Below are 72,089 nucleotides of genomic sequence, written 5' to 3'. Positions count from 1 at the left end.
CATTGAAGTTTCATTGTTTCATGGAGATTACAATATAACTATTAAAGACCCAGTTTCCAATTCATTGACTAGGTGGAATTATAATATGATAAAAGACGATACAACAGGCACTGTTCATATTCATATCAATGCTTGAAATGAATCATCACCATCTCAAATTACATATATTTGGCAAATAAATTGCCCAGTGTGTTTTCTTGGAAAACACCATTGGAAGATCACACCATAACTTCTTTTTAACCAGTGTTTGTAAGAGTAAATTGAGCAAGTGTGGATTGAAAATTTTCATGTCATCTTTTGCATCCATTGAAGCTTCTGGATAAATAAAAACAACAAAAGCAATAAGAAATAAAGGGTTAGAAAAATCTTTAATATTCATAAACTCCATAATTTAAGTTTCTTTTATGGTCACTATTGTGTCTGTCATAACAAGCACGCAAATCTAAGGCGCACATATAAATCGCAAAAGAAAAAAAATAACATAGGATTTAACGTGGTTCAACCGTAAGATTTACATCCACGGTAAGACAAGAGAAAAAAAAAATTCAACAGTGATGAAAAAAGCAAGATACAATCACTCAGAACTCTCAAACTCTAACCCCAGTGTGTTTCCCGAATATCTCACAACTTTACCACAAAGGGCAAAATATTACAATATTTATATTGGTCCATATTGGCTCGTGCCCTCTGCTACCACCACAGATCTCACTTTTTATCCCAATTGAGTCACAGCACAAAGCTTTTGGATCGGATCACAATTCGAGTCTATGAAAATATATCCAAAATTCAAGCTACAAAAAATAACAATTATTTCCCTTAGCTTGAATTCTCTCCATCATCAAAAAAATAACTACAAACACTTTATCTTGCCATATTCCCTTGTAAGGGCACTACTAAGTACTACAAATACTAACCAAGTCTAGGCAATGCCTAAACTTGCTAACTGGGACTCCATTGGTCATCATATGTGCTGGATTATCATGTGTAGAGAATTTTTGTACAACTAAAGTCTCCTGAAATACAATATCTCGAATGAAGTGATATCTGACATCAATGTGCTTAGTTCACTCATTGTATATCTGATTCTTTGTGAGATGTATTGCACTCTGGCTATCACAAAATACTATTAGCTTATTCTGTATCAACCCAAGATCACCCACTAAACCCTGTAACCATAAAGCTTCCTTTACTACCTCTGCTAAAGCCATATATTTAGCCTCTGTAGTAGACAAAGCAACTGTAGCTCACAATGTTACCTTCTAACCGATAACACTTTCAGAGAGAGTAAACAAATAACTTGTTAAAGATCTCCTCTTGTCTAAGTCCCTTGCAAAATCTGAATCCACATAGCCAATAACTGAATCACTCATCTTAGCCCTATCAAATGTCATACCAATATCTGTAGTACCTTTTAAATATCTCATAATCCATTTCATTGCCTGCTAATGCTCTTTCCCAGGACAAGTCATGTATTTACTTACAAACACTAACTGTATGTGAAATGTCAAGTCGAGTGCAAACCATAGCATACATGATGCTACCAACAGCATTCGAATAAAGAACATTGGACATATGCTCCATCTCCTCATCTGTTTTTAGTGATATGTCTGCAGATAACTTGAAATGGCAATAAATGAAACAGTCACAGACTTAGCATTATTCATGTTGAAACGCTTAAGCACTTTCTCAACATATGACTGCTGAGACAAGAAAAGTTTCCTAACACTTCTATCCCTGGTAATTTCCATTCCCAATATCTTCTTTGCAACACCCAAATCCTTCATCTCAAAGAAAAGTTTCCCAACACTTATATCCCTGATAATTTCTATTCCCAATATCTCTTTGCAACACTCAGATCCTTCATCTCAAACTCATCACTCAACTGCTTTTTTAGAATGTTAATTTGTGACATAAATTTTGTAGCAATAAGCATGTCATCCACATGCAACAGTAAATAGACAAAGGAATCATCTGAAAGCTTCCTATGATACACACAACTGTCATATGAACTACGAATAAAGCCATTAGAAACCATGAATGTATTGAATCTTTTGTACCATTGCCTAAGGGACTGTTTTAGACCATATAAAGACTTCTTGAGCAAGCAAACATGGTTTTCTATACCTGGAGTGACAAATCCCTAATGCTGACTCATAAAAATTTTCTCCTCTAGCTCACCATGCAAAAATGTGGTTTTCACATCTAGTTGCTCAAGCTCTAGATCATGAAGAGCAACTATAGCAAGTAAGACCCTGATAGAATTATGCTTTATAACCGGAGAAAATACTTTATTAAAGTCAATTCCCTCCTCTTAAGTAATGACTTTTGCTACCAACCGTGCCTTATTTCAAGGTGTTTGAACCCCTGGAGTGCCTTTCTTTTTCTTGAACACCCATTTATAGCCTACCACTTTCTGTCCCTTAGGCAATGATACAAGGTCCCAAGTCTGATTCTTGTGAAGAGATTCAATTTCTTCACCTATAGCATTGACCCACTAATCTACATCTAAACAAGAAATAGCTTATCTATAATTGTTGGGTTCATGCACATCAACTGTCTCAGTAACTGACAAGGCAAACGCAACTAAATCTGCATATGCATATCTCTGCGGGGGACTAATTTGTCTTCTCTCTCTACCAATTGCAATGCTATATGGTTCCTGTTGCTGTTGCTCTGGTGCACCCTCTTATTGATCAGGATCTTGCACCTCATCCTCTGAATCACTGGACTAAACTGCTGAAGTATCAATGTCAAGCTCTACCTATTCTCTGACACCGTGATCTGATTCTGCTATTGATTCTCCCTCTGACTATCTAATGAAGCAGACTCATTAAATGTCACATCCCTACTGATAATTAATCTTAGAGATTTTGAATTAATGTACCACAACCTGTAGCCTTTCACTCTAGATGCATATGCTAGAAATATGCATTTTCTTGCTCTCGGCTCAAGCCTACCATCCCTAACATGAGCATAAGTAGGGCAACCAAAGACTCTCAGCTAAGAGTAATCAACAGGTGAACTAGACCAGATCTCAAAAGGAGTTTTGCACTCAATAGCTATAGATGAAGATCTATTAACCAAGAAACAGACTATATTGATTGCTTTAGTCTAGAAATCCTTTTCCAATTCTGAATGTGAGAGCATGCTTCATGCTTTGTCACAAAGTGTTCTATTCATGTGTTCTGCAATACCATTCTGTTATGGTGTCCTTGCACAAGTGTAGTGTCTCACTATACCTTTATTGATGCAGAATGCATCGAACTCACAATTTCAAAATTCTAACCCATTATCAATTCTAAGACCCTTGACCTTTTTTTCTATCTGCTTCTCAATCATCGTCTTTCACTTTACAAAGGTTGAAAATGCCTCATGTTTTGTCTTTAGAAAATACACCCACACCATCCAAGAGTAATCATCAATCAAAGTCATGAAGTACCTAGCATCGCTCTTGGAAGGGATTCTGTTAGGACCCCATAGATCTGAGTGGATATAATCAACCGTTCCTTTGGTCTTATGCACTGCCTTTTTATCAAACTTCGCCCTGGTCTGTTTGCTAAATATACAGTATTCATAAAAGTTCACAGATTCTATTTTCTGCCCATCCAATAAATCTGCTTGCTCAACACAGATAATCCTCTTTCACTCATATGACCAAGACGTAGATGCCACAATTGAATCTGATTCTGATTATTGCTTCTAGATGCTACTGCAGCTTCTCTTGAAACTATACTGCCCTGAAAAAAATACAATCTTGAAACTAAGCTGCTCTTCATGAGTACCATAGAGCCCTTACACACTTTGAGAACTCCATTCTCTGCATGGTATTTGAATCCATGAGAGTCAAGTGTCCTAAGAGAAATCAGGTTCCTCTTCAATCTTGGAACATGCCAACACTCTATAATTCTAACCCCTAATTATCGTCACAAGTTGGGTGCCACCACCATCATTAATGTTGGCCATCTTAATAAGGGTGAAATATGTTCTGATACCACTCAACACAGTGTCTCTTAAAAGTAAATAATAAAAAATTTCAAGATAAACAAACTTAATCCAAAATTTTAAGGATAAATAAAGCAAATCAGTTTTATAAAGAAGAAAATTTCATTGAATAAAACTTGTACATAATGAGCAGGGATGATAATGGGTTAGATTTTTACACATACTTCACCCAACCGAATTAGATAGGAGTAGTGTATAATTAAGTTTGGGATGAGTTTGGATTTGAAAAATAATAACCATGACAAATTCAGCTCGTCGTTGATAAATTTGACACCCACCATTCTCTACATGGTATCTGAATCCATGAGAGTCAAGTGTCCTAAGAGAAATCAGGTTCCTCTTCAATCTTGGAACATGCCAACACTCTATAGTTCTAAGAATGCCATCAAACATTGTCAATCTGATGTTATCAATTCCTTCAACAGATAATGCATGATCATTGCCCAGAAACTGATGCATACATTTTGCATAATCATTTAGGTTTAATTTTATAGCCATTTTATTTGATTATTAGTTACTTTTAGCTAATTTCATTAGTTATTTAGTTAGTTTTTCACAATTATCAGTTTTAGATTAATTTGTAACTTTTACTTTGTTTTGTAGGAAAAATGGTGTTTTTGAAGGACTGAAAAGAAATTTTGCCATTGAGGAGTGACTTCTACAGCCAAAGATGTTAAAAACAAGTTTTCAAGTTGAAATATACATTGACAAAATTGCGCATAACTTGCCGCATAAGCTATGCAGATCCGCATGAGGAGAAAAAACACTTTTCCAACACCTGCCGAATTGTGCATAAGGAGAGGGCATAGCTTATACAGATTCACGCCTCCCTTATGCACTCTCGCAGAATTGTGCATAACCTATGCGCCAAGTCATGCAGTTTCGCATAAGTGAACCAGAAACCAGCCAAAAACTGCATAAGTGACTGCATGACTTATGCAGTCCACTTATGCAGTCCCACAAAGAGTTCATTAATGAGCTGGCAGAAGATTCCCTCAGAAAATCCCTCCTCAAACACACCATTTTAGGGCTCCATGTCAAAAAATGCTATAAATAGCCCCATTTCCCATTTTAGAAAAGGGGAAAGCAAGGAGAGGAAGAAAAAGAATAGGGGAGGCAGAAGCTGAAGAGTCACTTTCACCTTCCACACCATTTTTAACTAAGATTTGGAGATTTCTTTCCTTTCTTACATTTTTTCTACCTTTCTAGTGTTTAGTTTCTTGTTTCTTAGCTTAGATTAAAGCTTTATTTGCTTATAAACATCAGAATATCTTGTAAATATTATGGATAGTGAGTAGTTTATTTTGATTCTGGAGTAAGGGATGTAATATTTGAGATATTTTGTGGATTTTGATTGGGTAATCCATATTTTGTGGTCTTAATGAGTTTTATTCATTTCTTGTGTGCTTAATGATATGCTTAGTGTAGGATCCCATTAAGTGATGTTCTTAATCCATGGTTGAGGCACCGAAAGGAGAAGGCCTTGTGATAGATAATCAAGAAATTGGACTTAATTAACTTAGACCTAGAAATAAGCTAAGGATTAAGAGGATTCACAGATTAATTAAAGAACCTAATGGGTCTTAATTAACTCTAACTCCACGAAAGTAAGATTAGATTAATTAAGGCAGTCTTTGTCTCACTCGAAAGGGCATTCAAAGGATTTAAGAATTAATCTCCTTAAAACCCGTAAGTTTCACAAGATTGGATAACCAATTTAAAATCCCAAAATAGCTTGAATATGAAATCCTAACTCCTAATCGCCTTTTTATCATTGTTAATTTCTAATCGAATTTAATTCCTTGCCATTTTGAATATTGCCATATTTGAATTTGCTTTATTTTAATTTGATGCAAATTTAGTTAAATCATTACATAGTTGAATTGATTATTGATTTTGCACATATAGATTTCATACTCCAATACCCATTAATTCATTGCTTTAATTTCAAAAATAGTTCAATATAATCAACTTTTTATATCAAAAATTCAATCATTAACATAACTCCTCGTGGGAACGATATCTTTTCTATATTACTTGTATGACCCGTGCACTTGCGGTTGGGCCACATCAAGTTTTTGGCGCCGTTGCTGGGGAGTTGTTTTGTTTAAGATTGAATTCTTGATTATTTTAGTTGTTTATAGTTTTATCTTTGTTGTCTTTTCATTTTGTGTTTGTTTGTTCTTTTTCAGGTACTTTTAATCTTTTATGAGAAGAGCTAGAAGCACAAGTGGCACATCCTTATTGTTTAATCCTGAAATTGAGAAATTTTGTAAAGCCAACAAGAAAGAAACCAGAAAAAGGAAAGAAGCTTTGAGAGAAATTGAATTAGAAGTAGACATGGCTGATGAAAGAATCAGAATTGGTGTTGGTAATGCTGGAAATGATCGAAACAATGAAAATGCAGCCCAAGGTGAAGAGGTTGTAAATGCTAATGTGCCTAGGGGAAGTATGATGGATCATGCTTTTCCTCGTTTTGATGACTTAAGAGAGAGCATAGCAAGACCAAGGATTGATGCAAATAGTTATAAGATGGATTTTGGGGTTCTTCAGATGATTCAAAATTCCCAATTCGGGGGACATCCTTCTGAAAATCCACACACACATCTAAAGAAGTTTGCTATGATTTGTGATATGCAAAAACAACCTGGAGTGTCTGATGATGCAGCAAGATTGAAGCTATTTCCATTCTCTTTGAAAGATAGAGCATTGGATTGGCTTTACTCTTTACCTCACAACTCCATTACAAATTGGGAGCAACTCACTGATGCATTTCTTGCACAATATTTTCCACCTGGAAAAACTCAAGAACTAAGGAATCAAATGATAGCTTTCAGAACAAGAGAAGATGAAACTCTTTATGAGTCATGGATGAGATGGAAGGAATTAGAGAGACAATGCCCACATCATGCCATTCCAAAATGGATGATAAACCAGAATTTTTACACCAATGTCACTCCTACAATCAGAGGGATTATTGATGCTCAAACAGGAGGAGAATTTATTATGAAGCATGAAGATGAAGCTTATGAGCTACTGGAGAAAATTGCAAAGAACACTCATCTTTGGAGTAGTCCAAGAGGACCAGCTCCAACTCAAAAGAGGCAAGCTGCTGGAATGTATGATCTTGATCCGTTCAACATGATTAATGCAAAGTTTGATGCACTTACAAATGTTTTGGCTAAGAAGATGGAAGATTTGAGTATGTTGGTTAGTTCATCATCATCATCTGGAAGTTCACAACAAGTTGCTTATGCAGAAGGAACTACCAGCTGTGGAGTAGACTATGGAGAGCAAGCTGCATATGTTGGTAATTATGGAAACAAACAAATGGGAAATCCTTAATCTCAAACCTATAATCCAACTTGGAGGAATCATCCCAACTTTTCATGGGGAAATCAGCAAAGTCAAGCTCCAAATCAGAATTTTCAACCACAACAGCAACAAGGAATTCCATATCAGCAAAATAGGCAACCATTGCCTAATTTTCAGCAGAAAAATATGAATCCTCTACCAAAACAGCAAGAACAAAGTTCCACCACAGAAGCTTTATTGCAACAGATTCTTGCTAACCAAACTAAGCATGATGAGGAGATGAGAGAGATGAAAACAAGGCTAGAATATATGCAAACACATAACAGAATGCTGGAAAATCAGATTGCACAACAAGCGTCTTCCTCAGGTACCAAGTCTTTTGGAAAACTTCCAAGTTAACCAGAAAACCCAAGAGAGCAATGTCAAGCTATTACTTTAAGAAGTGGGAAAGTTGTAAGTGATGAGAAGAGTGAAAATAGTGAGAAGAGAGAAAATGAGAAAGAAACTGATGAGAGTGAAAAAACAAGAGAGTGCAAAAAAATGTAAAGAGAAAATTGAAGAGAAGGAAGAGAAGTATATACCTCCAGAGCCCTACAAGCCAAAACTTTCCTTCCCACAAAGATTTCACAAAGCCAAGCTTGACAAGCAATTTGGAAAGTTTTTAGAGGTTTTGAAGAAGCTTTATATAAATGTGCCGTTTGTTGATGCTCTTTCACAAATGCCCTCTTATGCAAAATTCTTGAAAGAAATTCTCTCAAACAAGAGGAAACTTGAAGATCATGAAACTGTAGCTTTGACAGAAGAATGTAGTGCTATCCTCCAAAGGAAACTTCCTCCAAAGCTCAAGGACCCAGGGAGTTTTTCAATTCCATGTCACATTGGGGAATCATGTTCTACAAAAGCTTTATGTGATTTAGGAGCTAGTGTTAGCCTTATGCCCCTCTCCATTTATGAGAAGCTCAATATGGGAGATCTTAAACCAACCCACATTTCTCTTCAGTTAACTGATAGATCAATTAAGTATCCTGAAGGGATTTTGGAGAATGTGCCTCTGAAGGTTGGGAAGTTCTACATACCTATTGACTTTGTCATCCTGGACATGGAAGAGGATTCTAATATCCCAATCATCTTGGGAAGACCCTTTCTAGCTACAGCAGGAGCATTGATTGATGTTAAGGGAGAAAAATTGACTCTTAGAGTTGGTGAAGAGCAATTGGTTTTCAATATTAATAACACTATGAAGAAGCATCATTCTGAAGCTGATACTTGCTTGAGAGTTGATATCATTGATGAGCTGGTTGAAGAACACTTCAGAAAGAAATATCCAGAAGATCCACTTGAAAATTGTTTGGTTCATGGAGGAGGCATAGACTATGACAACCCTCATGTGGCTGCATATGCTCAATATTTAGAAGATAATCCACCATTCATTTCTACTCTAGTTTTTCAACTCACACAAAAGGAAAAAGCAGAATCTAAGCAACCATCATTCAAAGAAGAAGATGCACCTAAGGTAGAACTTAAGCAACTTCCTTCTCAGCCCAGGTATGAATTTCTTGGCACCAATAACACTTATCCAGTAATTGTAAATGCAAATTTAAGTACCTTAGAGGCTGATAAGTTGTTAAGAGTGTTGAGACAATTTAGGAAAGTCTTAGGATATACCATAGATGACATTAAGGGAATAAGCCCACACTTTTGCATGCATAGAATCAGTTTGGAAGAAAATTGTAAGCCATCTATTGAACATCAGAGGAGGTTGAACCCAAATATGAAAGAAGTTGTTAAAAAGGAAATTTTGAAATTGCTTGATGCAGGGATCATATATCCTATCTCAGACAGTACTTGGGTGAGCCCAGTACATGTTGTCCCAAAAAAGGGTGGAATGACAGTGGTCAAAAATGAAAATAATGAATTAATTCCCACGAGCAATGTTGACTAGTTGGCGAATGTGCATAGATTACAGAAAATTAAATATAGCCACTAGAAAAGATCATTTTCCACTTCCCTTCATTGATCAGATGTTAGAAAGACTGGCTAGGCATTCTTATTTTTGCTATTTAGATGGATATTCAGGTTTTTTTCAAATCCCTATCCATCCAAATGATCAAGAGAAACTACTTTTACTTGTCCATATGGAACCTTTGCTTATAGGAGGATGCCATTTGGGTTGTGTAATGCACCAGCCACTTTTCAAATGTGCATGATGGCAATCTTCTCAGATTTCATTGAAGACATAATGGAGGTTTTTATGGATGATTTTTATGTTTATGGATCTTCATTTGACATATGCTTGGCTAACCTTTCTAAAGTTTTGCAGCGATGTGCGAATCGACTGTGTTAAACTGGGAAAAGTGTCATTTCATGGTTCAGGAAGGGATAGTGCTTGGACATTTGGTGTCTAACAGAGGAATAGAGGTTGATAAAGCCAAGGTTGAAGTGATAGAGAAGATGGCTCCTCCTACCAATGTCAAGGAAATTCGAAGTTTTCTAGGACATGCCGGGTTCTACAGACGCTTTATCAAGGATTTTTCTAAAATAGCCAAACCTTTGTCTAATTTGTTAAGCCATGACACACCATTTGTATTTGAGCAAGAGTGTTTGGATGCCTTTTGCAGGTTGAAGCAAGCTCTTATCACTGCACCAATCATGCAACCACCTGATTGGAGCCTACCTTTTGAAATTATGTGTGATGCTAGCAACTATGCAATTGGGGCTGTTCTTGGTCAAAGAAAGGACAAAAAGGCTTATGCTATTTATTATGCTAGTAGAACACTGGATGAGGCTCAAATAAATTATGCAACAACTGAAAAGGAATTTTTAGCAATTGTCTTTGCATTGGAAAAGTTCAGACCTTATATTATTGACTCAAAGGTGGTTATATTTTCAGATCATGCAGCCATCAGGTATTTGCTCCGTAAAAAAGAGGCTAAACCTAGGCTCATTAGGTGGATTCTGATGCTACAAGAGTTTGACTTGGAGATTAGAGATAAGAAGGGAGCTGAAAATGTTGTTGCGGATAATCTTAGTAGGTTGAAATTGGATGATGAAGAAATGGATGAAATCCCTATTGATGAGTTTTTCTTGGATGAACAACTTTTCTCTCTTGTTGCTAAACTACCTTGGTATGCAGACTTGGTGAATTATCTATCTTGCGGAGTTTTGCCTCTAGGTATGACATGGCAACAAAAGAAAAAATTTTTGCATGAGGTAAAATTTTATAGATGGGATGATCCTTTACTCTTTAGGAGATGCTGTGATGGTTTAATAAGGAGATGTATTCCTGATGAAGAGACACAGAGTATTATGCATCATTGCCATGCTTCTGATTATGGAGGACATTTTGGAATCTCTAAAACAGCTAGTAAAATTTTGCAAGTTGGTTTCTTTTGGCCAAATCTTTTTAAGGATGTGAGGAAATTTGTGTTGGAATGTGATAAATGTCAAAGGAGTGGAAATTTGTCAAAAAGAGATCAAATGCCCCTAAATGATATTCTTGAAGTGGAATTATTCGATGTTTGGGGAATAGATTTTATGGGGCCATTTCCTCCTTCATATGGTAATAGATACATCTTAGTTGGGGTTGACTATGTGACAAAGTGGGTGGAAGCTATTGCAACTCCAACTAATGATGCTAGAGTGGTAGTGAAATTCTTGAAGAAATTTTTCTTGAGTAGATTTGGAGCTCCTAGGGCTATAATTAGTGATGGTGGTTCACATTTTTGTAATAAGCAATTTGAGAGCTTAATGAGGAAGTATGGTGTAGTGCACAAGATAGCTACTCCATACCACCCTCAAACTTCAGGACAAGTTGAAATTTCTAACAGAGAGCTCAAACATATCTTGGAGAAAACAGTGAGCAATTCTCGGAAAGATTGGTCTGTCAAACTAGATGATGCTCTATGGGCATATAGGACTGCTTACAAAACCCCTATAGGAACTTACTCCCTTTAGGTTGGTATATGGTAAGTCTTGTCATTTACCTGTGGAGCTAGAACATAGAGCATATTGGACCATTCAGACCTTGAATTTTGATCTTAAGCAAGCTGGTGAGAAAAGGTTATTGCAACTTAATGAGCTTGAAGAATTGAGGATGGATGCTTATGAAAGTGGCCGTATTTACAAAGAAAGAACTAAAGTTTGGCATGATAAGCATCTTAGGAAAAAGGAATTCAAAGAGGGTGATTCAGTTTTGTTGTTCAACTCAAGATTGAAATTGTTCCCTGGAAAACTTAAATCAAGGTGGACTGGTCCATATAGAGTTTCTAAGGTTTTCCCTTATGGAGCAATTGAAATTTGGAGTGAAAAATCTGGGAATTTTAAGGTCAATGGGCATAGATTGAAACATTACATAACTGAAGACCCAATACAGGGAGCAAGCTGTTACAAGCTCTCCAATCCCTCACCTCTTTTCAGTGAAATACATGAAAAGTCCAGCTAACGACTATAAATTAGCCCTCCTGGGAGGCATCCCAAGTTTCTTTTATTTTCCTTTTTGTTGATTTACTTTTACTTTCATTGCTTTTGTTTTTTATCTTAAATTTCCCCAAATTCAATTTTTGACATTGTTGAATCTTGTCCCTTGTAGATGTATTTCAATGGAGGAAGGTTGGTGAACTGCTGGGGAGTGACCCTTAACCTGAAATTATGTTCTTTAAATCTCCTACAAATTGATTGATTTTTACTGCATAACCTGTGCAGGGGCTGTTATCTGGTTTATGTAGAGGAAAAATGAAATCTGCAGCAAAGAGGGGGTCTGCAGTAGATGACTTATGTTCTTGGTGAGGTTGGGTGTGTAACTTTTAAGTATATGTGCTTTTAATGTTAATATGGTGGTAAGTGGGTCATCTTTGTAGTTTTGAGCTTATTTGGGTTGTGAGATTTAAGATGGACATGCTGCATTTTCTTGGCATGACTTGGGGAGTCCATTCTCATTTATGGATAAATGCAACTTTATGCAGATTTTATTGAGTTTTAATGTGCTAAATGTTGATTTGCAGAATTTGAGTCAAAATGGCATGGGTCACAAATGCCTTTTATGCAGGATTCACTTTTACAAGCATGTGTGATGTAATTTTGATGGATTTTGTATATATAGATGTGTTTTGGAGATAATTTCTCATGATTTATGCTTAATAGAATTATATTTCTTCATTCTAGGGTATTTTTCACACTTGCAAATCATTTTCCATTGCAATCTCAATCTTGTTGAATTGTGCATAAGCAACTGCATAGCTTATGCAATCCTGTATAACCACAATTCTTGCCATTTTCATCTCTGTTGCAAACTGCATAAGGTAGTACATAGCTTATGCAACTCTGCATAGCCACATTTTTGTCAAATTTCATACCTACCGAGACTTGCATAAGTGTGTGCATGACTTATGCACATTTGCATGACTTCAAATCCTGCATTTTCTCTCTCTGCCGAAATCTACATAAGGGGAGTGCATAACTTATGCACTTCCGCATGACCGAACTCTCCAAAAATCAAAACCTACCAAGAGGTGCATAAGCAGGGTGCATAACTTATACACTTCTGCATGACTTCAAATCCTGCATTTTCTCTCTCTGCCGAAATCTGCATAAGGAGAGCGCATAGCTTATGCACTTCCGCATGACCAAAAACTCTAAATTCCAAAATCTGCCGAGAGGTGCATAAGCAGGGTGCATAACTTATGCACTTCCGCATAACCAAACTCTCTGAAACCCAAAACTTGCCGAGACCTGCATAAGCAGAGTGCATGACTTATGCACTTCTGCATAACCACAAACCCTGAATTCCAAAACTTGCCGAGACCTGCATAAGGAGGGTGCATGACTTATGCACTTCCGCATGACCACCAACCCAAAATTTCAAAACCTTTTGAAAGGTGCATAAGCAGAGTGCATAGCTTATGCACAACTGCATGACCACATTTTCCAAAAACCAAAACCTGCCGAGAGGTGCATAAGCAGAGTGCATAGCTTATGCACAACTGCATGACCACATTTTTCAAAAACCAAAATCTGCCGAGAGGTGCATAAGGGGAGTGCATGACTTATGCACTTCCGCATGACCTACTACCCTGAAATCCAAAACAAGCTGAAACGTGCATAAGTTAGCGCATAAGCTATGCACTCTTGCATAATCAGATTTTCACATTTTTTATCACCCACCGAACCATGCATAAGAGAGTGCATAAGTTATGCACACTCACTTTTCACTTATGCAGTTTTTACACAAACCCTATTCAAATCAAATTTCTTTTCGGCAACCATTTTTCCCACCTCCACTTCCCGACTCTTCTGTTCACGACTGTCCTTCCACTTCTATTTCTCCCGGCATTTTCTCTCTTATTCTTCTCCACTCATCTTTCCGCCGCATTAACCCTAGCTATCATCTACATCTTTCATCTTCTCCCTCACCTCCTCCATCCTTACCATCGGGAACCATGGAGTCGCCCCCTCATTCTCCTCAAACTTCCCCTCTCCAGGTTTCGCCATTGTCAATGTGGCCTCCCAACCCCGATTCCCCTCCACAAGAGACACCTCCACCACCTCCCATAACCACCTACAAGCGGAAAATTAGGTCGAAATCTACGCGACCCATTGCTTCTGCACCTCCTCTCTCAAAGCGTAAAGAACCACCCACCACCCCAATGTCAGAACCTCCACCCAAAAATCCAAAAACTTCAGCCTCCACACAAGCCAAATCACCCTCTTCCAGCAAAAAGCAAACATCAGTAGCATCCCAGGTATCAAAATTACCTTGGCCCCTTCATGATACAACTCACAAGGGCACCTTTAAGAGACGTAAGGAGAGGAGGGTGCAACCCACTAGGTATATTTCTGCAGACTCTCTCCAATCACTTGGTTTATTTGACAATGTGGTTGCCTATCTTGATGGTATGGGTTGGATGGAATTTGTGCACAAGCAAGAAATTGTTTATCCAGCTTTAGTTTTGGAATTTATTTCCTCATTCTCTGCCACCCTGAAATTGCATGATGTAGATTTTAAGCCAACTATGAAATTTAGATGTTTGGGGCAAAATAGAGAGTTATCATTGGATCAATTTCATAGCATTCTTGGTTTTGCAATTGATGGACTATTTAGAGTGCCATATACAGGGGTAGAGGTAGCAAACAAGGGTATTTGGAATGCTGCTCAATTTTGGAGAATTATCACAAACTAACCTCAGACTTTTTCTGCTGGCAGATCAAAAACCTCTCAATACTAGACCTTGCACTTAGGTTTATTCATAGGCTGATTGCTAGCACTATTTTGGGCAGAGAGACTAGTTCTGGTGCTGTGGGGAAATCTGAATTATTCATGTTATGGTGTGCTTTTCACAAGGTCAAGGTTTCTCCTGGTTATTTCTTTTGTGAGCATGTGTTGCATATTGCCACCAAATCCATAGGTGACATTGTCTTGGGTGGGCTCATAACTGTCATAGCCAAGCATTTTGGTTTTAATCCTAAAGAGCATCCAATACCAGCACTTGTAGACACCTTATATTTTGATGCTACACACCTATCCAAAACAGGATTCAGCCTGCCACCTTCTGACATTCCACAACCAGCAACAGAAACTGAACCCACTGCACAACCAGAGAGACCATCTGTCCCTCTAATCCAACAGCATTCTGCTGAACCTCCCCCACCCTCTCAGCCTGCATAGGACACCCCAGCAGCTTCTGCACAACCTACACCTCCTGCAGCTGAACCTTCTTCATCCACAGCCCCTCCTGCCTTCAACACTAAAGCCTTATTCACCTATCTTGAAAGGCTTAGTGATGATATATACTTTGTAGATAGGAAGCTTGACACTGGTCTTGATACCCTCAAGGATCGTCATGATCAGCTATTTGACCTTGTCATGGAAACCAGGGACAAACAGAAAGAATTGAAGGAGATGGTGAAGCAACTCATGATTTTTCTGGGAATGCCACCTCCACCTCCATCACCTCCTCCAGCACCATCATTTCGATAGCAGCCAGATGCAACCAGCCCCTTAGCAACGTCTATGGATAAGGGCAAAACAATAGAACTAGATTAGTTTTTGTTTTACTTTTGTTCAAAACTTGTAGGACTTTTTCTTTTTAAATATGTTCAAACAATTGTAGTTTGTTTTGAATTTTGTTTGTTTGTTTTGAACTAGTTTGTTTTGAATTCTGTTTTTCTTAAAGTTCTATTGGATGGCTATTACATTAGTTCTTCATTGATTTTCATTGCCTTTACTGCCCTTTTGTGCATAATTGTCCATACATTGTATATTTTTGCATGCTTCTACTGGTGGTTGCACAATTTTCCTTGCTAATCATCATGCAGCAGCTTTTGAATATACTGCACAGGCTGTGAATTCCCTTATGCAAATATTTTGCATAGCCTGTGCAGCCCTTTATGCCACTTATGCAGAACTGCACAGGCTGTAATCCCCTTATACAAATGTCCTGCATAGCCTGTGCACCCCTTATTGCCACTCATGCAGAATCGCACGGCTTATGCACCCTACTTATGCACATGTTCTGGACAGCACTTTACTCTGCATAACCTGTGCAGCTTCTTATGCATCCCTTTATATCTTGAATTCTCATCTGCTCTATACCAGGTAACTCTTTCTTTTTGCTCTTAATTTTCACTAATCCTGGTTCTTCCCTTTGAGTTTTTATACTACACTGCTTGAGACATTGAGGACAATGTCTGATTTTGAGTTTGGGGGTGTGCATTTTGATTTTTGCTTCATTTTTCACATTTTGAGTATAGGAGCATCTCATCCCATTCCATTTACATATATTGTAAATATTTTACATATACATCCTTACATACATATACATAACACATTTACACACACATTACACATTTACATACACATTATACATCACTTAGAAATTGTACACATTGCACACAAATAGACAAATAGACTTCCTCCATTTAGTTAGTGCATTACTCATTTTTAGGAATCATGCATCATGCATTAAAATCTTTTGCCAAATCCCTTGAGTATTGAAAAGTTACCTATGAGAGTGATTTAACTTACCTTTAGTTGGGTTTGTGGATTGAAAGTTTCCTAAGAGGTGCAAAGTTTTGAAGTGTTATCCCTTGCCTATATCTTCTTAGGCAAAAAGCCACCCAACTAGTCATTTGGAGATGGAAGTGTTTAGAGGGAGTTATTGGATATAAGGTAGTCAAATGATGTCTCACCAATCCTAGAACAAATTTTCTAAACCTTTCAAGGCGAAATACCAGCTTATACTTGAAAAGAGAGATGATTAGGCATTCTTTGATTTAAACCTTCTCATTTTAAACCTTTGGCCTTTTTCCTAATTAAAATTAACCCTTGCAAACCCCTTTGAGCCTTTTTATTCCTAATTTTTCTTGAAACCCTTATTGCTACCTAGCCAATGAACCAAACACTCCAACCCTTTTAATGAGGATAATTGAATATTAGGTACACTTTATAAAGAGATAAAAAAAAAAAAGAGAAAAAAAAAATATATATATATATACAATAAAATGGAGAAGAAGTGCTTGTCATCTTGTAAAGTGCTAGTATATGTGCTTTTCACTATTGTCATTCAAAATGAAAGAAATCCACCCAAAGTATTAAAAGAAATGAGTTTGGGGGTAGCAATTTTAGGGACAATCATCAAAAAGAAAATACAAGATACAAGTTAAAGTATCAAAATGTCCCTCCATTTTTATGTGTTTTGTAAAATATGCTAGCACTTGACAATTCTCATTGTGTATTTCTCTCCCCCATATAAATAAATATAAAAAAAAGAGAAAAAGAAAAAATATAATAAAATAAGAAGTGTACCTTATGTTGTCAAGATTGGAAATATTCTCATGCTTTGAATCCTTTTTACCCATTTTTCTTAGCCTCATCTTGAACCCCATGGCCCCATTACATCCCCAAAAGACCTTTGATCTCTTGATAGTATTTGCTACATTAGTGGAGATAGGAGTAGGAAATTTGCCTATGGGATTGGAAAATTATCCACTCATTCATTTAATTCCATCATTCTATATAGAGACACTTTGACTATTGATTGTCCTAGAATTTCTTTTGAGCATGACTCTCTCTTTTGATTGGTTGGTTTGGGAATTTTGAATGATAATTGACTTGATGGCTAAGCGGTGAAAGCTTGGATAAGCACTAGATTCTTTGCATTTTGAAGGATGGGTATATGGATTGTTGGTATGGCTAAAGGGGTGTTAAGTTACTTTAATAGGTGATTTTCATAGCTCTTTGGATAAGGCACCCCCTAAAAATTTTGCATCACATTTTAAAGTTTTCTTGAGGACAAGCAAAAGCTTGAGTTTGGGGGTATTTGATGCATACATTTTGCATAATCATTTAGGTTTAATTTCATAGCCATTTTATTTGATTATTAGTTACTTTTAGCTAATTTCATTAGTTATTTAGTTAGTTTTTCACAATTGTCAGTTTTAGATTAATTTGTAATTTTTACTTTGTTTTGTAGGAAAAATGGTGTTTTTGAAGGACTGAAAAGAAATTTTGCCATTGAGGAGTGACTTCTACAGCCAAAGATGTCAAAAACAAGTTTTCAAGTTGAAATATGCATTGACAAAATTACGCATAACTTGCCGCATAAGCTATGCAGATCCGCATGAGGAGAAGAAACACTGTTCCAACACCTACCGAATTGTGCATAAGGAGAGCGCATAGCTTATGCAGATTCACGCCTCCCTTATGCACTCTCACGGAATTGTGCATTACCTATGCGCCAAGTCATGCAATTTCGCATAAGTGAACCAGAAACCAGCCGAAAACTGCATAAGGGACTGCATGACTTATGCAGTCCACTTATGCAGTCCCACAAAGAGTTCATTAATGAGCTGGCAGAAGATTCCCTCAGAAAATCCCTCCTCAAACACACCATTTTAGGGCTCCATGTCAGAAAATGCTATAAATAGCCCCATTTCCCATTTTAGAAAAGGGGAAAGCAAGGAGAGGAAGAAAAAGAATAGGGGAGGCAGAAGCTGAAGAGTCACTTTCACCTTCCACACCATTTTCAACCAAGATTTGGAGATTTCTTTCCTTTCTTACATTTTTCCTACATTTCTAGTGTTTAGTTTCTTGTTTCTTAGCTAAGATTAAAGCTTTATTTGCTTATAAACATCAAAATATCTTGTAAATATTATGGATAGTGAGTAGTTTATTTTGATTCTGGAGTAAGGGATGTAATAATTGAGATATTTTGTGGATTTTGATTGGGTAATCCATATTTTGTGGTCTTAATGAGTTTTATTCATTTCTTGTGTGCTTAATGACATGCTTAGTGTAGGATCCCATTAAGTGATGTTCTTAATCCATGGTTGAGGCACCGAAAGGAGAAGGCCTTGTGATAGATAATCAAGAAATTGGACTTAATTAACTTAGACCTAGAAATAGGCTAAGGATTAAGAGGATTCACAGATTAATTAAAGAACCTAATGGGTCTTAATTAACTCTAACTCCACGAAAGTAGGATTAGATTAATTAAGGCACTCTTTGTCTCACTCGAAAGGGCATTCAAAGGATTTAAGAATTAATCTCCTTAAAACCCGTAAGTTTCACAAGATTGGATAACCAATTTAAAATCCCAAAATAGCTTGAATATGAAATCCCGAACTCCGGAATCGCCTTTTTATCATTGTTAATTTCTAATCGAATTTAATTCCTTGCCATTTTGAATATTGCCATATTTGAATTTGCTTTATTTTAATTTGATGCAAATTTAGTTAAATCATTACATAGTTGAATTGATTATTGATTTTGCACATATAGATTTCATACTCCAATACCCATTAATTCATTGCTTTAATTTCAAAAATAGTTCAATATAATCAACTTTTTATATCAAAAATTCAATCATTAACACAACTCCTCGTGGGAACGATATCTTTTCTATATTACTTGTACGACCCATGCACTTGCGGTTGGGCCACATCAGAAACACCTTACCACTCATCTGTTTGTAAGTGACAAACCAGTTTCTGTGAGGACACATATTATAAGTAGCACCAGTATCAAGAATCCAAGAATTTTGTCCATAATCTGAACTCATGGATAAAATTTCTCCAGCACTATCATCACCATCAGAATCAATAAAATTGTCAACTACATTCGTAGAACTTTCTGGTTTTTTTCCCTTTTTATTTTTCAACTTGGGACAATCTCTCCTATAGTGACATTGCTCCCCGCACTCAAAATAGTTAGCCTTTTTCATTCTTAACTTAGATCTGGCTTTAGATTTCTTCCTCATGGAAGAACCCTCCCTTGAATGTGTTCTTCCCTTACTCACCAAACCTTCCCCCTCAAATCTTTCTCTATTATTTGGAAAATTCTTTTTCAACTCCTTCGATTTTAGAGAATTACTAACATTGTCTAGTGAAATACTGTTTTTCCTATACAACAAAGTATCAACAAAAGTCTCATAGGAGGGTGGCAAAGAACATTACACAATAAGGGCCTGGTCCTTACTATCAATCTCAACATCAATATTTTTTAAGTCCATAATCATTGAATTAAATTCATCCAAATGTTCTTTAATAGGCGTACCTTTGCTCATTCTCATATTGTAAAGCTTTTTCTTCAGATATAGGCGATTGGTCAGTGATTTGGCAGAGTACAACTCCTCCAATTTCTTCCATGTCGCAGACGCTGAGCTTTCACCAGTAATCTCACGTAGGACATTATCAGTTATACTCATGAAAATCATACTCAAAGCTCTCTCCTTCAAATCAGCTTTCTCCGCTTCTTTTATACCTTCTGGAAAGTTATCCTCGATTGCTTTTTATAGACCTTGTAAGATCAAGGAAGATTTGATTTTAATCTTCCACAGACTGAAACTCGATCCACCATCAAACTTCTCTATCTCATACTTCATTGAAGATGACGCCATCTGTAAACCCTAAGTTTTGCACACAAAGCTCTGATACTAGTTTGTTATAATAAGTACACAAATCTAAAGCATACACACAAATCGCATAATCACTCAGTATAGAAAAGAGAAGAAGAATAATACAAGATTTAACGTAGTTCAACTATAAGGTCTACGACCACAGGTAAGACAAGAGAAAAAAAAATTCTACTATGATGAAAAGAGCAAGATACAATCACTCAGAACTCTCAAACCCTAATCCCAGTGTGTTTTTTGAATATCTCACAACTCTACCTCAAATGGCAAAATATTACAATATTTATACTAATCCATATCGGCCCATGCCTTCCTCTATAACTACAAATCTCACTTTTTATCTCAATCAGGTCGCAGCACAAAGCTTTCAGGTCTATGAAAACATATCCAAAATTCAAGCCACGAAAAATAACAATCTCTATGGATTGTTGTTCTTCCTTCCATTAGATACTTTCCTCCATCTCCTTTTGCTCTATCTCATTAATCTCAACTTCTTCCAATGGAGTAGATTGTTCAAGAAATTCTAATTCAAGCTCATCATCATCATCCACCATAATGAAAGGCAATACAACCTAAGTTTTAGACTCTTTAAGTTCATATTTTCAGCTTAGGTTCTTCAATTTCAGGTTGTTTTTCTAATTCAAGTTAATCTCTTTGTTCAGCTTCTGCTCTCCTAAGATTTAAAAGAATAGGTTAATTGTTGAATCTACCATAGCTATCTCCTCTAGCCTGATCCAAGTTATGGCTTCTCTTCTTAACACTACAAACTCCCAATAGGACAAGTAATTGCTATTGAATCTCTAACAATTGATGCTTTATGTTGTGAATAGATGTAGTCTATTCTTCGATTGCTCGACAAAAGCATACAACCCCTAATCATCGTCACAAGGTTGGGTGCCACCACCATCATCAATGGTGGCCATCTTAATAAGGGTGAAATCTGTTCTGATACCACTCAACACAGTGTTTCTTAAAAGTAAATAATAAAAAATTTTAAGATAAACAAACTTAATCCAAAATTTTAAGGATAAATAAAGCAAATCAGTTTTATAAAGAAGAAAATTTCATTGAATAAAACTTGTACATAATGAGCAGGGATGACAATGGGTTAGATTTTTGTACATACTTCACCCAACCGAATTAGATAGGAGTAGTGTATAATTAAGTTTGGGATGAATTTGGATTTGAAAAATAATAGCCATGACAAATTCGGCTCGTCGTTGATAGTTTTGACACCCACATCATAAACACGTGTGAATAAAGGGGGAAGGTATACAGATTTCTTGCCACCAATGCAATTTGGAAGACATGAATGCATAATAACTAATTAATATCTAATTCATCATAGAATTTCTATTAAACCAATATTTAATTACTAATCCACTATATATTTACCTTATATTTATTTCTTTTTTAGAAAAAAATTTTACTCCTGAGCAGCAAACACGAAGAGAGTAATGTATCAATACTGCCGAAGGTATATAAATTTCTTGCCACCAATGCAATTTGGAAGACATTCATACATATTATCTAATTCATTCTAAAATTTCTATTAAACCAATATTTTTATTACTAATCTAATTAATATATATTTACCTTATGTGTCTATATACACACACTAGCTAAACGCCCACGTAAATTTATTAATTTTTAATATTTAAATTTTTAGAATATTTATTTTTGAAGTTATTACTTACCAATAATAAAAGAAAATATTAATTTAATATTACATAAATTATTAAAAGGCATATATAAAATATTAATGAAATAATTGTTAACATAAATTTACATTAATATTTCAAATTATTATAAAAAACATATAAATAAAAAACAAAATAAAACAAAAAAAAATATACATTTGAAAAATAGAAATTATTTCAATTTAAATATGATACTATCAATTAATATATTTTATTATTCTTTGATTTGCATGTTTAAAGTTAATTGTAAAAATTTTTAAGAGTTCAATATTTAAATATGATAGTATTAATTAAAAACATTTATTATTTTATGATTTAAATATTTAAAGTTGATTTTAAAAATTTTTAGAGTTAAATAAATAATGGAATAATATTTTCGAGTGAAACGATATGAGATTATTTAAATAATATTATGCACATTAATTATATGTAAATAAGTTTAATATAGGAGATATTTAAAGAGATAATAATGTAATAATGATGTAAAATTCTCTCCAAAAATTCAAGCATATTTGAAATAGTAACAATGTTATAAAGTATGTATTTATTACTTAATCAATATGAAATAAATTATAATAATTAATTTTTTATGAAAAAAGAAAGATACTTCATTAATTGGATATTAAATAAAAAATAAAATATAAATCATTATATTATATTTTTGTATAAATAAACTTATAAAAGCAATATAATAAAGTTTTAAATACACATTTAATTTCAAAGGCCTTGAATTTCCACAATCAATTGTTAAAGAAACTAATCATTTAAATTTGTAAAAATTAAGATAGTAATAACAATAATAATGATATTTAAAGGAAAAATACAAAAAAAATTAAATAGTTACCATAAAAGAGAATTAAACACTCATCCTTTATAGAGAATGACGTGTGAGTGTAATGGGGAAATCATACCCACTCTTCTATGGAATTTCTAGTGCTTTGCAAATAATTATTAATAATTTTAATATATATATATATATATATATATATATATATATATATATGTAAATAATTGTTAATTTTAATATACAAAAATAAAATAATATTTTAAATTTTTCTTAGTTACTCCATATTTTATTTTTATTAATTTTTATGCAGACTGAACTTTTTATTTCACAATTTTTTAGTGAGAATTTTATAATATTATCAAAACAAAAAAAAAATATTTTTGCTAAAAATAAGAGTAAAATAAAATATTGATTAAAAATATGAAATAATTTGAGATTGGTTATATTATATCATATTTTCATCATTTTAAAAATTTTTAAAAAAAAGTATATCCTCTTAATATATTAAATAATGTTTAAACATTAGCATTATTAATATTTTTAATGTTACTTTTAAAAAAGATACTAATAATATGAAAAGTATATAAATAATAAAAAAATGAAAAAAAAATATTTGTCTATATTATATAAAGTTTAGGTATATAGAATATATGTTAATATGTAAAAATAGTATTCAGACTAAAAGCTAATCTAATTGCCTACCATTCTATCTATAATTCTTTCAATTATTATAATTAGGATTTATATACTTTTAATGAATAAATGGAATTAAAATAAAAAATAAATAAAATTACTTTTTTTGTCAAATACGTAGTGTTTATATAAGAATTTTAATAAATATATGAGCATAAATTATAAAAATAAATATTGAGATTAATGATTTAAATTTTGTATTTACTATTACCAATTAAATAATTATATTAATTACCATGTTAATTTCTTTATTAATTAATACATTATTCTTTTATAGAAAGTGCCGGAGAAAAATATTTTCATTGAAAATGCCATGTTTCATCACATTAGGAAAATCATGCTTACTTTTTATATGTGCTAGGAAATTGCATGTACTTTTGCACATGCCTAATAAAAATTTTAAATACAAACAAATAATTTTAATTTATATATTTTTGGTTTTAATATATGAAAATAAAATAGTGTTTTATATTTATTATTAATTGCTTTATATTTTATTTTTATTATATGTGGATTAAGCCATTGTGTCTCAGATTTTGTAATGAAGATTTTTTAATAAAAATAATACAAATATAGCAATAATAGAAATATTGATTAAAAATATGAAATAATTTATGTTTAGTGAAATTATATAATCATTTTTATCACTTTAAAATATCAATATTTTTTATATTCTCTTAATATATCAAAGAATATTCAAATGTAATCTTCATTTAGTAATATTAATAATATTTTAAAAATAATTTTAATAATCTTAAAAGTATGAAGGTCGTGCAAAAGGATAAAAAATAAAATTATATGTATATACCATATAAAATTACAAATATATAGAATAAATATATGTTAATATGTTTTAACTTACCTAATAATAATAGCAATAATAGAAATAATGATTAAAAATATGGAATAATATGAGTTTGGTTAAATCATATGATAATTTTTATCACTTTAAAATATTAATATTTTCTTATATTCTCTTAATATATCAAATAAATATATTATATTTAAATATTATCTTTATTTAGTAATATTAACAATATTCTAAAAAATAATTCTAATAATCTGAAAAGCACAAAAGGTAGTGTGCAAAGGGGAAGAAAAAACAAAATTATATGTATATACTATATAAAATTACAAATATATGGAATAAATATGTATTAATATATTGTAACTTAGCTAATAATAATAGTTACTTATTATAGCATTAAAAGGATAATTATTAAGTAGTTTATAACTTATATATATAATTAGAGAATTAATAAATTATTAATAATTTAAAACAATCAAATAATTAATTACTAAAAAGTAAAGAAAATTAAATAAAATTAAATTTATTTTATTTTATAAATAAATTGTCAGTTGGCTTAACTATAGCATGCTTTATATATATATATATATATATATATATATATATATATATATATATATAGATAAATACGGGAAGAATACAAATTTATTCCTGCCCATTTAGAAACTTGTTTCATATACCATACATAGTATAAAATATATACTGATTGGTATTAGTTAGATAACTATTTCGATTTCATTAAACAAAATTGCCATAAAGAACTCCTAGTGATTTCCACTTAATTAAGATGGCAAAGTTTTTTGTTCAATTTTTTTGGGTTAACAATAGGTGAAAAATTAAGTTAACAAAGAATTTTACTTCACTTGTGGAGGGTGTGTGTATGAGATATACAGCTTGGTATTTTTTGGTTAATTTACTATAATTTTGTTAAAGAGTGCTATCATTGTCCTATGTGCATTCTCATGTAAAAAATAAAAAATAAAAATAAAAGAGGTTGGTAGAGAAAGTTGATTGCACAAATCGACAAGACAATAAAGTTATATTCCAACTATTAGGAGAAATAATTTGCGTATCATGGCACCATTGTCCATTAACATCAAATCAATTCAATTTTGGAAACTTGAATTCCTTTAATTTCTTGTTTTCCCTTTATTTCTTTCATATCTAATTGGCTACTGTAGCCCTTTCAAGAAGACTTCCTCCCTATATAACTCCACACAACTTTCACGAGACAACATAGAAAGATTTGTAGGTTTCAGGGACTAAAACAGTTTCTAAGTTTGGCTGCGTCTCTGAAGTTATTCCACAGGTTGTGCATTTAATGTTCTTTCATTGCATTGTTTCTTTTAAGTTTTGATCATTAGCTTAATGTATTTCTGTTAGGGAAATCAAAAACTATAAATGATCTTGTGACATGAGTGCAAATAATATTTCAATCACGTATATGAAGATAATAACATAACTTATAAGCAAAAAGCATGTATGTTAGGGACGAGAGCCTGCCAACACCTTCCGAAAATAAAAATGTTAGTGTATCGGCTTGCTAGCAAAGGGGCCAGGCGAACCTCTTTTTTGCCTATTAGGCAATGAATAAAACTGCATCCCATGCCAATTATAGCCTCATTTTGCATGACATGGGTGAATAATAAATGCCCCCCGTGCACGACCACAGGGGAGGCACTGCCACGGGCCCGTTGGGAGGCGCTCCTGGGCGCCAGCGTCGGGGGCAACTGGGGGGCGCTGGGCGCTGCCACGGGCCCGATGGGGGGCGCTGGGCACTGCCATGGGCCCGTTGGGGGGCGCTCTTGGGCGCCAGCGTCGGGGGCAATTGTGGGCAGCTGGGCACTGCCACGGGCCCGATGGGCGAGCGTCGGGGGTAACTGGGGGCGCTGGGCGCTGCCACGGGCCTGATGGGAGAGCGTCGGGGGCAATTGTGGGCAGCTGGGCACTGCCACGGGCCCGATGGGCAAGCGTCGGGGGCAATTGGGCACAACTGGCCATTGCCACGGGCCCGATGGGCAAGCGTCGGGGGTAATTGGGGGCAGCTGGGCACTGCCATGGGTAGGTGTCCCTAGTGGGGCACTTGTCCTTGGGATCAAACCTTTGAGGAATGAAATCTGGGCCTCCATTTTTTGGATGCACTAAAAAATCTGATCTGGTGCCATTCCTTGGAAAGGGTTTTGTTGGCTAGTATGATGTTTTGTGATGGGATTAGTACATCGGAAGGGATGGTGGGCGTGGCCATATTTGGAACCAAGGATGATGCTGGAGGATCTCCTCTCAGTGCAGAGGTGACAGAAATGATACCCTTGTTTGGAATCTTTAAATCTGCAACCATTTATGAGGAAAAAAACAAATATTGCAAGAAACGATTAGGTCCAAGAATTAAAGACTACTGGTAGTAAAAAAAAAAAGATATTGGAGAGCAAAAGAGATGATCTCGGATTTAAATATTTCAGCTGGTAATTTGAGGTTTCCCATAGACGGCGCCACTGATGCTATCGGCGGTCTTTGTGGTCTTGGCCTTGATGACACGTAAGCCTACAATAAGAGAAAAAGATAAGGTGGGTGGCCTTCTGGCAGGCCACTCCGACGCTCAAGTTGGAGATCTTAGTTCCTTAAAGAGAAATTAGAGAATTTTTTAGTGAAAAAGAGTTCTATAACAATGTACCTGTTATAAGCTTAGAAACAGTGTACCTGTTTCTCGTCCTTTGCTTGGTATTTATACGCTTTTTAAGGAAATAGTCATTGCTTTATTTACGGCAGTAATCTTGGCTAAATCTCCAAGTTGATTTCTGTAAAATCCGTTCTTTACTGGATTATATGCGTGATTATTGCTCGGTCCGTGAGATTCGGCTCCTATCTGACTTACTGCAATTGTTGTTCGGTATGGCTTCTGTTCACCTTTTGGGCGAATGAAACTTTTTCTCAGCCTTTGCTTGGTATTTATACGCTTTTTAAGGAAATAGTCATTGCTTTATTTACGGCAGTAATCTTGGCTAAATCTCCAAGTTGATTTCTGTAAAATCCGTTCTTTACTGGATTATATGCGTGATTATTGCTCGGTCCGTGAGATTAGGCTCCTATCTGACTTACTGCAATTGTTGTTCGGTATGGCTTCTGTTCACCTTTTGGGCGAATGAAACTTTTTCTCAGCCTTTGCCTTTACTCGACTCATTACATCTTTTGATATGCACTTTCTTTTTTGCCACATTGGAAGTATTTTTGTCCTTGACTTTCCATGATGAACATAACTTTGACTATTTGACTTGATTTTTTGAGCCGGTAGTATCAGTGAGTTTAAGTGGTGAAGAAATTTTAGGGCATATATTAAAATATTACTCATCTGTTTATTTTTATCCAATCGCATTTTGATTTTTATATAATAATTAAGAAAATGATTGGATAATCTTATTTTTATAATAACATACTAGTGATCAACTAAATCACAATTTATCTCATCCAATTAAGGATTAGTTTAATTCTTTTGTCATAATTATGGCTTCTGTTAGTGTGCCATGAAAATTACTAATAAATGATGATGTGGCAGCATAATGAGACCTACTAGTTTGCAAAAATCCCAATTTACTTCAAAATATTTCATTAAATGAAGTACATATTTTTCTAATTCAATGTAAGTTGATTTCATGACATTGTCACATCTTTATTTTATTAAGAATTTTAATGAAACATTGTTGTTTTAATCTATAATTGATAAAATTAAAAAAAAAAACTATTTAAAATATTTGTTTTGTAAACTAAGCCTTGTTTAATGTGTTTGCAGTTTAATGATGCTCTTAATCATCCTGATACTAGGGAAATCTGCATTAGCACATTGGTTGATCCAAGGCTTGGAGATAACTATCCATTTGATGTAGTTCTCGAGGTAAAACAATGTCTATAGCTAGGCCATATGAGTTATTGCTTTAATAATTAGGGTGGAATTGGGTTTAACTATATGGCTCTCACTAGCTTTTTCAAAGGTTGATGTGTTGCTTAAAGCTGACAATTTTTTATACGCTTAACATAATAATATATATGATGCTACCAGGAGTTCTAAGGGCCTAGTCTTAATGTTACGTAAGCCTGTAATACAAAAAAAGGATGAGGTGGATGGCCTTCTGATAGGCCATTTCGACCTTCAAATCAGAAGACTAGATATGAAAGTATTGGAAGAATGGTAATAAGAATTTGAGAATGAGAATATGCATACCTATTTCTGATTACTTAGTTGGTATTTATAAGCCTCTTATGGAAAAAATCGTTGCTTCATTTATGGAGATGATCTTGGCTGAATCTCTAAGATTGTCTCTATGAAATCCGCTAATTGCTGGCGTGATTATTGCTCAGTACGTGAGATCTGGGTTTTGTTTGATTATTGGCATGATTGTCACTCAGTATTTCTTTTGTCCGTTTTGTTGGGTGAATGAAGGTATTTTGTTCAGTCTTGTTTTAGTCCATAGTGCTTTATTCAGCTTGCTTAATCTTTTGATCATCTAAAATAGTATTTGACTTTTCTTACTGACATGTTAGATATTTATGTAGAATTTTGACTATTTAATTTTGATTTTGGGCGAATAGTATCAATGTACTTGTAAATGAATTATGTCAATATATATTTATATAAATGTCTTTAAATCGATGAAAAAATATTTTTAAGTTATACTTATTAATACTTTTCTCAATTTATATATTTAAATGAATGAATTGAGTGATATCTCATAAGCGTTGAGAATTTTGATGATTAGAATTAGCCATTTTTGTATTATATTAGGGTAACAAACCCTAGATAGCATTGTTAAATGCGTGCTTATGTGGATTATTGGCTTAAAAATATATCGAGGCAGGACTCTATTGAATTTATTTGCATGGTTCAAAAGTTAAAGTACTAGTAGTAATTTAGTAATTAAGGCCATATATACAAATGGGGTTCAATTAGATTTCTCTTTTTCTATTTATTTGTTAAAACTTTGAGATTAATAGGTTTATCTTATGCGGGAATTTGGGTTGCAGATGGCTCGACTTGCCCGGGCATGCACACGTGACGATCCGGAATCACGTCCGAGTATGACATCTGTTTTGTACTCCTTAATGACTCTTTCATCCCTAACAGAGGATTGGCAAAAGAAATTTTAGAATTTATCTGTTATATGTACAATTATTTCGTTTTAGTCATTAATCATGTGGATTTCATCTGGATTCTATCATAAACAGTAGACAAAATTTATCCGTACCTTAATTTTCTTCAAATTAAGGAATAATAGAGTGAAGATTATCATTTTACTATAATAAAAAAGGGTATAAACTTACGGTAGATTACGTTAAAATCTTGAGTTTTAGCCAGGATTAAAAAATGCACAAAACTAACCTGTAAAACTTCATGGCAATATAATATTTACATGTTTTGCAGCTAATGCTCTATCTTATAATTATACAGTCAGCATGAGGCAAGAATATTTAATTTCCTCTAACAGAAAACTCATATATTTAGTTAAATATACAAATGAATACAGCTTCGTATGATTAAATTAATTTTCTTTCCAATTTCAGTGGTTGGAAATTATTCCCTCAAAAACCTCAATGTCTTGGAGGAATCATTTTAAAACCAGATTTGAAAGGATGGTCTACATTTTTTTTTTTAAGCAAAGAAATTTTATTAACGAAAAAGTCCAAAAAAAACTTAACCTACTATAGTCCGGCTAATCCCTGACCATCAAGTCTTTCCAGTAAAGCATGTTAAGGGAAAAGCATGATACAAACAAAATAAACAAGCATATATAGAGAAGTTGGATGTTGCAAGTTCATTGTGGTTAACTAAAGAAAACTTTTCTAGTCAATTTTAACCCATGATGCTCAAATCGTGTTAATAATATAGAAATCGTCTCTTAAATTATGGGATTTTAATATGATAATTTTTACATGAAAATTTTAAACATTTACCAGAATTAATCCTCTTATAATTTATTGCAAGTTTTATTAAACTTATATTCTAACATTAGACGTTTAAAGATTGATATTTGAGAATATTACTATTTAGTTTCTTTATTTTAATAAAATTAATTATTTGATTTTTTTATTCTTTTATTTAAAAAAATATATATTAATTAGTCTATATATTTTTATTCTATTTACTATTTAGTCCTTCCATACTGTTTAAATTAAGTTTCTATTAGTCAATGTATTAAAGGAGAAATTACCATTACATGAACTAAATAGCTCGACATTTAGAAAATAAATAATTATATAATTGTGTTTTTCAAATTACAGAGAGTAAATGAAATTTAAACTAAAGCCTAAATAGACTAAAGGGACTAAAGAGTAAATATAACAAAAATACATAGATTAACTAATGTATTTTTAAAAATAGATGATCAAATAATTAATTTTATTAAAATAAATAAACTAAATAATAATTTTCACAAGATATTATTTATTATTGACCAACTAAATAACAATTGATTAGTTACTATTGATATCATATTAGTGGAAGTTTGTTAAGTATCTCACCTCGGTTCGATATGTGAGTAATATGCCTCTTTTAAAGACTTGACTAATCATTTTCTTAAATTAGCTTTTAAAAATGAGTTAGATTATGTCCTTTTTTTTTATCATGGTATCAAAGCTTAATTCTCTTTAATGGGTGTTGGGTCTCCTATAAATATTTTCACGCTCCAAATATTAGTTCTAGATATGAGAGGAATGTGTTAAATATATCATATCAATTATATGTGTGGGTAATATATTCCTTATAAAAATTTAGACAATCCTCTTATTGAGCTAGGATTTGCATTACCCATTAATATTTGGGACCATCCCACAAAACTTAGAATCGAATATTAATTAGTTGCTAATTTTGGAGGAACTATGAAATATGAGAGGCTGCAAAAGGGAAAAATAAAACCAATAAAAAAAAAATGCTTGAGTGGGATAGAGTGCACTTTTGATTTTAAGGAAGATGTTGTTCCACCATTTGTACTCATCAAAATAATAAATGCCCTAAGTGACTCTTCCACCTTGTCTACATACGTCAACAATGCTATTGAGTTTATGACACGGTAACCATTTCGTATACACAGAATGGTTTCATACTTGGTCCACTTCGAGAAAGTGGCTTGAGTGTGGCAAACGGATCAATCTAGTGTGTTTTAATTACTCTTTACGCTTTTCTCTAGAATCAAATTTATAATTTACTTAATACTTAAGTATCGGAGAAATTATCTAAGCCAGTTCATTAAATGTTCGCTTCTTTATCTTACAAATATATGCCTATTAAAAAAATTCACCAATAATATCAGTTTGAAATTTAAATTATCTCAATTTTTATTTTTTAGGTGGGTTTAAATTAACTCATCTCAAATTGCTTATCAAATTAATATGCATAAATAATTTTAAATTATTTTCACTAAAATATTAATTTTCATTAAAAAATTAATTCTATTCATTTAATTTCTAAATCGTAATTCGGGTTAATCAAATAAAACCCACATAAATTAGTTTTAGCTTGGACTCTATAAGTTGTTTGGATTGAACATTCAATTTTACAGATATTTTCAGATTAGAATGAAGTTTAAATAAATTATAAATGGTAAAAATATGTAAATAAGTCCTTTAACTTTTCATCGAATGTTAAATAAGTCTAATTTTAACTTTTTGGCCAAATATTAATTTGACATAAAGCATTATTAGTAATAGTAGCCATGATCAAATTATAGGGACTTTTTGCTAGTTGTCTGATATCTCGATTCCAACATATTCAAATTAATTTAATATTTTGTACATTATGCTAAATTACCATTTAAGTTTAATAACAAAAAAATAATAAAGAGGGAGAGAGAGAAATATTCGAAAATGAGGAAAACAATTTCTCTTAGATTTGCCTTAAATTAAATTCAAATCCTAATTAACAAGATAACAAACAAGTGCACTTGCCACCTAGAGTAACCTTTGAAATTAGAAATTCTATAGGCTTAAATTTATATAACAATTAAATGTTTAAGTTATATAAGTATTTTTTTTTCCTGTCTTGCTCAAATCCTATATTATAATTCTAATAATATGATAATATTCTAGAAATATGGAAACTCAAATATTAAAACTCCCACTTTTCGCAAAGTGAATAAATCAATTAAAATATGTTTAATTCCTAAAATATATCTGAATTTGTCATATATAGTGTGTTATATTATTTGACATGCTTTTTCGTATTGCAAGTTTCGCTAGAACAAATATTAAAATTAACAAAAAAAAAATTATAACAAAATTAATTTTGCTATATATAAAATTAACATTCAAACTCTGCCTAAATAGTTTGTGCTTAGCCAGTCCCAAGCCCAAATAAAGGAGGAGGGTTGCAGAAAGTGACAACCAGCGTAAAAATTTCGTTACACCTTATGATATGGATTCAAATGATATAAACGTTGGGGTGTCCTCTACTTACGAAGCACTACATCGGAGCCTGGATGTAGTGAGAAATATGCAAGGGTGTAGGGCGTTCACCGAAAGCGATGTGCCATGCCAGCGCCTGGGTGTGGTGTTAAATGAGCAAGGGTTCCCACATCATGGACGAGTGTGGGTAAAAAAGTTAGTCCATAGGACAAATAGTAGAACAGATAGTGAAACAGAACACAAGATAGGCATAGAGAACAATAGAATATATCATAGAAGGAGATCAATTAGGAAGGAACAAGATAGGAGGAGAATCAGGGTTGGTACTTGGAATGTTGGATCACTTACAGGAAAATTAATAGAGCTTCTGGATACCTTGGAAAGGAGAAGGGTAAATATTACTTGCATTCAGGAGACTAAATGGGTAGGAGAGAAAAGCAAAGAAGTGGATAATTCAGGGTACAAACTATGGTTTACCGGAAAGGAGAGGAACAAGAATGGAGTGGGCATAATCATAGACAGGACATTGAAAGATGCTGTAATAGCTATGAAAAAAGCAGGAGATAGAATTATACTAGTAAAGCTAGTACTAGAAGGAGAAATAATAAATGTAGTTAGTGCGTATGCCCCACCAATAGGACTACATAGTGAGAGTAAACAAAGGTTTTAGGAAGATATGGATGATCTAATGCAAAGCATACCGAATCAAGAGAATATTTTCATCGGTGGAGATTTGAATGGACATGTAGGAAGTGATATGCAAGGTTATGAGAATGTTCATTGAGGTTTTGATTTTGGCAGCCGAAATGAGGAGGGAAAAAATATCATGGATTTTGCTATGGCATACGACCTAATACTAGCAAATACCTACTTTATAAAAAGAGAGTCACATCTAGTGACTTTTAAAAGTGGGTAACATAGAAGCCAAATTGACTTCCTCTTAATCAGGAAGACAAATAGAGTTCTATGCAAGGATTGCAAGGTCATTCTAGGAGAGGCTTTAACAAGTCAACATCGGTTAGTGGTCTTGGACGTCAAGTTTAGGAATAATTCAAGTAAGGTTAGAAGAAATAGTGTGGCTCAAATAAAGTGGTAGGAGTTCAAAGGAGTAAAGCAAGTGAAGTTCAAAAATAAGCTTCTTGAGTCCAAGGCATAGAAGCTGGATGTGAAGGCCAATGATATGTGGATACAATGGCATCAAAGATTAGAGAAGTAGCTAGAAAAGTACTTGGAGAGTCTATAGGATATGGACCACCCTCAAAAGAGAGATGGTGGTGGAATGAGGAAGTACAAAAGGCAGTGAAGAGAAAAAGGAAATGGTATAAGAAATTACCTAAATGTGATAATAATGAGGCATATGAACAGTACAAGAAAGTGAAAAAAGAGGCAAAAAAGACAGTTAATCAAGCAAGAGCGCAGGCCTTTGAAAAGTTATATGAGAAACTTGAAACTAAAGAAGGGAAGAAAGATATTTATAGATTAGTAAGGAAGAGAGAAAAGAAATGTTATGATCTCAATCAAGTTAGGTGCATTAAGGATAAAGAAGGAAAAGTATTGGTGAAAGATGATGATATTAAAGAAAGATGGAGAAATTATTTTGATGATCTCTTTAATAATAGTCAAGGTGGTAATAGCATGAATATAGATTACAGAGCAATAGAAAAGAATATGAATTATACTAGAAGGATTAGATCTTTAGAAGTAAAGGAAGCATTTAAGAGAATGAAAGTGGCTAAAGCCTATGGACCCGATGGAATACCAATTGAAGTGTGAAAGTGCTTGGGAGATATGGGAGTGGCATGGTTAACTAAATTGTTTAATAAGATTCTAAACTCAAAGAAAATACTTGATGAATGGAGGAGGAGCATTTTTGTACCTATTTTTAAAAATAAGGGAGACATACAAAGTTGCTCAAACTATAAGGGAATTAAACTCATGAGCTATGCTATGAAGTTGTGGGAGAGAGTTCAGGAACATCGACTACGTCATGACACTTTTATCTCTCTCAATCAATTTGGCTTCATGCCCAGTCATTCAACTATAGAAGTGATCTTTCTCATTAGAAGCTTGATAGAGAAATATAGAGATGTGAAGAATGATCTACAATGGTTTTTATCGATTTGGAGAAGGCTTATGATAGTGTTCCAAGAGATATCTTATGGAAAGTGTTAGAACAAAAGAGGGTATCTATTCGGTACATACAAGTGTTAAAAGATATGTATGAAGGAGTAACTATTATTGTGCGCACACTGGGAGGGGACACAAGAGATTTTCCTATCTCAATTAGATTACACCAAGGTTCAGTTGTAAGCCCTTACTTTTTTACATTAGTTTTAGATGAACTGAAGAAAAAACATATACAAGAGAGTATCCCTTGGTACATGATGTTTGCAGATGATATAGTTCTAATAGATGAGACCCGAGAAGGAGTCAATAAAAAGCTAGAGTTTTGAAGAAGTACTCTAGAGTCAAAGGGTTTTAAGTTAAGTAGAACGAAGACAGAATATATACATTGCAAGTTCAGTGAAGGCCAAACTGGTGATAAGAAAAGGGTTGATTTGGATGGAGTGGTACTGCCCCAAAGTAATCACTTTAAATATCTCTGCTCAATCCTTCAAGTAGATGGGGAATGTGAGAAGGATGTTAGTCATAAGATTAAAGCCAGATGGTTGAAATGGAGAAGTGTCATAGGAGTTTTATGTGATCACAAGATTCCTAATAAGTTGAAAGGAAAATTTTACCGTACAGTCATACGACCGGCCATGTTATATGGTAGTGAGTGTTGGGCACTGAATGAGTCATATGTGTCTATGATAAGAGTTGCGGAGATGTGAATATTAAGATGGATGAGTGGTCATACTAGACTAGATAAAGTCCGTAATGAGAGTATTAGAGAAAAAGTAAGAGTGGTGCCAATTGAGGATAAGTTGAGAGAAGGAAGGTTGAGATAGTTTGGTCATGTAAAGCGTAGACATACGGAGGCTCCAGTTAGACAAGTAGAGCACATTAGGTTAGACAATAGAAAGAAAAGAAGGAGTAAACCTAAACTGACTTGGAGGAAGTAGTACAACATAACCTAGAAGCATTACACATTTTTGAGAATTCAACCTAAAATCGTTTAGAATGGAGAAAGTGAATCCATATAACTGACCCCAAATTCTTTGGATAAAGTTTTAGTTGAGTTGAGTTGAGTATAGTATAAAATTAACATTCAGCAGTAATATGAATAATTATTACTAATAATATATATAAAAAAAATATGATAGCAATTATTATTATCATTAAAAAATTTTTGCAGCAACAATAACTTTTTTTTTACAGCAACCATAATTTTATTGTAAAATATCTGTGATTATAATTGTATAATAATAATATGTAATAATTCACATATTGCTGACACTAAATTTTATATATTTAACGGTAAAAGTTGTTACTAAATCTAGTATTTCTTATAGCTAACTAAAACATATATATAATTTCCCGAAGATGCATTTTATTTTGAATATGTGAGAGAAAAAAAATCAAAAGGAAATTAAGAATATATAATAATAAACAAACTTGAATAGATTATATATATACATGGATTTATGTGAATTCTACGTGGATTGCATATATAAATTCCTTTTCTTTTTTCTTTAAAAAAATAATAAAAATTAGATAGTTGAAAGGGAAGGATATGAATTGATAATATTGTTTTCTAGGTGGAGATTTTGTGGTGGTTAATTAGGGCATACCTCAACCACACAACAATAAAGCTTATACTACGTACAACATATCCAACAATAACAATATTTGGTTGTCGGACCTAAACCTTTTTCTTTTATTTATTCGATCTGCGAGCAGGTAAAATCAACTACCAACTTTCATACACAATTATTGCACAACTTGTACTTTTATACTTCTCATGTGAGATATATTATTATTTATTTAAGTTTTGCAAAAAAGAAAAAAGAATTTTAAAAATATAGGAATTTGGAGAGGAGCTCAAGCAGAGCTGAGAAGTATCTAGATGATGAGTACTGATCAGAACAACGCAAAATTAACTAGCCAGTCTGTATAGAATTTTGCTTCCCGTTAAATACGAGATTCTAGAATCCTCCAATCTGTCTTAAGTACCTGTTTAATAGACATCGGAACGAAGGCTATTTCATGGCATCATGGCCTTTAATCAAGGCTACCGCACAGGAACTATCACATCCTAGAATAATACATCACATGTCTTCTCTCCAAGCTTAGTTGAAGATGAAATGAACCACCCATGGTTCCATGCCAGTGAATGAGCATTTCCTGGAAACCATTACTACTATTTATAATGTTAGCTCTCTCAGTTTTAATCTAATTAAAAATTTAACTCAATTTAAGAATAACATTACTATGATAAGAGTTCTACCTAATATAGAAAAGAATCCTCTATCATACTCAAATTGGCAAAAGGACTTTTCTGAACTCCACTAGCATTTTGAGTTATAACAATACTTGGGCTCTTACTCTTGGTGACACCACAATATTCAAGTTAAGGAAAAAAGGCTTTTGTTTAACGGTAGCAGCCCTAGAAAGCCCAATTTGGTAGAGATTCATACTTGAGAGAGCGATTGTTAAGAATATACAAGTGTGAAATTCTCACATAAAAAAGAGATAAGATGAATGAGAAACGTACAAGTGTAAAGAACCTATGGACCTATTGTCTTAAAATTTTGGGTTGGATGTAGTACTAAAACTATGAATGTATTTTTTCATAAGATCCATAAAAAAGGATTCTCCCCCAGACATTTAGTGCTCCCCAGATCTCTACCAACTTGCACCCAAAAAGATTGTTGATCTCAAATTAAACCCCATTCCAACTTTATCAAAAAGTCTTGATTGAGACTTTGCATATCTTAGAATCCTAGCCCCCTATAATCCTTAGGCTATTAGACATCTTGTCACGGGATAAGAGATATTATAAGAAAATACAAGTATTAGAGAAATATCAAAATTTTATCGCCAAAATATAAGTATTAGAGACATATCAAAATTTTTTCGCAAAAATATTGATTAATGATGAATCCATCGCTAATACTTCACCAATCTGTTACTGATACTTTAGCTATAAGAGTTTCAACGACAGACTAAAATCCGTCACTAAAAATTAATTTTTAAATTAGTTATGAATTAGTGACAAATTATGGTCATTACTGCAACCCTCGTCACTAATAAGCTTTAGCGACGCATCAACAACAAATTTATCACTAACCTATATTATCAACAACGAATTTGCCAAGCCATCACTAATGCCTTATTTTTTCTTTGGTAAGAGATTTTCTTCTAACTTCAAAAATTGCCCTAGACAAAATGATGAAACACTTTCTCCACTCCTATCACACGCCTGCACTGACAATTTAATCGTTTGCATAGCATAAAGAGAGATGTTTGTATAAAAAAATATCAGAAAAAAATAGAGGACGATAATGTAATTCTCCCTGCTAAAGAAAGTTGCTCAACATTCTAACCAAATAAAAGTTTAGATCTCTAGAATAAATTTTTAAATATTAAATACACTTGTATATGCACACACGCACGTGAATAAAGGGGGAAGGTATATAAAAACTTCTTGCCACCATATTGCAATTTGGAAGATATGCATATATAATATCTAATCCATTCTAAAATTTGTATTAAACGAATGTTTAATTACTAATCCAATATATTTACCTTATAATTTATTTCTTTTTTAAAAAATAAAATTTAATAAAATATTTAATTTAGTCCTTATATTTATTGAGAAAGTTCAATTTAATCTATTTGTAACTTTTTATCTAAATTAGTCCAGAAATACCATGTTAGGTATAATTTAGCCTAAAAATTAAATTTTATAATTAAATTTCTTAATTTTTTTATTTAAATAAAAATTAAGAAGTTTAATTTCTTAATTTTGATACTAAATTTTCTAATTTTTTATTTAAATTCAAAAATCAAGAAGTTTAATTTCTTTTTTTTATTTTTTTTAGTTAAATTAACTTTAAATTAAAATTTTTAAATTAAATTGAACAAAAATTAAAAATGTGCTCAATTAAATTTGGTACACAGATATAATTGATACAAAGAGTAATGTATCAAAACTATATATATATATATATATATATATATATTAAGATGACAGAGAAAGTTGATTGCACAAATCAACAAGATAATAAAGTTATATTCCTACCATTCGGAGAAATAATTAACATATCATGACACCATTAACATCAAATCAATTCAATTTTGGAAACTTGAATTCCTCCAATTTCTTATTTTCCCTTTATTTCTTTCATTTCTAGTGGCTACAGCAGCACTTTCAAGAAGACTTCCTCCCTATATAACTCCAAACAACTTTCACGGGACAATATAGAAACATTTGTAGGTTTCAGAGATTAAAACAGTGTCCAAGTTTGGCATTACGTCTCTGAAATTAGTCCATACATTGTGCTTTTAATGTTCATTCATTGCATTGTTTCTTTTGGGTTTTGATCATTAGCCTCATGTATTAAAGTTAAGAGGGAAATCAAAAATAATAAATGATCTTGTAGTGACATGACTCAATCGATCCAAAAACGTCAATTTTGTGTTGCGAAGTTCAATGTGACAAGTTTTAACAGTAACATTTCTCTAGTGTTTCAGGAAATATATGCGCCCGCATGCTTGTGTTGTGCAAAGATGAGGATATCAATAGGAGCTTATTGGGTATTGGTTTTCTTGTGCATTTTTCTGTCTTCAGGTCCACTTTTCTATCTCTCTCTCTTTCTCGTGACAATGCACAAGCAAATGAGAAGCTTATTTGTATTGCTTATTAACTGTTGCAGGGCATAGTATTCATGCTTTCTCCTATGACTATTCTGCAACAACTGAGGCAAGCAGAAGTTTCAGTTTTCAGTGTTTTGTTGATTTCAAACAATATGATACCATTTCGCCATACACATATTATCAAGAGGAAAAATTGTAACTTTTTCTTGAACAGTGCTTGATAGAGCCTCAGAGAGCTCAATATGGAGGAGGAATAGTAGCCAATCCAGAGTTTACTTATAGCTTGGAAGGTTGGACTGTGTATGGTGAAGGAGCAATCAGAGAAGGAATATCAAAGGATGGGAACAAATACATTATTGCTCATAGCAGAACACAATCACTTGACAGTGCCTCACAGACGGTTCAATTTGAGGAAGGAAATCTTTATATTTTCTCCGGTAAGTCCTTCCTAATTGTATGTGTATGTATTGTATTTTGAATCGCATTTCTAATTAGTAATTAAACTTGATTTGGTATTCAGCATGGGTTCAAGTCAACAGAGGACGTGAGAGTGTAGCAGTTGTTTTGAGAACTGCTGCTGGTGAGCTGATTCGTGCTGGTAATGTTATAGCCACCGATGGATGCTGGTCTTTGCTTAAAGGTGGCATCTTTGCAAACTTTTCAGGCCCTGCTGAGATTCTGTTTGAGGTAATAAGGGGCATTAATAAAGGGTATATATAGGCATTCCATTTTTTTTTTTTTTTGGTTGGAGAAGAGTAGGTGAAGTCTGGAAGGTAAAATCTAATGGACAAGTTTTCTTTATATATGGATAATTAATTCTTGGTTTTCCTCATTGTTTTAGAGCAAGAACACTACTGTGGAAATATGGATTGACAATGTCTCATTACAACCCTTTACCATGGAGCAATGGAGATCCCACCAAGATGAAAGCATTCACAAGGTAATTCAATCGACATATAATCGTTGTTCATTTGATTCTCACATTATTTCATTAACTGATGAAGATTGAAATATCAGCATCATAGATAAAGGGATATCTCATTATCTATCTTAGTGGGTCCTAGACCTCTGTGAGGGATATTGTGACTAAGGGTGGGCGCCGGATAGATCTATACCGGATAGGTCTATACCGGAATTAGCCATTTTAATTTAAGAAATCAAAATCAAAGTGCATGATTCTCTATCTCTAATTTTGGTTTCAGTTTCAATTTGACACCAATTTTAATTAAATTTAATGGCTGAAATTTTTTTAAAATTTTTTATTTTTGCAAAGCAAAAATTTGATTTCGAGTCAAAATCCAATTGCACTAGTCAAGTTTAGTTCGACTTTGATCTATCATATTTTCATTAATTTTGATTTTACTTTTATTTCAGAATTTGATTTCGAATCGAATTGTGGCGAACTATTATTTTGTAGCATATAGTTATTTATTTATTTATTTAGAATTAGCGTAGTTGAAAAAATCCTCTTCTTTCCACTTAAACCTTAGTCCTTAGTAAATGTATATAGAATGGAGGGGTATTAATTTGTAGGATAGAAACTGTCCCCAAAGCCCATCATCATAATCAAATTCTATTTTGAATGTGAACTTGCAGGAAAGAAAGAGAAAGGTGAGATTCCAGGTAACATATGCAAACAAAACTGCCGTGGAAGGTGCTGTAATATCCATAAAACAAACCGAATCAAGCTTCCCATTTGGATGTGGCATGAACCATTACATCGTGGAAAACGTAGATTACCAAAACTGGTTTGCTTCAAGATTCAGGTATGCCACTTTCACTAATGAAATGAAGTGGTACAGCACCGAGAAAAAACAGGGTCAGGAAAACTACACAATTGCAGATGCAATGGTAAGATTTGCCAAACAAAATGGCATTTCTATCAGAGGTCACAACATTTTCTGGGATGATCCAAAGTACCAACCAGACTGGGTTAAAAATCTTTCTCCTAATGATTTACGAGAAGCTGCAGCAAAAAGAATAAATTCGGTGGTCTCAAGATACGAAGGGCAACTAATTGCTTGGGATGTAATGAATGAGAATCTGCACTTCAGCTTCTATGAAGAAAAGCTTGGCGAAGATGCCTCTGCAGAGTACTTCTCAACAGCTCACCAGCTTGATCCCGGGACAAGATTGTTCATGAATGAGTATAATACCATTGAAGATTGTACAGATGAGGCTGCAAATCCATTTAACTACAAGAAGAGACTGGAGGAGATTCTGTCATATCCTGGAAACCAAGGAATTTTAGCAGGAATTGGTGTGCAAGGCCACTTCAGTTCTGACCAACCAAATCTTGCGTACATGAGAGCTTCCTTGGACATTCTAGCTACAATAGGATTGCCTATATGGCTTACTGAAGTAGACGTTGGCAGAGGCCCAAATCAGGTAATGTTTATATTTCAAGTTTTTTTAGAAATTATCATTAGTAGTCTAGAAATATAACTTAATTTAGCAGAACACAATTAGTACTGCCTCTGATCAATGCAAAATCACAACTTGGTTAGCCACTTGTTAGGAACCCAATATTCTGACATCTGCCATTGAGTTAATAGATTAAAAGTCGAAGGCATACTTATAGGATAAGAGTTTAAAGTCAAATCTTGATTTCTCATCCTTTAATGAATTTCCAAAATGCCAAAATAACAAGAACTCTGACATATGCCAACTCTTAGCTTTTCCTTCACTTGATAATAATAATTATAATAACATGATTGCTAATAGATACTTTTCTGGTGCAGGCAGAGTACTTGGAGCAGGTACTGAGGGAAGGCTACTCTCACCCTGGGGTTGAAGGAATTATCATGTTCGTAGGCCCAGCAATTGCAGGTTTCAATGTTACAACACTAGCAGACAAAGATTTCAAGAACACTCCATCAGGAGATGTTGTGGACAAACTGATTGATGAGTGGAAGTCTAAGCCTACTGAAATTAAAGCAGATAGTGAAGGATCCATTGAAGTTTCATTGTTTCATGGAGATTACAATATAACTATTAAAGACCCAGTTTCCAATTCATTGACTAGGTGGAATTATAATATGATAAAAGACGATACAACAGGCACTGTTCATATTCATATCAATGCTTGAAATGAATCATCACCATCTCAAATTACATATATTTGGCAAATAAATTGCCCTGTGTGTTTTCTTGGAAAACACCATTGGAAGATCACACCATATTAACCAGTGTTTGTAAGAGTGAATTGAGCAAGTGTGGATTGAAGATTTTCATGTCATCTTTTGCATCCATTGAAGCTTCTGGATAAATAAAAACAACAAAAGCAATAAGAAATAAAGGGTTAGAAAAATCTTTAATATTCATAAACTCCATAATTTAAGTTTCTTTTATGGTCACTATTGTCTCTGTCATAACAAGCACGCAAATCTAAGGCTCACACATAAATCACAAAAGAAAAAAAAAACATAGGATTTAACGTGATTCAACCATAAGGTCTACATCTACGGTAAGACAAGAGAAAAAAAAATTCCATAGTAATAAAAAAAGCAAGATACAATCACTCAGAACTCTCAAACTCTAACACCAGTGTATTTCCTGAATATCACAATTTTGCCGCAAATGGTAAAATATTACAATATTTATACTAGTCCATATTGGCTCGTGTCCTCCGCTACCACTATAGATCTCACTTTTTATCCCAATCGAATCACAGCACAAAGCTTTTGGGTCGGGTCACAATTCGAATCCATGAAAATATATCCAAAATTCAAACTACAAAAAATAACAATTATTTCCCTTAGCTTGAATTCTTTCCATCATCAATAAAATAACTACAAACACTCTATCTTGCCATATGCCTTTGTAAGGGCACTACTAAGTACTACAAATACTAACCAAGTCTAGGCAATGCCTAAACTTGCTGACTGGGACTCCCTTGGTTATCATATGTGCTGGATTATCATGTGTAGAGAATTTTTATACAACTAAAGTCTCCTGAAATACAATATCTCGAATGAAGTAATATCTGACATCAATGTGCTTAGTTCGCTCATGGTACATCTGATTCTTTGTGAGATGTATTGCACTTTGGCTATTACAAAATACTATTGGCTTATTCTGTATCAACCCAAGATCATCCACTAAACCCTGTAATCATAAAACTTCCTTTACTGCCTCTACTAAAGCCATATATTTAGCCTCTGTAGTAGACAAAGCAACTGTAGCTCACAATGTTACCTTCTAACCGATAACACTTTCAAAGAGAGTAAACGAATAACCTGTCAAAGATCTCCTCTTGTCTAAGTCCCTTGCAAAATCTGAATCCACATAGCCAATAACTGAATCACTCATCTTAGCCCTATCAAATGTCATACCAACATCTGCAGTACCTTTTAAATACCTCAGAATCCATTTCGTTGCCTACCAATGCTCTTTCCCAGGACAAGTCATGTATTTACTTACAAACACTAATTGTATGTGAAATGTCAGGTCGAGTGCAAATCATAGCATACATGATGCTACCAACAGCACTCGAATAAGGAACATTGGACATATGCTCCATCTCCTCATCTGTTTTTGGTGATATGTCTGCAAATAACTTGAAATGGCAATAAATTGAACAGTTACAGACTTAGCATTATTCATGTTGAAACGCTTAAACACTTTCTCAACATATGACTGCTGAGACAAGAAAAGTTTTCTAACACTTCTATCCCTAGTAATTTCTATTCCCAATGTCTTCTTTGCAACACCCAGATCCTTCATCTCAAAGAAAAGTTTCCTAACACTTATATCCCTGATAATTTCTATTCCTAATATCTTCTTTGCAACACTCAGATCCTTCAACTCAAACTTATCACTTAACTACTTTTTTAGAATGTTAATTTGTGACATAAATTTAGTAGCAATAAGCATGCCATCCACATGCAATAGTAAATAGACAAAGGAATCATCTGAAAGCTTCTTATGATACACACAACTGTCATATGAACTACGAATAAAGCCATTAGGAACCATGAATGTATTGAATCTTTTGTACCATTGCCTAGGGGACTGTTTCAGACCATATAAAGACTTCTTGAGCAAGCAAACATGATTTTCTATACCTGGAGTGACAAATCCCTCATGCTGACTCATAAAAATTTTCTCCTCTAGCTCGCCATGCAAAAATGCTGTTTTCACATCTAGTTGCTCAAGCTCTAGATCATGAAGAGCAACTGTAGCAAGTAAAACCCTGATAGAACTATGCTTTATAACTGGAGAAAATACTTTATTAAAGTCAATTCCCTCCTCTTAAGTAATGACTTTTGCTACCAACTGTGCCTTATATCGAGGTGTTTCAACCCCTGGAATGCCTTTCTTTTTCTTGAACACCCATTTATAGCCTACCACTTTCTGTCCCTTAGACAATGTTACAAGCTCCCAAGTCTAATTCTTGTGAAGAGATTCAATTTCTTCACCCATAGCATTGACCCACTCATCTGCATCTAAACAAGAAATAGCTTCTCTATAATTGTTGGGTTCATGCACATCAACTATCTCAGTAACTGACAAGGCAAATGCAACTAAATCTGCATATGCATATCTCTGCGGGGGACTAATTTGTCTTCTCTCTCTACCAATGGCAATGCTATATGGTTCCTGTTGCTGTTGCTCTGGTGCATCCTCTTATTGATCAGGATCTTGCACCTCATCATCTGAATCACTGGACTGAACTGTTGAAGTATCAATGTCAAGCTCTACCTATTCTCTGACACCATGATCTGATTCTGCTATTGACTTCTCCCTCTGACTATCTAATGAAGTAGACTCATTAAATGTCATATCCCTACTGATAATTAATCTTAGAGATTTTGAATTAATGTACCACAACCTGTAGCCTTTCACTCTAGATGCATATGCTAGAAATATGCATTTTCTTGCTCTCGGCTTAAGCTTACCATCCCTCACATGAGCATAAGTAGGGCAACCAAAGACTCTCAGCTGAGAGTAATTAGCAGGTGAACTATTGTTCCAAAATAGTCCAAGAGGGGGGTGAATTGGACTTTAACAATTTTTCGGCCCTTGCTTGTAGCCTAATGAAAAATTGTGGCTTTGTTCAACTAAGTGCTTCTTAATATATAATGGCAGTAATATGTATTTCAATAAAGTGTCCCTAAGTTGCAAGTCAAGCTTTAATCAATATTTATAGCAACCAAAACATACATCACAAGACTTTCAACTAATTTCTCATCATACTCATAAATCCTCAAATATACCAACTCAATATATTCAATCAACATTCAAGGTCATGTATAAAAATTAAATTGAACAAAAGTAAAGAGGTTAAGGTTAGAGAGATCAAACAAAATGATTTTTATAGTGGTTCGGCTTAACTAGCCTACATCCACTCTCTCAAAGAACTCTCTTTGAGTCTTCTCTCCACTATTTGCTCTTTTAAAGGCAAAAGACCAAAAGCCCTTTACACTTTTTCAACACCAAGCTTTTACCAAGGCAGCTTGAACCTTTGACAAGTGTTATCTCAAGCACTTACTCTCTCTCAAGCTTCAATAGGTGCTTGTACAACCTCTCTTAAATGCAACTTAATGTTTTAACACTCACTCTTACTCAATACAAATCAAACTATAAAGAAGAGATGAGTTGATTTGCCAATGATAGCTCAAAGTCTTTAAAGCTCTTGAATGAAAGCAATAAATGAAAAATCAAAGTTGGAGTTCAAATGTAAGCTTTCATCAAAAATAAAATGAAGTAAAGAAGGTGTATTTATAGTCTCAAATCATTTTAGACCGTCTGAAACCTTTTTGGAACGTTATACACACTGCTCAAGACAAAATGGCTGTTTTTTTGTCTTGTTGTGTGAAGTTGAGCAGCTCTGATTATTTAGCAAACTAATGAAATTTTGGCAACAGCAGTAAACTAGTTAGTAAACTAATGTTTTATCAAACACATTAGCAAACTAATATTTTAGTAAAGCAGTTAGCAAACTAAGTCAACAGCTGCATGTCTCAACTTGTAATATTTAAAAGAAACAAAGATTTAGACCTTTAAAAAATAAGTTCCAATAGTAGTATCTAAGGTCATGATGAGAAAAAGTAATCAGAAATAAAGTTTCATTTTTTAGCTTCATTCGACTAATATTCTCATATATTCTTTTCACATAAGACCTAAGACTCAATCTCTAACTCTATGACTTTCATACCTTTACTTTGAGTCTTGGCTTTCATAATCTTGTTCTTTTCTCATTTAGGATTTGTCTTGAGATGCCTTTGAGTATTCTTCCTCCTTAAATGCAACTTCAAAAATTCTTTATGAATAAGAGAAGAAATCTACACATCACTTTAAAGTTGGGTTAGATAGATTCTGTTTGAGTTTTGTTATCATCAAAATCAATGCTCATTTTGAGCTACACGGGGTCAACAATCTCCCCCTTTTTGATGATGACAAAACTCAATTGAATCAACAATTAAAAATAAAAGTGTGTAAAAGTTTATGTGAATCCAAGCAAGATAGTTTACCGAAAGTGCTCCCCCTAAATATATGCACATAATTTCCAAGAAATTTATCAACTATACAAAAAGCTCCCCCTGAGTTTATACTGTAAGTCATGTTCACAAGATATTCACAATATTCTCAAAAAAAATATGCACATAAACAGGCTTCCATCCTATCACATTTGTCAAAGTATAAACACATATCCATCCTATCCTATTCTCCCCCTTTTTGTCATCATCCAAAAAGGAAACAGGAGAGATTAATCCAAAAAGAATCAAGTTAGCCCAAAGTTAAACACAGTAAGCTAAACAGTAGCAAACTAAAAAGGCAGTCAACAATAGTAGCAAACAGACTAGTAAACTAAAAATGCAGATAGGAAACTGAAAATCTAGATTAGATGCTAATCATTTAAGTCTTTTGCTCTTGCGAGTGGCTTTTGAAGGCACCATCTTCTTCCTGGTGGGTTTAGCAGCAGGTGGCTGAGAACTTTGGTCAGCCAATTGGTCATGCTTCTGGGGCTCATCTTCATCAGATGGTGGCTGAAGAGCAGCAGCTAGGGACTGGTATGGATTTGACACAGTCGACTTAGATCTTTTTCTACCTTTCTTGGCTGCAGGGGCAGCAGCTGCAGATAGTTGAGATGGAGCACTCTCTTGGTGATCCTTTAGAGAGGCTTCCTTCTGCTGCGTAGGGGCAGCTGCAGGTTCAACAGGTGGTGCACTTGGAGGTTCAACAGGTAGCTCACCTTCAGGTTCTACAACCTTTTCACTACCATGCTCAATAGGGACATCAGTTGCAGGACCAACTTCAGGTTCAATAACCTGTTCACTAGCATGTTCAACAGAAGCTTCAGCTGCAGGTTCAAGTTCAGATTCAACCATTTGTTCACTGTCATGTGCCACAGCAGCTGGAGACTCACCAACCTTATTACTTTCACCCTTAGCAGTACTAGGAGCAGAGACTTGAGTAGCAGCCTCAACTTTAGTTGGGAAACCAGTTTCCTTGGCCTGCTGAAGATCCACAATTAGCTTCTTTAACTCCTCATTTTGAGTAAGCAAGTGACTCACCTTGTAGTCAACCACATCCACAAATTTTCTGAAAAGTTCAATGGACTGATGGGTTGAACTAAATTGATCATTAATAGCAGCTTTTAGCCCTTGAAGCTCACTCATAAACTCATTTGTAGAATCTGAACCAACCTTAGCTGAGGAAGAACCACCTTTTTCAAACCTTTTCTTTCTTCCATCAGTGTCAGAGTGAATTTCTCTAAGCACAATCAAATCAGTCCTAGAACTTTCCTTAGAGACATTTATATTAAGCTCTTTAAACACAGCAGTCAAGAGATGTGCATAAGGCAATTTTCCAATCCCATAAGCTTTGCACATATTCTTGAAAATCAAATAAGCCAAATTCATTCTTTACTTTATTAACAATGTGCCACATGATACACATGTCCAGGTAACTCAAATAACCATAGCTCCCAGACTTAGGACAGAAAATGTAGTTCACCATACTGTAAATGATTTTAATATGTTGAAAAGCTTTTGTGCTAGTGGACTTTTCATTTGTGGCATTGTTGACAGGGAACACTTCATTTTCAAACTCAGCCAAATTAAAGCCTGGAACCCTAGCAACATCTCTATGAGTGGAGATTTTATTTCCATCATTAGGCAAGTTCAAAGCCTTAGCAATCATCTCAACAGAAACAACATACACACTGTCATTCAAAACAACTTCAAATTTGTCCTCATCATCAACTGTTCTTAAAGTTCTATAAAAGTCTTGAACAAGTCTAGGGTAATAGGCATTGGTATACTCACAAACAGTCATCCATTCTTGAAACTCAAAAAGTTCTTTGAATTGAAAATTTACCTGACCAAAGTACTCCCATTTGATAAATTTACAATCAAGTAGCGCCTTATCCACTGAACCCGAAGATTGGGCAGCGCCCTTTTTGCGTTGGGTATCAATCCCTCGCATTTTTCTCCCCTTTTTCTTTTCTGGTACCGACATGGGTTCTGACCTTGGATGGGTCGGAGGATGCACTAGTTGAGTCAGGTTCAGGTGAGTTCTTCTTTTCTTTCAATTTCTTTCGTAATGCGGCAACAGGGGGATATCGTCAGAGGCCGAGGAGGATGACGAACCAGCAGCAGCAGCAGGGGTTTTGCGTTTGGTGCGAGCCATCGATGGGAAATAAAAAAAAATATGATGAAATCTAAAATGGCTTTCGGTAAGTGATGAATGAAGAAGAGAAGAGAGATGAGCGGTTAGATTAGAATGGGTTTGTTTTGCCAGAAAGAAAATTTTTGGAGGTGTAATGTCGTAAACCAATGTAGAGGAGAGAGAGGATGACGGTTTCGTGTGGCAGAGGATTTAAGTTCTCTTGAGTCCCGCGCTTTTCTATTCCAGTGTACTTTATCTGAACTTATTTCCCCCTTCTTTTTTTTTTAATTTCAAATATGTCTATCTATCTTTATATGCACATATATATATTTCTACATGTCTGACATAGCACTGAGAATGTGATACCAAATGTAAATAGGTAAGTGCATTGCTTGAAGTGCAGAGAGTTTCAAGCACAATCACTTTTTGGTTTGAAATTTGAACAGTACACGATACAGCAAACTAATTTCAGTCATACAACATTAGCATACAACTTAGTAAACTAATTTCTCAAGTACACAAATAAGTTAGCTAATGTTCTTTAGAGTTTTCTCAACAAACTTATATCACAGCAAATCACTCACACATTGGATAATATGCAGATATATTACTATGACTTAAATTTCAAGCAAGTGGTTCACACATACCAATTTCCCTTCTAATTTTACAAAAGGTTTCCTCATTAAGTGGTTTTGTAAAAATATCAGCAAGTTGATTTTCAGAGGCAACAAATTCTATTTTGATATTTCCATTTTGAACATGATCTCTAATAAAATGATGTCTGATCTCAATATGTTTTGTTCTTGAATGTTGGACTGGATTTTTGATCAAGTTTATGGCACTTGTGTTGTCACACCTAATTAGAACAAGATTATATTTTAAACCAAAATCTTCCAATTGTTGTTTCATCCATAAAATTTGAGCGACACAACTACCAAAGACTATATATTCGCTCACATTTGTAGATAAAGCTCTCAAGTTTGTTTCTTACTGTGCCAAGAAACTAGTGCAAGACCAAGAAATTGACAAGTACCTGAAGTACTCTTTCTATCCAATCTACTTCCAGCAAAATCGGAATCACTATAACCAACAAGATTAAATGATTCACATTTAGGATACCATAAACCAATTGAGTATGTGCCAATGAGATATCTAAAGATCCTTTTAACTGCACTTAGATGGGATTCTTTTAGACATGATTGAAATCTTGCACACAAGCAAACACTAAAGTGTATATCTGGTCTAGATGCTGTAAGGTACAAAAGAGAGCCAATCATACCTCTATAAAGCTTGGTATCCACTTCTTTACCTTTTTCATCATTGTCCATTTTAATTGTTGAATTCATAGGAGTGCCCATGCTCTTCAAATCTTCCATTTTAAATTTCTTTAGCATATCCTTGATGTACTTTGATTGATTTATGAAGATGTCATCTTTCATTTGCTTAATTTGAAGTCCAAGGAAGAATGTGAGCTCACCCATCATGCTCATTTCAAATTCATTCTGCATAATCTTAGAAAATTTCTTGCAAAAAGATTCATTAGTAGCACCAAAAATTATACCATCAACATAAATTTGCACAATGAGCATATCATTATGATGCTTCTTAACAAAAAGTGTTGTGTCCACTTTGCCTCTTTGAAAATCATTCTGTAAAAGAAATTTACTAAGCCTTTCATACCATGCTCTAGGAGCTTGTTTTAAACCATATAAAGCTTTAGTAAGTTTATAAACATGATTTGGATGCTCATGATTTTCAAAGCCTGGAGGTTGTGCAACATACACTTCCTCATCAATATAACCATTTAAAAATGCACTCTTGACATCCATTTGGTAAAGCATAAAGTCCTTGTAATATGCAAAGGCACACAACATTCTAATAGCTTCAATTCTAGCAACTGGAGCAAAGGTTTCATCAAAATCAATTCCTTCCTCTTGGTTGTAGCCTTGAGCCACTAGTCTAGCTTTGTTTCTAACAACACTGCCTTTTTCATCTATTTTGTTTCTAAAAACCCATTTAGTACCAATAATTGAATGATCTTTTGGTTTAGGCACTAAATTCCAAACTTTATTTCTCTTAAATTGATTTAGTTCTTCTTGCATGGCAAGAATCCAACTTTCATCATTTTGAGCATCTTCAAAACATTTAGGCTCAGATTGTGAAACAAAAGCAACATTACCAAAATATCTTCTTAATTGTGCTCTAGTCATCATCCTCTGAGATGGATCATCAATAATGTCTTCTTGGGGATGATTTCTATGGAATCTCCATTCTTTAGGTAAATCTTCATGTTGGGGCTCATTCACTTGTAATTCTTCCAAATTTGGCATTTCTTCATTGATTTGATCTTCATTGGCATTATGGACATCTATTGTGGTTTCTCCTTGAGTTTCTTCATTTTTGTCATCAATTTGTTCCATTTCTTGACTTGATATTATATTTTCATTTCCAAAAACCTGCTCATTATTATCATCACAAACATTTTTCCTTCTGATAGAAGGGTTAGCCTCATCAAACAAAACATGAATAGTTTCCTCAATAACTAAAGTTCTTCTATTGAACACTCTATAGGCTTTACTCTTTGTTGAATACCCAAGAAAGATTCCTTCATCGGATTTAGCATCAAATTTCTTTAAGTTATCCTTCTTGTTATTTAAAATATAGCACTTACAACCGAATGCTTTGAAATATGAGATATTTGGTTTTTTTCCTTTCCACAGCTCATAGGGGGTCTTTTTCAAAATTGGTCTAATCAAAACTCTATTCAACACATAGCAAGATGTATTAACAGCTTCAGCCCAAAAGTACTTTGGCAAATTATTTTCACTCAACATAGTTCTAGTCATTTCTTGCAAAGTCCTATTTTTCCTTTCCACTACCCCATTTTGTTGTGGTGTTCTAGGAGCTGAAAAATTATGGTTGATTCCATATTTATCACAATATTTCTCAAATAAATGATTTTCAAATTCAGTTCCATGGTCACTTCTTATAGATGTGATGCAAAATCCTTTTTCATTTTGAACCATTTTACTAAAAGAGGTGAATTTTTCAAAAGTCTCATCCTTGTGAGCAAGGAAAAATGTCCATGAATATCTTGAATAGTCATCAACAATAACTAAAGCATATGACTTCCCACCAAGACTAGTAGGAGTTACGGGTCCAAATAAATCAAGATGAAGCAATTCTAATGGCCTAGTGGTAGACACAATATTTTTAGATTTAAAAGATGCTCTAGTATGGTTTCCTAGTGCACATGCTCTACATTGAAATTTATTTTCATAATTAATCTTAGGAAGACCATTAACAAGTTCTTTCTTAGACAATTTTGAGAGTGTATGCATGCTTGCATGACCTAGTCTTCTATGCCACAAATAACTAGAATTATCAAAAGATACTAGACATGTACCATGATTAGTTTCAAAGTTATTCATGTCAAGCAAGTAAACATTATTGGATCTATTGGCAATGAACAATGTGTCATTATCTAAGTTATTGATTGTACATAGAGAAGAAGTGAACTTTACCTCAAAACCTTTATCACAAAGTTGGTTTACACTTAGCAAGTTGTATTTCAATCCTTCAACAAGCGACACATCTTCAATACAAGGTTTGGTTCCAATTGTGCCATTTCTAATTATTTTTCCTTTCCCTTTATCTCTAAATTTTACATGTCCTCCATCTTTCATTGTGATTTTTGATAACTTGTCCTTTTCATCGGTCATGTGCTTTGAACAACCACTATCTATATACCATTTTTCACTTTCCTTCATCCCTTTGAAACAAACCTAAAATTTAATCACTGAGCTTTAGGTACCCAAGCAACTTTGGGTCCTTGGGGGTTAGTGACCTTAGGTAAGGTTCCCTTTGGCACCCATACCTTCTTTACCTTAAGAAGACCTTTCCTAAGTGCACAAGAACTAATCATATGACCTCTTTTATTGCAATAATAACATGTAACATTAGGCAAGGAGGATGTAAATGCTTTAATGAAATGATTCTTATATTTACCATAGTTCATGAAACCATCAAAACCAATTCCATACTTTTCATTTGAAATTCTTTGGTTTCCAAGAAGTACATCTAGAGTTTCTTTTCCTTTTGTAAATTTTGCCAAATCATTTGTCAAAGACTCTACTTTAGCTTCAAGAACTTTATTTTTCTCAATGAGCATTTGACAAGTTTCTTTTGAGATTTTCAACTCTAAATCTAGTTCTTTAAACAAGGTAATTTGTCCTTTGTAAAATTCATTTTCTTTATACACATTGGACATAGCAATATTTTGTGATCTCAATGATTCAATCTCTAAATTCATTTTAGTGCACTTTCTCTTGTAATTTCTATACTCATCATATACTTTAGCAAATGCAAGCTCAAGTTCTTCTACATTAGGAGATTCATAAGAGTTTACCTCATTGTCACTTTCTTCTTCCTTTTGTGAACTCTCGACTTTCTCTTCAAGTGCCATCATACAAAGAAGAGCAGTCTCTTTGTCACTTGATTCATCATTTGAAGATTCTTCACTGTTGCTCCATACTACTTTCATAGCTTTCTTGCTCCTATCTTCTTTTCCTTTCTTCTTTTGAATCCCTGAAATGTTTGTCCTTGGGAGTATACTTTTTCAAGAATTTCTTGTATTTGCTTCCTTCCTTCTTGAAAGCTCTTTTGAATTTTCTTGCAAGCATAGCCATTTCATCATCATCATCACTTGAAGCACTTGAGTTGTCACTTGAGTCAACTTTGAATGCAACTCCTTTCTTCTTATCTTCATCCTTGTTTGACTTGAGAGCAATGCTTTTCTTCTTCTTTTGCTCATTTTCAACTTCATCTTTCTTATATACCATCTCATGTGCAATGAGAGATCCAATGAGTTCATCATAAGTGAATGTTTTGAAATCCTTGGTATCTTGGATAACTGTTGTCTTTGCTTCCCAAGATTTTGGAAGTGATCTAAGAATTTTCTTCACAAGTTCAGCTTCCTCAAATTTTTTACCAAGTGCTTTGAGAAGATTTACAAGATCGGTAAACCTTATACTCATATCCGCAATTGATTCTCCTGGCTTCATTTCGAATAGCTCATAATCTCGGATAAGAAGGTTTGCTTTGGACTCTTTGACGACATCCATTCCTTCATAAGTGACTTCAAGCTTATCCTAAATTTTCTTAGCAGATTGACATCCTGAAACACGATTGTATTCATTAAGGTCAAGTGAGCAATGCAAAATATTAATAGCTTTAGCATTTATAGTAATTTTCTTCCAATCATTGTCATCATATTCATCTTCATGTTTTGGAACTTTTGTAGTTCCTGGACCATTCTTTTGAGGAACATGTGGACCATTTTTAATAATTCTCCATGCATCAATATCTACAGATTGTATGAAATTTCTCATTCTTACTTTCCAAAATGAATAATTAGTGCCATTAAAGAGCGGTGGTCTAGTGATTGAGTAGCCTTTAGCTAATGTTGCGGGTATACCAGTAGTATTGCTAGATGAACCAGCCATTATGGATCACTCTAAGGTTGTAACACCCTAAGCAAGAGAGACAAGCTCTGATACCAATTTGTTGTCCCAAAATAGTCCAAGAGGGGGGTGAATTGGACTTTAACAATTTTTCGGCCCTTGCTTATAGCCTTATGAAAAATTGTGGCTTTGTTCAACTAGGTGCTTCTTAATATATAATGGTAGTAATATGTATTTCAATAAAGTGTCCCTAAGTTGCAAGTCAAGCTTTAATCAATATTTATAGCTACCAAAACATGCATTATAAGACTTTCAACTAATTTCTCATCATATTCATAAATCCTCAAATATACCAACTCAATATATTCAATCAACATTCAAGGTCATGTATAAAAATTAAATTGCACAAAAATAAAGAGGTTAAGGTTAGAGAGATCAAACACAATGATTTTTATAGTGGTTTGGCTTAACTAGCCTACATCCACTCTCTCAAAGAACCCTCTTTGAGTCTTCTCTCCACTATTTGCTCTTTTAAAGGCAAGAGACCAAAAGCCCTTTACACTTTTTCAACACCAAGCTTTTACCAAGGCAGCTTGAACCTTTGACAAGTGTTATCTCAAGCACTTACTCTCTCTCAAGCTTCAATAAGTGCTTGTACAACCTCTCTTAAATGCAACTTAATGTTTTAACACTCACTCTTACTCAATACAAATCAAACTATAAAGAAGAGATAAGTTGATTTGCCAATGGTAGCTCAAAGTCTTTAAAGCTCTTGAATGAAAGCAATAAATGAAAAATCAAAGTTGGAGTTCAAATGTAAGCTTTCATCAAAAATAAAATGAAGTAAAGAAGGTGTATTTATAGTCCTAAGTCATTTTAGACCGTTTGAAACCTTTTTGGAACGTTATACACACTGCCCAAGACAAAATGGCCATTATTTTGTCTTGTTGTGCGAAGTTGAGCAGCTCTGTTCATTTAGCAAACTAATAAAATTTTGGCAATAGCAGTAAACTAGTTAGTTAACTAATGTTTTAGCAAAGTAGTTAGCAAACTAAGTCAACAGCTGCATGTCTCAACTTGTAATATTTAAAAGAAACAAAGATTTAGACCTTTAAAAAATAAGTTCCAATAGCAGTATCCAAGGTCATGATGAGAAAAAGTAATCAGAAATAAATTTTCATTTTTGAGCTCCATTCGACTAATATTCTCATCTATTCTTTTCACATAAGACCTAAGACTCAATCTCTAACTCTATGACTTTCATACCTTTACTTTGAGTCTTGGCTTTCATAATCTTGTTCTTTTCTCATTTAGGATTTGTCTTGAGATGTCTTTGAGTATTCTTCCTCCTTAGATGCTACTTCAAAAATTCTTTATGAATAAGAGAAGGAATCTACTCATCACTTTAAAGTTGGGTTAGATAGATTCTATTTGAGTTTTGTTATCATCAAAATCAATGCTTATTTTGAGCTACACGTGGTCAACATGAACTGGACCAGATCTCAAAAGGAGTTTTGCACTCAATAGCTTTAGATGAAGATCTATTAACCAAAAAATAGACTGTATTAATTGCTTTAGTCTAGAAATCCTTTCCCACTTCTGAATGTGAGAGCATGCTTCATGCTTTATCACAAAGTGTTCTATTCATGCATTCTGCAACACCATTCTATTGTGGTGTCCTTGCATAAGTGTAGTGTCCTTGCATAAGTGTAGTGTCTCACTATACCTTTATTGCTGCAGAATGCATCGAACTCACGATTTCAAAATTCTAACCCGTTATCAGTTCTAAGATGCTTAACCTTTTTTTCTATCTGCTTCTCAATCATCATCTTTCACTTTACAAAGGTTGAAAATGCCTCATGTTTTGTCTTTAGAAAATACACCCACACCATCCAAGAGTAATCATCAATCAAAGTCATGAAGTACCTATCATCACTCTTGGAAGGGATTCTGTTAGGACCCCACATATCTGAGTGGATATAATCAACCGTTCCTTTGGTCTTGTATACTGCCTTTTTATCGAACTTCACCCTAGTCTGTTTGCTAAACATACAGTATTCATAAAAGTTCACAGATTCTATTTTCTACTCGTCCCATAAATCTGCTTGCTCAACATAAATAATCCTCTTTCACTCATATGACCAAGACGTAGATGCCACAATTAAATCTGATTCTGATTATTGCTTCTAGATGCTACTGTAGCTTCTCTTAAAACTATACTGCCCTGAAAAAAATGCAATCCTGAAACCAAGCTGCTCTTTATGAGTACCATAGAGCCCTTACACACTTTGAGAACTCCATTCTCTGCATGGTATCTGAATCCATGAGAGTCAAGTGTCCTAAGAGAAATCAGTTCCTTTCAATCTTGGAACATGCCAACACTCTATAGTTCTAACCCCTAATTATCATCACAAGGTTGGGTGCCACCACTATCATTAATGTTAGCCATCTTAATAAGAGTGAAATCTGTTCTGATACCACTTAACACAGTGTCTCTTAAAAGTAAATAATAAAAAATTTTAAGATAAACAAACTTAATCCAAAATTTTAAGGATAAATAAAGCAAATCAGTTTTATAAAGAAGAAAATTTCATTGAATAAAACTTGTGCATAATGAGCAGGGATGACAATGGGTTAGATTTTTGCACAAACTTCACCCAACCGAATTAGATAGGAGTAGTGTATAATTAAGTTTGGGATGAGTTTGGATTTGAAAAATAATAGCCATGACAAATTCGGCTCATCTTTGATAGATTTGACACCCTCCATTCTCTGCATGGTATCTAAATCCATGAGAGTCAAGTGTCCTAAGAGAAATCAGGTTCCTCTTCAATCTTGGAACATGCCAATACTCTATAGTTCTAACAATGCCATCAAACATTCTCAATCTGATGTTATTAATTCCTTCAACAGATAATGCATGATCATTGCCCAGAAACACCTTACCACTCATCTATTTGTAAGTGACAAACCAGTTTCTGTGTGGACACATATTATAAGTAGCACCAGTATCAAGAATCCAAGAATCTTGTCCATAATCTGAACTCATGGATAAAATTTCTCCAGCACTATCATCACCATCAGAATCAATAAAACTGTCAACCACATTCGTAGAACTTTCTGGTCGCTTTCCCTTTTTATTTTTCAACTTGGGACAATCTCTCCTGTAGTGACCTTGCGCCCCGCACTCAAAATAGTTAGCCTTTTTCATTCTTAACTTTGATCTGGCCTTAGATTTCTTCCTCATGGAAGAACCCTCCCTTGAATGTGTTCTTCCCTTACTCACCAAACCTTCCCCCTCAAATCTTTCTCTATTATTTGGAAAATTCTTTTTCAACTCCTTCGATTTTAGAGAATTACTAATATCGTCTAGTGAAATACTGTCTTTCCTATACAACAAAGTATCAACAAAAGTCTCATAAGAGGGTGGCAAAGAACATAACACAATAAGGGCCTGATCCTCACTATCAATCTCAATATCAATATTTTTCAGGTCCATAATCATTGAATTAAATTCATCCAAATATTCTTTTATAGGCATACCTTTGCTCATTCTCATATTGTAAAGCTTTTTCTTCAGATATAGGCTATTGGTCAGTGATTTGGCAGAGTACAACTCCTCTAATTTCTTCCATGTCACAAACACTGAGCTTTCACCAGTAATCTCACATAGGACATTATCAGTTATGCTCATGAAAATCATACTCAAAGCTCTCTCCTTCAGATCAGCCTTCTCCGCCTCTTTTATACCTTCTGGAAAGTTATCCTCAATTGCTTTTTATAAACCTTGTAAGATCAAGGAAGATTTGATTTTAATCTTCCACAGACTGAAACTTGATCCACCATCAAACTTCTCTATCTTATACTTCGTTGAAGAGGACGCCATCTATAAACCCTAAGTTTTGCACACAAAGCTCTGATACCAGTTTGTTATAACAAGTACACAAATCTAAGGCACACACACAAATCGCACAATCACTCAGTATAGAAAAGAGAAGAAGAATAATACAAGATTTAACGTGGTTCAACTGTAAGGTCTACGACCACAGGTAAGACAAGAGAAAAAAAAAAGTCTACTATGATGAAAAGAGCAAGATACAATCACTCAGAACTCTTAAACCATAATCCTAGTATATTTTTTGAATAACTCACAACTCTACCACAAATGGCAGAATATTACAATATTTATACTGGTCCATATCAGCCCATGTCTTCCTCTACCACTACAAATCTCACTTTTTATCTCAATCAGGTCGCAGCACAAAACTTTCGGGTCTAGTCACAGTTCGGGTCTATGAAAATATATCCAAAATTCAAGCCACAAAAAATAACAATCTTTATGGATTGTTGTTCTTCCTTCCATTGGATACTTTCCTCCATCTCCTTTTGCTCTATCTCATTAATCTCAACTTCTTCCAATAGAGTAGATTGTTCAAGAAATTCTAATTCAAGCTCATCATCATCATCCACCATAATGAAAGGCAATACAACCTAAGTTTTAGATTCTTTAAGTTCATATTTTCAGCTTAGGTTCTTCAATTTCAGGTTGTTTTTCTAATTCAAGTTAATCTCTTTGTTCAGCTTCTGCTCTTCCAAGATTTAAAAGAATAGGTTAATTGTTGAATCTACCATAGCTATCTCCTCTAGCCTGATCCAAGTTATGGCTTCTCTTCTTAACACTACAAACTCCTAATAGGACAAGTAATTACTATTGAATCTCTTACAACTGATGCTTTATGTTGCGAATAGATGTAGTCTATTCTTCGATTGCTTGATAAAAGCATACAACCCCTAATCATCGTCACAAGGTTGGGTGCCACCACTATCATCAATGTTGGCCATCTTAATAAGGGTGAAATATGTTCTGATACCACTCAACACAGTGTCTCTTAAAAGTAAATAATAAAAAATTTTAAGATAAACAAACTAAATCCAAAATTTTAAGGATAAATAAAGCAAATCAGTTTTATAAAGAAGAAAATTTCATTGAATAAAACTTGTACATAATGAGTAGGGATGACAATGGGTTAGATTTTCGCACATACTTCACCCAGCCGAATTAGATAGGAGTAGTGTATAACTAAGTTTGGGATGAGTTTGGATTTGAAAAATAATAGCCATGACAAATTCGGCTCGTCGTTGATAGATTTGACACCCACATCATAAACACGTGTGAATAAAGGGGGAAGGTATACAGATTTCTTGCCACCAATGCAATTTGGAAGACATGAATACATAATAACTAATTAATTTCTAATTCATTATAGAATTTCTATCAAACCAATATTTAATTACTAATCCAATATATATTTACCTTATATTTATTTCTTTTTTAGAATAAAATTTTACTCCTGAGCAGCAAACACGAAAAGAGTAATGTTATCAATACTGCGGAAGGTATAAAAATTTCTTGCCACCAATGCAATTTGGAAGACATTCACACATATTATCTAATTCATTCTAAAATTTCTATTAAACCAATATTTTTATTACTAATCTAATTAATATATATTTACCTTATGTGTATATATACACACACTAGTTAAACGCCCACGTAAATTTATTAATTTTTAGAATATTTATTTTTGAAGTTATTACTTACCAATAATAAAAGAAAATATTAATTTAATATTACATAAATTATTAAAAGGCATATATAAAATATTAATGAAATAATTTTTAACATAAATTTACATTAATATTTCAAATTATTATAAAAAACATATAAATAAAAAACAAAATAAAACAAAAAAAATATATACATTTGAAAAATAGAAATTATTTCAATTTAAATATGATACTATCAATTAATATATTTTATTATTTTTTGATTTGCATGTTTAAGTTAATTGTAAAAATTTTTCAGAGTTAAATATTTAAATATGATAGTATTAATTAAAAACATTTATTGTTTTATGATTTACATATTTAAAGTTGATTTTAAAATTTTTTAGAGTTAAATAAATAATGGAATAATATTTTCGAGTGAAACGATATGAGATTATTTAAATAATATTATGCACATTAATTATATGTAAATAAGTTTAATATAGGAGATATTTGAAGAGATAATAATATAATAATGATGTAAAAATCTCTCCAAAAGTTCAAGCATATTTGAAATAGTAACAATGATATAAAGTATGTATTTATTAGTTAATCAATATGAAATAAATTATAATAATTATTTTTTTATGAAAAAAGAAAGATACTTCATTAATTGGATATTAAATAAAAAATTAAATATAAATCATTATATTATATTTTTGTATAAATAAACTTATAAAAGCAATATAATAAAGTTTTAAATACACATTTAATTTCAAAGGCCTTGAATTTCCACAATCAATTGTTAAAGAAACTAATCATTTAAATTGTAAAAATTAAGATAGTAATAACAATAATAATGATAATTAAAAGAAAAATACAAAAAGAATTAAATAATTATCATAAAAGAGAATTAAACACTAATCCTTTATAGAGAATGACGCGTGAGCGTAATGGGGAAATCATACCCACTCTTCTATGGAATTTCTAGTGCTTTGCAAATAATTATTAATAATTTTAATATATATATATATATATATATGGAGTAACTATCATATTTTATTTTTGTTAATTTTTATGCAGACTGAACTTTTTATTTCTCAATTTTTTAGTGAGAATTTTATAATATTATCAAAACAAAAAAAAATATTTTTGATAAAAATAAGAGTAAAATAAAATATTAATTAAAAATATAAAATAATTTGAGATTGGTTATATTATATCATATTTTCATCATTTTCAAAATTTTTTAAAAAGTATATCCTCTTAATATATTAAATAATGTTTAAACATTAGCATTATTAATATTTTTAATGTTACTTTTAAAAAAGATACTAATAATATGAAAAGTATATAAATAATAAAAAAATGAAAAAAAATATTTGTCTATATTATATAAAGTTTAGGTATATAGAATATATGTTAATATGTATTAATAGTATTCAGACTAAAAGCTAATTTAATTGCCTACCATTCTATCTATAATTCTTTCAATTATTATAATTAGGATTTATATACTTTTAATGAATAAATGGAATTAAAATAAAAAATAAATAAATTTACTTTTTTGTCAAATATGTATTGTTTATATGAGAATTATAATAAATATATGAGCATAAATTATAAAAATAAATATTGAGATTAATGATTTAAATTTTGTATTTACTATTACCAATTAAATAATTATATTAATTATCATGTTAATTTCTTTATTAATTAATACATTATTCTTTTTATAGAAAGTGCCGGAGAAAAATATTTTCATAGAAAATGCCATGTTTCATCACATTAGGAAAACCATGCTTACTTTTTATATATGCTAGGAAATTGCATGTACTTTTGCACATGCCTAATAATAATTTTAAATACAAACAAATAATTTTAATTTATATATTTTTGGTTTTAATATATGAAAATAAAATAGTGTTTTATATTTATTATTAATTGCTCTATATTTTATTTTTATTATATGTGGATTAAGCCATTGTGTCTCAGATTTTGTAATGAAGATTTTGTAATAAAAATAATACAAATATAGCAATAATAGAAATATTGATTGAAAATATGAAATAATTTGTGTTTAGTGAAATCATATAATCATTTTTATCACTTTAAAATATCAATATTTTTTATATTCTCTTAATATGTCAAAGAATATTCAAATGTAATCTTCATTTAGTAATATTAATAATATTTTAAAAATAATTTTAATAATCTTAAAAGTATGCAGGTCGTGCAAAAGGATAAAAAAAAATAAAATTATATGTATATACCATATAATATTACAAATATATAGAATAAATATATGTTAATATGTTTTAACTTACGTAATAATAACAGCAATAATAGAAATAATGATTAAAAATATGAAATAATATGAGTTTGGTTAAATCATATGATAATTTTTATCACTTTAAAATATTAATATTTTCTTATATTCTCTTAATATATCAAATAAATATATTATATTTAAATATTATCTTTATTTACTAATATTAATAATATTCTAAAAAATAATTCTAATAATCTGAAAAGCACAAAAGGTAGTGTGCAAAGGGGAAGAAAAAACAAAATTATATGTATATACTATATAAATTTACAAATATATATTGTAACTTAGCTAATAATAATAGTTACTTATTACAGCATTAAAAGGATAATTATTAAATAGTTTATAACTTATATATATAATTGGAGAATTAATAATTTATTAATAATTTAAAACAATCAAATAATTAATTACGAAAAAGTAAAGAAAATTAAATTAATTTTATTTTATAAATAAATTGTCAGTTGGCTTAACTATAGCATGCTTTATATATATATATATAGATAAATACGGGAAGACACAAATTTATTCCTGCCCATTTAGAAACCTGTTTCATATACCATACATGGTATAAAATATATACTGATTGGTATTCGGTAGATAACTATTTCGATTTCATTAAACAAAATTGCCATAAAGAACTCCTAGTGATTTCCACTTAATTAAGATGGCAAAGTTTTTTGTTCAATTTTTTTGGGTTAACAATAGGTGAAAAATTAAGTTGACAAAGAATTTTACTTCACTTGTGGAGGGTGTATGTATGAGATATACAGCTTGGTATTTTTTGGTTAATTTACTATAATTTTGTTAAAGAGTGCTATCATTGTCCTATGTGCATTCTCATGTAAAAAATAAAAAATAAAAATAAAAAATAAAAATAAAAGAGGTTGGTAGAGAAAGTTGATTGCACAAATCGACAAGACAATAAAGTTATATTCCAACTATTAGGAGAAATAGTTTGCGTATCATGGCACCATTGTCCATTAACATCAAACCAATTCAATTTTGGAAACTTGAATTCCTTTAATTTCTTGTTTTCCCTTTATTTCTTTCATATCTAATTGGCTACTGTAGCCCTTTCAAGAAGACTTCCTCCCTATACAACTCCACACAACTTTCACGAGACAACATAGAAAGATTTGTAGGTTTCAGGGACTAAAACAGTATCTAAGTTTGGCTGCGTCTCTGAAGTTATTCCACAGGTTATGCATTTAATGTTCTTTCATTGCATTGTTTCTTTTCAGTTTTGATCATTAGCTTAATGTATTTCTGTTAGGGAAATCAAAAATCATAAATGATCTTGCGACATAAGTGCAAACATGAGGTTATCAATAAGAGCTTATTGAGCATTAGTTTTCACGTGCATTTGTCTGTATTCAGGTCCACTTTTACATCTCTCTCTTTTTCGTGTGACCATGCACAAGCAAATGAGAAGCTCATCTCTGTTGTTCATTAACTACTGCAGGGCATGGTATTCATGCTTTCTCCTATGACTATTCTGCAACAAGTGAGGCAAGTAGAAATTTCTGCTTTCAGTGTTTTGTTGATTTCAAACAATAATTTACCATTTCCACTTACATATATTGTCAAGAGAACATTTTTGAGAAATATTTTCTTGAACAGCGTTTGACAGAGCCTCGCAAAGCTCAATATGGAAGAGGAATAGTAGCCAATCCAGAGTTTACTCATGGCTTGGAAGGTTGGACTGTGTATGGTGAAGGAGCAATCAGAGAAGGAAGATAAAAGAATGGGAACGGATACATTATTGTACGTAGCAGAACACAATCACTTGACATTGCCTCGCAGACGGTTCAATTTGAGGAAGGAAATCTGTATGGTTTGTCCGGCAAGTCCTTCCTGATTATATGTACATTTTTTTTTTATAACTTTGAATCACATTTCTAAGGGTTTTTTTACCAAAAAGGATAATCAAAAATAAAATTTTATAAAAAAAGGTGAGTTTGAAATTAATTATCAAAATGGTGAATTATGCTGAGTTGGACAGCTGAGTGCGGGACGCTAAATATAATAGCGTTTTTAAGATCCGGAGGCTATTTATAATAGTGTCCGCATCAAAAGTTTTAAAGGAAAGCTAGATGCTATTCAAAATAGAGCTTTCCTTTAAATAATAAAAAATTAGTTAAAAGAATTTTAAAGGTTGAACTCTACTTATAGCAGCGTCCAACCTTTTTTTAATTTTTAATTATTTTATTTTATATTTTAAATAAAATATAAATATTATTTTAATAAATAAAATTATAATATTTAATATTATATATTATAATATTTTTATTATAAATATTATTTTTTAATTTAAAATTAAATTAAAATTTAATAAAATAAAAAATTAAAATTAAAAAAATAAATAATTAAAAAATTTAAGAAAAGTTGAACGCTTTTTTAAATTTTTAATTATTTTATTTTATATTTTAAATAAATTAAAAATATTATTTTAAAATTATTATTTTAAAATTAAAAAAATAAATAATTAAAAAAATTTTAAAAAATTTGGACGCTTCTTTAAATTTTTTTAATTATTTAATTTTTTTATTTTAATTTTTTATTTTATTAAATTTTAATTTAATTTTAAATTAAAAAATGATATTTATAATAAAAATATTATAATATATATTATTAAATATTATAATTTTTTTATTAAAATAATATTTATATTTTATTTAAAATATAAAATAAAATAATTAAAAATTAAAAAAAAAAAATTAGACGTTACTATAAGTACCGTTTGGCCTTTTTCAATCTTTAAATTTTTTTTAATTAATTTTTTATTATTTATAGAAATAGCGTTTTTTTAATTAATTTTTTATTATTTATAGAAAAGCTCGCTATTTTGAATAGCGTCTAGCTTTCCTTTAAAATTTTTTATGCGAAATAAATAGCGTCCGAATCTTAAAAATGCTATTGTAGTTAGCGTCTTGCACTCAGCCCGTCCAACTTAGCATAATTCACCCCTTTTTGATAATTAATTTCAAACTCACATTTTTTGATAAAATCTTATTTTTTATTACCCCTTTTTAGTAAAAAACCCCATTTCTAATTAATAATTGAGCTTCATTTGGCATTCAGCTTGGGTTCAAATCAACAAGGAAGGGAGAGTGTAGCAGTTGTTTTGAGAACTGCTGCTGGTGAACTGATTCGTGCTGTTAAAGTTACAGCCAGAGATGGCTTCTTGTCTTTGCTTAAGGTGGCATCTTTGCAAACTTTTCAGGCCCGACTGAGATTCTGTTTGAGGTGCATATATATAGAGGCATTCCTTTTTCTAGCTTTTTCTTTTTCCTTTTTCTCTAGACTCTAACAGTGGGAGAAGTCTGCAAGGTAATATATATTGTACAAGTTTCCTTGGATCAAAATTATATATAGACGAGCCACTTACTCGCGTTGCGCGAATATATTTTACTTTTTAAAATTATTAATAAAATAAATAATAAAATATAATATTTAAATATAAAAATATTAAAAATATAAAAAATAATAAATTATAAGAATATACCTTATAAATATTTATAGAAACTCTTGTTTACCATATCATATACTTTTTTTTTTATTATAACTTTCAAGATCTAATTATGGATATTTATAGTGATTTTAAATTTATATTTCCATTTATATTATTAAATTTTAATAGAATTATATTTTCAATAGTAATTTTACATGGTGTTTATTCATGAATATATACTTGTGATTATTGCCTTTTTACATGTCATTATTATGTTCATTAATTATTTTTCATTTTACTTATCATTAGCTTATTTACTTTCCTATCATAACATATTTTATGTTAAAACAATATTACAGATGTTATGTTAAGAATTAGGAAAAAATCGAAAAGTCACATTAATAAAGATTAGTGATAACAATATGATCACAAATTTAAAGAGACCAATATTTTCTTTTTTTTTAATTTATACATAATAGTTATTAATAATTAATAATAAAATATAAGTAAAATAGATAGAAATAATATGCATTAAAATTAAATATCGATATATTAATTTTATTTAAATTTTTATATTAAGTACTAAAAAACTAAATATCATATTAATCGGGGATAATAATAAGAATAATAAATTTTATTTAATATATATATATATATTAATTATTATTAATGATAAAACACACACATATATTATTATTATTATTATTATTATTAATGAATTTTGTTTAATAATTTAATAAATACATATTAACAATTAATTATTAATGAGAAAAGGTATTTTTTTATTATAAAGTATTAATTTCATCTAAATTTTTATGTTAAATATTAATAAATAAAAAATCACATGTTAATTAGTGATAATAATAAGAATAATGAATTTTAAATGAGCCATAATAACAATAATAAATTTTATTTAATATATACATATTAAATTATTATTATTATTATTATTATTATTAAAAATATAAATATTTATTTATTATATAAATATTAATTAGTTATTATTAATAAATTTTGTTTAATTTAATATATGCATATTAGAAATTAATTATTATTAATTATGAAAGTTTACATTTTTTGAAATTATAATTTATAAATATAGCTATATATTAATTTCATTTAAATTTTTTTGTTAAGCATTAAGAAAATAAAAAGTAACATATTTATTAGTGGCAACAATAAATTTAATAAATTTTTTAATGTATACATATTAATTATAATTGATATAAAATATTACTATTATTATTATTAATGAAAAAAATGTGTTTTTTTCTCAATTATAATATATATATATATATATATATATATATATATATATATATATATATATATATATTAATTTTCTTTAAATTTTTTTATTAAGTATTAAGAAACTAAAAATCACATACTAATTAATAATAATACTAAGACTAATAAATTTTATTTAATATATAAATATTAATTATTAATAATGATAATAAAAATGAATAAAAAATTAAGTATTAAGAAATTAAAAAGTCATATATTAAATAATAATAATAATAAAATAAGATTAAAATTGGTAAATGAAAAAAATCTAATACAATACCACTGATCACCTCTTGGTGAACCTACTTTGGAGACCAGCTTTATTGTATTTATATAGATATATAGATATATAAATATAGATTACATGGATAAATAATTCTTGGTTTTCCTCGTTGTTTTAGAGCAAGAGTGCAACTATGGAAATATGGATTGACAGTGTCTCATTACAACCCTTTACCATGGAGCAATGGCGAATGGCGATCCAACCAAGACGAGAAGATTCAAAGGGTGACTCAATCAAAATATTATCGTTGTTCATTTTATTCTCATATTATTTTATTAACTGATGAAGAGTTAAAAATCAGCGTCGCATATAAAAGGATCTCATTATCTATCTTAGCTAATGCGGTAGTATAGTAAAAAAAAATTAAAAAAAAATTAAAAAAAAAAAGCTATAGGGCTCATTGAATGTGTCCTTAAACACTGGTCAAAATATATCAATTATATATATACACAGTTGTAGGGAATAATTTTTGCTTCTGTTTAATTAGAATTAAATATATCACTGATTAGGTAATAGAACAACTGTATATATATCTTACATACATCGTATAATTTTTCGATGAATGACAGGTTATTATTTTTTAGGATAGAATCTGTCCATAAAACCCATCATCATAATCAAATTCTATTTTGAATTTGAACTTGCAGGAACGAAAGAGAAAGGTGAGATTCCAGGTAACATATGCGAACTGAACTGCCGTGGAAGGTGCTATGGTATCCATAAAACAAACCCAATCAATCTTCCCATTTGGATGTGCCATGAACCATTACATCCTGGAAAGCGTAGACAACCAAAAATGGTTTGCGTCAAGATTAAGGTATACCACTTTCAATAATGAAATGAAGTGGTACAGCACCGAGAATGTGCAGGGTCAAGAAAATTATACAATTGCTGGTGCAATGGTAAGATTTGCCAAACAAAATGGCATTTCTATCAGAGGTCACGACATCTTCTGGAATGATCCATATTACCAACCATACTGGATTAAAAATCTTTCTCCTGATGATTTACGGGAAGCTGCAGCAAAAAGAATAAATTCAGCGGTCTCAAGATACGCTGGGCAACTAATTGCTTGGGATGTAATGAATGAGAATCTGCACTTCAGCTTCTATGCAGATAAGCCTTGCAAAAATACCTCTGCACAGTACTTCTCAAAAGCTCACCAGCCTGATCCGGGAACGAGATTGTTCATGAATGAGTATAATACCATCGAAAATCATGGGGATGAGGTTGCAAATCCAGATAAATACAAGAACAGACTGGAGGGAATCCTGTAATATCCTGGAAACCAAGGAATTTTAGTAGGAATAGGTGTGTAAGGCCATTTCGGTTCTAACCAGCCAGACCTTGCATACATGAGAGCTTCCTTGGACATTTTAGCTTCAACAGGATTGCCTATATGGCTTACTGAAGTGAATGTTGCCTATGGCCCAAATCGGGTAATATTTCAAGCTTTTCTAGAAATTTAGAAACAATCATCAGTTGTCTAGAAATGTCATTTAATTTAGCAGAAGACGACTAAAAAAAAAACTCTGACATTTGCCACCTCTTGGCTTCACTTAATTAATAATAAGAAGAAGAAGAAGAAGAAGAAGAAGAAGAAGAAGAAGAAGAAGAAGAAGAAGAAGAAGACGAAGGATATAACATGATTGGATGCTAATAGATACTTTCGTGGGGCAGGCAGAGTACTTGGAGCAGGTATTAAGGGAGGGCCACTCTCACCCTAGTGTTCAAGGGATTACATGTATGAAGGCCCAGTAATTGCAGGTTTCACTAACGATAAATTAGTGGACAAAGATTTCAAGAGCACTCCATCTATGGATGTTGTGGATAGGCTGATTGAAGAGTGGAAGACTAAGCCTACTGAAATTAAAGCAGATAGTGAAGGATCCATTGAAGTTTCATTGTTCCATGGAGATTGCAAGATAAATGTTAAAGACCCAGTTACCAATTCATTGGCTAGCTGGAATTATAATCTTATAAAAGATGACACAATACACAATGTTCATATTCATATCAATGCTTGAAATGAATCATCACCATCTCAAATTATGTCCAATTAAAATCCAATTAAAATGTCCATGTATTTTGTAAAATCAAACTCTTTAGTTCTGCTATTAAATTTTTATTAAAAAAATGATAGTCAACTTGTTTTATCCTCAATTAGAGGGATTAAATAGTATGAATAGTTAAATTATATGGACTAAATAATACAAATATCGAAGGCTAAAATAAGTTGACTAACGTTTTTTTTATAAAAGAACTAACATATTTGATTTTATAAAATACGTAGACGTTTTAATTCAACCTTTTAAAAAAGAAACTAAGTAATTAATTTTAACAGGACCTGATAATATTTTACCCATAATAATATACAAAGCTTTTGTGACGATGTACTCATTTTTTCAAATATATACGCATGTACTATAAATATAAGGTCTCTTATCAGCTATTTATATATAAAAAAAAAGAAAATAATTTATTATTTAATTACTGTATTTATTTATTATTAACACTTTCATTTATTTATTGTGAAAAATATATTAAAAAGTCTCTCAATTGTCATTCTGTCAACACTTGTGTCTATTTGTCTTACTAGAATTTTGAGTTATTAATATAATAAATATATTCAAAGGTGATGAAGGTCCTACTAAAGAGTCATTAATATAATAAGTTTATTCAAAGGCGATGAAGGCGACAAATGCCGATACAACAACATAAAAAAATTAAGAGGTATGGGTGGTCTTTCTTCTAAAATTGATTTATACCATAAAATTTCATTTGAGTTTGGTGATAGCTTTGATATAATTTTTATCATCCTTCAATGGTGAAAAAAGTACAAATCAAAATTTCCAATTTTATCAAATATAGTAAGAGATCCTTGTGGCTCCTATTTCAACAATCGTAGTGGAATAAGCTTTTAGTGTGCACTAGATGATACACGATTAAGTTGAACCTAAAATATAATTGATACTATTGATGATGACTTCATAAATCAAAACACAGTGACCACAAATGAGGATTAAGATATGTTAAGATTTTTATTAAAAAAAATTGTGAGTGTTTTGATTTCTGTATCGTCCCAACCCGAACTAAAATTGAAATTGCAAAGACCAAAATCATAGAAAATTGGCCCTAATTGATCTAGTTTTAGTCTCTAGGTTTCACGAATCGAAATTGCTGATTTTAATATGAAATTGGAGCATAATTGGTCATTATTGAGTCTATTATATCTAAAGGTGTGCATGATTTCTGAAAGTCGTAAATCGAATCAAAAAACTGTACCAAATAAAATAATCATATGAAATTAAACTGAAATTATTTTATTGTTTTACTTCTGTTTTTATTTTTTATTAAGATTCGAACTGAAATTATATAAAATATTTGGAACCAAACTAAAGTTGGATTCCGACTCTTCTAACTCCTAACTCCAAGAAGCTAAATTGACTTGGGCATGGCTATTTCGATATGTGATGAATCAATTAAGAAAGGGATTGAATCAAGTTATTACACTTCCAAATGACTTTGCATATATCAACCAACTGACCTAACAATATAATAGAAATCACTTATTTTTCCAGTCTATCTGAAATTTAAAATTTCATTATGAAGGCACAAATAAAGACAGGAGTGGAGATTCAGTTTCAACTTCTCATAAAGCCCAACCTCATTTATACACATTATAATTTAGTGCACAAACCCAGAAAGGCTTTGATAGAGATGAGTCCAAATACAAAATTCTTTGTAAAAAGCAGGGAGGTCCAGCAAAACAAAGAAAAAGAAGGGCAGCTCCAGTTCAAAAGATTTTTTATATTTTTTTTTTATTAATAATAATAATCCAAAATGTACAAAATCTTTAATAAGAAGAACAATATTTCCTCTAATCCAAGACTGTAACCTAAAAATCGCTGGAGTTATATGCCATCTAACAAAATCAAGAACCTATCTCATAACAATCATCAATTTAAATCAGTAATGATGGATTCATATCTAAAGTTGAACGAATTCTAAAAAGTATTGGAGTTTCAAATCTCTTTTTCATTCACAATAGTATAATATATATATACAGAAAAATACATAATACCCATCCTCAATAGGATACTTTTCTAAAGATAGAAAACCACAGCAAGTCTACAACTAGAAAACTCCTATACAAAGTAAACATTTGTACAAAAAGAAAGTCCCAAAATTATAAACCGAAATTATAGTAGTCAATAACTAGTTGGAGCATGAGGGTTAAAAATGCCCAACTTGCAAAGAAGAAAATCAAACTGATCCTTTCCCAAGGCCTTCGTAAAAATATCAGCCAGTTGCGTAGAAGACTTGACAAACGCAGTCTAAATATTTCCATTTTGAATCTCATCACGAATAAAATGGCAATCCACTTCAATGTGCTTTGTTCTTTCATGATAAACGGGATTAGCAGCAATGTGCAAAGCTGATTGGCTGTCGCAATACAAACGCATAGGAGCAGAGTCTTTAACACTAAGAGAAGCCAATAATCCCTTTAACCATTTGAGCTCGCAAGCCGTAGCAGTCATAGAACGATATTCAGATTCTGCAGATGATCGAGAAACTATGTGCTGCTTCTTGGTTTTCCAAGAAACAGGTGAATTCCCCAATAGAACAAAATATCCAGTCAAAGATTGCCAGGTCAATGGACAGGCAGCCCAATCCGAGTCACAGTAAGCGTACAATTTCAAATCACAATTGGCTCAAAGCAGAATACCTTGACCCGGGTTCCTCTTTAAATAA

The 72,089-nt window shown here is 32.3% G+C and overlaps 3 protein-coding genes and 2 pseudogenes across 3 annotated transcripts in view; 4 read left to right on the top strand and 1 right to left on the bottom strand.

The window, feature by feature from the left end:
* LOC110644602 (endo-1,4-beta-xylanase 5-like) overlaps window positions 1–165 on the top strand; it is a 3,351-nt gene extending 3,186 nt beyond the window's left edge. The window contains exon 7 of the mRNA XM_058151400.1: window positions 1–165. This exon is cut by the window's left edge and continues 212 nt beyond it. Coding sequence (XP_058007383.1) covers window positions 1–136 — 136 coding nt within the window. The 3' untranslated portion in view covers window positions 137–165.
* A 6,652-nt stretch (window positions 166–6,817) lies between these two features.
* LOC131182728 (small nucleolar RNA R71) lies at window positions 6,818–6,917 on the bottom strand (annotated as a pseudogene).
* Window positions 6,918–27,736: 20,819 nt separating this feature from the next.
* On the top strand, window positions 27,737–29,356 carry LOC131182496 (chitin elicitor receptor kinase 1-like). Its single transcript, XM_058152054.1, has 2 exons — window positions 27,737–28,096; window positions 29,224–29,356. Exons 1-2 carry the CDS (start codon window positions 27,983–27,985, stop codon window positions 29,344–29,346), a joined length of 237 nt encoding a protein of 78 aa, XP_058008037.1. The 5' UTR covers window positions 27,737–27,982; the 3' UTR covers window positions 29,347–29,356.
* Window positions 29,357–39,018: 9,662 nt separating this feature from the next.
* On the top strand, window positions 39,019–42,473 carry LOC110657670 (endo-1,4-beta-xylanase 5-like). The gene is made up of 7 exons (XM_021814982.2): window positions 39,019–39,331; window positions 39,417–39,463; window positions 39,572–39,794; window positions 39,878–40,044; window positions 40,199–40,297; window positions 40,954–41,745; window positions 42,099–42,473. The coding sequence occupies exons 1-7, from the start codon at window positions 39,148–39,150 to the stop codon at window positions 42,444–42,446; spliced, it is 1,860 nt and encodes a 619-aa protein (XP_021670674.2). The 5' UTR covers window positions 39,019–39,147; the 3' UTR covers window positions 42,447–42,473.
* Window positions 42,474–49,029: 6,556 nt separating this feature from the next.
* LOC110655848 (endo-1,4-beta-xylanase 5-like) lies at window positions 49,030–69,361 on the top strand (annotated as a pseudogene).
* The last annotated feature ends 2,728 nt before the right edge of the window (window positions 69,362–72,089 follow it).

This window comes from Hevea brasiliensis, chromosome 8 (genome assembly GCF_030052815.1).
Source record: "Hevea brasiliensis isolate MT/VB/25A 57/8 chromosome 8, ASM3005281v1, whole genome shotgun sequence".
Classification (NCBI taxonomy): domain Eukaryota; kingdom Viridiplantae; phylum Streptophyta; class Magnoliopsida; order Malpighiales; family Euphorbiaceae; genus Hevea; species Hevea brasiliensis.
Note: the sequence above shows the minus strand (reverse complement) of the source record. Positions and strands in the feature narration are given on the sequence as shown.

Coding starts and splice junctions, on each gene's coding strand:
- LOC131182496 (XM_058152054.1), top strand. CDS start 27,983: ATGTGTTTGCAGTTTAATGATGCTCTTAATCATCCTGATACTAGGGAA. Junction 28,097..29,223: donor CATTTGATGTAGTTCTCGAG/GTAAAACAATGT, acceptor TTTGGGTTGCAG/ATGGCTCGACTTGCCCGGGC.
- LOC110657670 (XM_021814982.2), top strand. CDS start 39,148: ATGACTCAATCGATCCAAAAACGTCAATTTTGTGTTGCGAAGTTCAAT. Junction 39,332..39,416: donor GTGCATTTTTCTGTCTTCAG/GTCCACTTTTCT, acceptor TAACTGTTGCAG/GGCATAGTATTCATGCTTTC. Junction 39,795..39,877: donor AAATCTTTATATTTTCTCCG/GTAAGTCCTTCC, acceptor TTTGGTATTCAG/CATGGGTTCAAGTCAACAGA.